Source organism: Nicotiana sylvestris, chromosome 5 (genome assembly GCF_000393655.2).
Source record: "Nicotiana sylvestris chromosome 5, ASM39365v2, whole genome shotgun sequence".
In the NCBI taxonomy this organism is placed as follows: Eukaryota; Viridiplantae; Streptophyta; class Magnoliopsida; order Solanales; family Solanaceae; genus Nicotiana; species Nicotiana sylvestris.
In genome coordinates, this window is record NC_091061.1 from 8,844,181 (window position 1) to 8,916,269 (window position 72,089).

Sequence of the window (72,089 nt, forward strand, 5' to 3'; positions counted from 1 at the left end):
TTCTATACAAATGTTGCTCACATCAAGCATGGAACGAAAGTTACAAAAGAGTGGAATCTGAAGATTTGCTTTGACTTCTGTGCAATGACTACGTATGTGGGGTTTGAAGAAGTGGAGGCAGTGTAGTATTTGGAAAATCTGGCCATGGGTGATGCAGCCCGTTCGTGGTTGGCTGAGATTCTGGCAATTCCACGGTCAACACCTCTGTGGCTCACAGCTGGAGTTCCAATTCGTCGGGCAACCCTAAACTTTGAAGCAAAAGGGTGGCAAATGTTTGTGTGTAGCCGCATTGACCCATGTCTCAATGAAAACATGCTCCCAATTCCATGTGCAGTCATCGTGACCTCTATTATGGCGGGGTATCCGATTAATGTTAGTGCCATCATGTCCACCAAAATCAATCTAGCAGTCCAGAAGGGTAAGAGATCTTATACGTACCCAAACTTCCTCACCAAGTACTATGAGCACGTGATTTTTGCCCTATATGAGAATCACTCCCAAAAAATCCAAAATAAAATAATTTTTCTTTGCGTGCAATTTTGAGAATTTTTGTGACATTTTGGATAATTATTTGTATTTGTCTGCGCATGTTTATTTGTTAATTTAATAAAAAATAAAAAAATATATGTCGCATTTGCATTTAGGATTTAATCCTACAATTGTTAGTAATTAAGTTTGTTTTACAAAAAAAATCATAAAATAAATGTACGTTGCATGTTTAGCATTTAAACGTCTAAATTGTGCGATTTTGTCGTTAATTGCTATTTAAATGTGCGATAATTATTTTTAGAGTTAATTATTTTTTTTAAGGTAATTTAATTTAGAATTTTAGTTTTATTAATTAGGAAAAGAAAAGAGAACAAAAAATACAAAAAAATCGGAATTGGACCTCTTCTTCAAATTCAAGCCACAAGCCCAAAGAATGCCCAATCTTCCCAAATGACCCAGTCCATTTCGAACTGGGTCGACCCAGTCCATAACCCAAAGAGACCCAAACCCCCTTTTCTTTCATTTTTCATAAAACAAAAAAAACAAAAAAAAACCCAAGAAAACCCTAACACTAACCATCTGCCACCCCCCTCATTTTCTTTCTTCTTCTTCAAGTTCCAAATGATCTCCATCCATGGCTGCCCCGTCTTCAGCTTTCTTCGTCCCAAGCTTCATCTTCATCGTCAAACAACATCCGCCATCGACGAGCTCGCCAAGCTCCCATGGCTGCGCATCTTATTCTCCTTCTTCTTTGTTGCGTCGTTGTTTCTTCTACTGCTACTGCGTCTGCCATGGCTAGCTCCCTCACATCCATAAACGACCAGCCCTGTCGTTGTTGCTTCATCTTCTTCGTCGCACCATGAACACCCAGCTCCAAACGACCATCGTCGTCATGACCGTTGCTCCCCCACTGCTGCTGCTGCCGCTGCTCCGTGTCGTTGCTGCTGCTGTGTCGCTGCTGCTGCTGCGCTGCATCGCCGCTGCTGCTGCCGTTGCTGTGTCGCCGCTGCTGCTATCGCTGCTGCGTCACGGCTGCTACTCCGACGTGTTGTTCACTGCTGCTCCGTGTCGCTATTGCTCGTGCTGCTGCTGCGTCGTTTGCTTCTTCAGCTCGTCGTGTTGCTGTTGCTGCTGCTACTCCGACATGTAAATGTTGCTGCTCCGTTCACTGCTGCTATCCGCGGCTTTCTTTATTCAAAATCTTCGATGGTCCGTTCGGGGTCGTCTTCGGCGTCGAATCGTTTTGGTGCGGTACTCGCTTTCGGATGGATTTGTTTTCATTCAAGTTCTTCGTCGTTCCGATCCGGTTAGTTGGTTTAAATTTTATTTCATCCGTAATTTGTTTGATATTTTCAGATTTGAAATTAGTATAAGTTTGTTTCATTTATTTATTTATTTTTAGATAAAAATGGTTAGTTTAATTATATTGTTGTTAGATTTAAGTTGAAGATCCAATTAAATTATTTTTCAGTTTGTTTTTATTAATTTTAAGAGGATTTAATGTTAATATAAAAGAATGTTAGTTTAAATCGCTTGAATCCGTTGTTTGTTGTAGATTAAATTCGTGTTCATTTTGTTTAAAGTTCGTCGTTAATTTAGTGATTTAATGAGAAATTATGTTTTGGTTTTGGTTTTTAATTTTTTTGATCATGTATCTTTGTTATAATTTTATTGGAGTTAATTAAAAAGATCAATTGATTATTTGAAGTTTAGTGATTTGAATATGTTTATTTTTTTTGTTCAAGTTTAATTCGAAGTTTGAATAAAGCTTGTTTGTTATTGTTGTTGAATCTTTTCATTTATGTTCATACTTTGTTTGATTGGTCTTAAATCCGAAATTAGTATAGTTTGATCTTCTTGCTTGTTGATTATCATTTTTGATTATTTCTTCAGTTTGCTTCATGATTTTGTTTAGTTTTAATATAGGAATTGTTGGTTGTAAAGTTGTTAGATTTTAAGTTCAGATGATTATTGAATTTAGAAATCTGAATATATTTGTTTGTTGTTGTTGTTGTTGAATCTGAAGGTAGGTTTGTTTGTTGTTAAAGATGTTGTTCAATTTTAGTTGTTTCTTTGTTGTTCATCATTTAGTTTGAATTTGTTGTTGAACATTGTTAGAAATTGATTATATTGGCTATATTTTGGTTAAGATTGATTAGGTGAATTGGTTATAGCTGATGGGGGTAGTTTGGTAATTTGCAGTACATTCAGGGGTAAATTGGTAATTGCAATAAGGTCGGAGGGGTAGTTTGGGAATTGAACATTTTGAATAATTTTATGTTAAGCATGGGGGACAAAATGTAATGGGGTGTGATTGATATAATTGTTTATGATAGGCATGGAGTACAAGAGGTAATGGGTTGGGGTTTGATATATTTATTTAATGTAGTGGGGGACAAAACATTAGGTAGTGGGATTAAAAGGGGTATTTTGGGAATGGAAAATGGGCAGAATTGACTAAATTAATGGTCCGTTAGGCAAGCACTAATGAGACAAAAGCTTTTATATTAGTTTAATGTTAGTGGAGGACAGACCCTTATATCATGCCTTAATTTACGGAATAAAATAAGGAAAAGTATTCCTTAGTGGGATTTTGTTGAAAATGGGCGGATTTTTTGGGATTTTGGTCGGGTAAGTGAAGTTTTTTACAAAGTAGGGCGGATTTGTTGGGTTATTATATATACATAGAGTGGGGGAAAAAGAGAGGAGAGATTATCTGGGAAAACAGAAAAAGAAATGAGAGAACAGAGAATACAGAACAGAAGGGAAAAGAGATAAAAATTGAAGAAATTTTAAAACTAAAGGAGAGAACAAAAACTGAAAAAAAATCTTCTACTTTCCTTCATTGTTTGAAATCAACATTAATTATTGTTGTTTCATCAAAGCTTGAAGCTTTTTGGGATTACTACTCCACCGGTTTGCAAACTCTGTTCCTGGGTTGTTACTGTTGCTGGGCTGTTGTTGCTGTGTTGTATTGTTATTACTGCTGCTGATTCTCATCTTCATCTTCTTTTGTTTCCAATACCAGGTACACGACTGTAATACTAGTTATTGCAAGCTAATAATGTGAAAGCATGAATACATATGAAGAATGAAATTTTGAAGTTTTAATTTCGTTTTTTTTTTCTTTCTTTTATTGATTGTATTTAAGCTATTTCATGTATTACTGAATAATAATTGGAACAAGAAAAAATAACATAAGTTAGTCTTTAATGAATCGGTTTGGCAAAACGGGTTAATTCACTAGTTATGAAGGTTTCAAGATTATCAACAGTAGGTTAATCATGAACAAGTAGCTAAATTTAGCTAAGGCATGAATTTAAATTAAATTTCGTAAATTAGGCATTAAGGCATGATTTGAGTTCAGGCAAGATTAGAAGAACGTTTAAGTCTAATAAACTTTCTAATAAGCTTTAGTAATTATGGTTAAATCTAGTTTCAAATGGTTGTGAATAATTAATCTTAATAGTTTTTTTTAACAACGCTGAGTTTTAATCTAGCTGTATTTGATTCATTTGAATATTAGTTGTCGAATTTTTATTTTATTTATAATTTCGAATTTGTTTTTAGTAAAATTCCTTTTCATCAATATTTGTATTAATCTAGCAATTAGTATGTCATGCTTTCTTTAATAAATAAAATAAAAACTCGTAATTAATTAGGATTTTCTTTCTTTATTTTAGAGACTAAATTTAATAGAAAAAATGTAGTCGTTTTAGGATTTGTCCATTTAAAATAAATGAGACGAGCCTCGCCAAATAAAACGCATAGATTGTGGGGCCCTCACAAATGCATGAGTTAATTACTTAGAATTCGGGATCGGCCGCTCAGCAAACTCCACGGCCTTATCCAAAATAATAAATACGCTAATTGCTTTAGGCGCGCATTTTAATAATCTTACCTTCTTAAATTCGGGTGCGCATTTCATGCGACCCAAATCCAAATCCCAAAACATTGAATAAAACCGTGTTCCGGATTGCGGGTGCATTTCATGTGACGCAATCCCAAGACATGTTTTTTAAACGATGTTCACATTCTTTTAAAAATATAATAATAAAAGCGGTAAAGTGTTAAAATTTGCACATAAGTTCATATTTGTATAAAATCAGATAATCAAGCCGAATATGACAGTTAAGCGACCGTGCTAGAACCACGGAACTCGGGAATGCCTAACACCTTCTCCCGGATTAACAGAATTCCTTATCCGAATTTCTGGTACGCAGACTGTAATATGGAGTCATTCTTTTCCTCGATTCGGGATTAAATTGGTGACTTGAGACACCCTAAAATCTCCCAAGTGGTGACTCTGAAATAAACAAACAAATCCCGTTTCGATTGTCCTTTAATTGGAAAAAACTCCTTGTACCCTCGCGGGGGCGGAAAAAGGAGGTGTGACAGCTCTGGCAACTCTGCTGGGGAGTATATCCAGAACCACTGGTTCAGGGTTAGAAGTTCGAGCTTAGAATAATTGTTATTATTTGGCTTTATTTATTATCTGATTTTATTACATGTTTTGGATTAAATGTGCTAATTAATTATCTTTACCGCTTTGATATTATGTGAACTGTATATAAACTGTGCCGAAACCCTTCTCTTCTTACCTCCGGTGAGAAGCTCTCTGGTCGAGACTCCCTATTCTCTTAGTGTCAATACCCGAAATAAGAAAGAGGCTCGGATAAGTTACAAAGCCGGATGACCCCGCGGGTCCCCGGTACGTAGCCCCCCTCGACTCGAGTTGTCCGCTCGGGTAAGCCTGGTCTAGAACAAAGCCCAGTTTGAAACTAGTAAAACATGACTTCATGCCGTATCCCTAGTAGGAAAATGCTTATTTGCATCACGTTGCATCTGACTTAGGGGACTCAACACAGGGGTTGGGTCCGTCTAGGACTAGCAACCTGAAATGTAAAGACCATCCTGCTGCATCCTGTTTGCTTTATGCATTTATTTGCTTTAGACTTGCATGCTGACCGGCTTTGGAAAATCAGAGATATTGAAAATTGAAAAAAAAAAGGACGAAGTAACAATGTAGAGAATTAATTGCCTATTTTAGAAAAAAAATAGTTTGTATTACCAGGACGAAGTAACAGTGTAGAGAATTAATTGCCTATTTTAGAAAAAAATAGTTTGTATTACCTGGACGAAGTAACAGTGTAGAGAATTAATTGCCTATTTTAGAAAGAAAAAAATAGTTGATATTACCTGGACGAAGTAACGGTGTAGAGAATTAATTGCCTATTTTAGAAAAAAAAACAATAGTTTGTATTACCATGAAAAAAAAAGTTTTGTTTTTAAAATGATTTTTTATTTGTTTATTTATCTATAAAAATGCCAAAAATAAATAAAAAGGTCGTATTTAAAGAATCAATTTTTCTTTTCCTCAAAATTAGGAAAAATAGGAAAATTAGTTATGAGTCAAATAAAGATTTTGCTTTGTCTAAATCCCTTAATAAATGTGCAGAATGAGCACGAGTAGGAATTCATCTGAGGCCATGGTAAATGGGATCCCTTTAGGCTTACGCATGTGGTGGAACGACTTAGAAGAATCAGGGCGAGATACAGTCAAGATGTACTTAGGAAACTTAGTTGGGCTACTGGACATTGTTCCGAGAGGGGACATTATAAGGGCACTAATCTCATTCTGGGACCCAGCACACAATGTATTTCATTTCTCAGACTTTGAGCTCACACCAACACTGGAAGAACTGGCAGGGTACATCGGGAGTCCCAAAGTCCCTATGAGAGAGCAGTATCTTATTGCACCAAGGACCGTGACCATACACAAATTTCTAGACACCGTGAAGATCCGCAAAGTTATACACAACCCAGAATTATCTGAAGGTTTTTGTAGTTTTGCATTCTAGTACGACATATACGGTCATTTTGGAGGGTTCAACAATCCTGAGGGAAAGATCTGCAACGGGGAAAATCAGTTAAAATGGGAAGAACATAGGTGTATTGCTTTCATGGTAGCCTTTCTGGGCCTTCTGGTATTCCCTAGAAAAGATGCGAAAATCAACATACAAGTCACTGGGGTCGTCAGCACTTTGCTCAAGCAGAACAACAGCACTCTGCACCAATGATTATAGCAGACATCTTCCGTGCTCTCACTGTTTGCAAAACCGGAGGAGGTTTCTTTGAGGGTTGCAATATATTACTGCAAATGTGGATGATAGAACACCTATGTCATCGCCCTCAGTTCCTGAAATATGAGTCATCACAAAAGACTTGTATAGAGGAGTTTTCCACAAGGGTCAATGGGTTTAGCCTGCCAGAAGGGGTCGCCGAATTTCACTTTGTTGCGTTTAGTCTCAGCAAACCAGATAGAATGGGCATTTGGGTGGCTACCCATAGATGAAGTCGTACACATGTCAGCCACCGAATCTCATTTGTTGTTGATGGGCCTCCAAAGTATCCAGCCTTACGCACCATACAGAGTGTTGAGACAGTTGGGGCGATACCAAATAGTCCCAAAGGAAGAGGATCTCAGTGGCCAGGTAATCGAAATCGGGCCTGGTGGGCAGTTCCCTGAAGCAGTCATTCGGAGAATCTGGAATGAATGTCAAACCCTGAAAGTAGATACTCGTGTACAAGACTGGGCCAAAGGCGAAGTATCGCCAAAATACCTCAGATAGTACAGAAGAGAGCTTGAGCACCAGAGACCAACTAAGAGATCTCACGTCCAAGACTTTGCAGAATCATCGCAAGCACAATGGGGTTGGCTAGCAAAAGAGAAGGAATATCGGGGCGAGATTGGCAAGTTAAAACAGCAAATTGAGGGGCTAAAATACCAAAGCAGCTTGCAAATTGATGCTGATACATGAGACAAAAGCAAGTTGATTCAAGAGAACAAGGCCTTGAGAGCCCGAATCCGCCAAAACAGAAGGAATGCCGGCGACCAACAGAAAATTCGGTCCAGTGAAAGGTTGATAGCAGAGTTGAGGAGTCAGGTCAACAAAAGCCACGAAGACTTGGAGAGATCCAAGGCTTGTATAACAAGAATGCGGGTCAGGTGGGCCAAAGCTACAGCAGCACGGAGAGAGAACCTATGGCAAGTAAAAAGGGACTACGAAATGAGTGTTGCGACATTGAGAGAGATAAACTCCATTCTCAATAATCGAGTCCTTAAACAAACCCGGGATGCTAGAATAGATAGAGAACGCTGCTATGAGTCAATAGCCCAGATGGAAGAACAAATGGAGATGTTCCCAGATCAGCTCATTGACAATGCTCGAATATTGGGACTAAAGAATCAACGGATAGAACAGCTGTGCATAGAGAGGGATAGTATCAGGGGTAGGATCAATGAGATAGAGCGCTATATCACCACGAAGTGCCTAACATGTGAAGAGATGCCCCGTGATATCCTTTTTTCCTCAGTCATGGATTATGTCCACCGGATCATGGAGGAACTAAAAAGCTTGCAAAGAAGCCTGGCCCCCAAGCCCGCGGAAAGGCCGAACGATGCCTCGCGGGCACCAAAATTCAAAGCTTTAATGTATCCCTAGTTCAATCTTGCACTTGTTTGTTTTTCGAGTCTGTTGTCTACCCATATGTTCTTTTCAAACATTCTCAAAAAAAAAATATGAAGTCTGTATTTTTGTTTGTTTTTTGGTGATGGTTTGTAATAGCATTATTTTGAGTAATAAAAAAAATTTTAAAAAAATTGGGTCTTTATTTTACTTATGGCACGAACTACGCTTGGTCTGATTCGTGCGGGGTCACGATACGTAGGCAATCTCCATAGGATTCGACCGTAATTATGAAAAAAGAAAAAAAGAAAAAAAATGGAATAAATATATATATATATATGTCAGAACAAAAATAAGCCGGGATGATGCATGCGGTCAGAGCAAAAGCATGTTAGAAATGATTAACTGCCTAAAAGCATTGCATCCCCCCAACGTGCAATTACAATATCTGTTAAGACTCTAACACTGACAAGTTTGTTGTTTTTCCAATCAATACCAGTTAGTTGTTAGAGCGTACTGGCACCGTACCATTATCAAACAAGATCGAAAGGTCCTATACCAGAAAGCATGACTGGATCAGACAACAGTGTTGAGTCGGAAAAGACGGCACATCAGATGCTGAAGGAGGCGATGGAAAAAAAGGAAAAAATGAGGCTGGAAATGAATGAAATGCAGATAGCCTTGGCTAGAGCCCAAAAGGGGCAGGAACTACCTGTTACTCCTACTCTCCAACCAGGACACACGTCAGAATACCCCTCTCCCGGTCCTTCAACAAGTTTCCTAAGCCATTACTATTATCAGGGAAGAGAGGCTTATGATCCCCAAGCTCCACCACCCACTCAAAACCCTCCTCCACCAAATGGTCCCGTCTTTGTGGCACCTCCCCCAGCCCCATTGCACAGATCATCCAGTGAGCCACTGTTTCAGGCTCACGACACACAATATTACCCCTCTGAACTCACATTCAAAGCACCCGAGCCACATACCTATAATCCCCACTTTGAGGTCCCGGCGGAGATTGAAAAGCCGGCTAAGAGCCCAGAGCAGGACGAGGTTATGCGGAAATTTAAAAGCCTAGAGCAGTCCTTCAGGAACATACACGAGTTAGGCAACCAGGTCAGTGTGGCCTACAAGGATCTATGCCCTTTCCCTGACGTTCAATTACCAGCAGGGTTCAAAATGCCCAAGTTCGATTTATACGAAGGGCATAGCGATCCTATGGCACATCTACAGGGTTTTTGTAGCAAAATGAGGGGAGCAGGGGGAAAAGATGAGCTGCTGATAGCTTGCTTTGGTCAGAGTTTGAGCGGGTCGGCACTGGAGTGGTATACAAGACAAGATCCGAGCAGGTGGTACACCTGGGATGACTTGGCACAGGCTTTCGCAGGACACTTCCAATATAACCTTGAGATAGTCCCAGACCGTCTCACATTGCTAAAGTTTGAGAAGAAACCCGGAGAGAGCTTCAGGGAATTTGGGTTCCGATGGAGAGAGCAGGCAGCCAGAGTTGATCCTCCAATGAGAGAAGGAGAAATGGTAGATTACTTTCTACAAACTCTAGAGCCGACTTACTTCGGTCACTTGGTGACGTCAGTTGGAAAATCCTTCAATGAAGTGGTGAAAATGGGAAGCATGATAAAAGAGGGACTTAAGTCCAATAAGATCCTGAGTTACTCGGCAATTAAGGCAACAACTCAGGCCATTCAGAGCGGCACGGGAGGTGCGCTCGGAAAGAAAAAGAGAGAGGAGGTCACAACAGTAGAGGCGGGCAATTGGTCCAGATCTAAAGGCCCTTCCCCTCATTACCAACCCAAACCCCATCATCTAAACTACCCACACAATCCATACAACCCTCCACAACCCTACTACCCACCACAAGAACAACATTTTTCCATACATCACGCCCAAACTTATACCCAGCCTCCGGTTCGTCCGCAATGGCGTGTACCGGCTCCCCAACATACATATCCACCTCCACAAAGCACATATCCACCACCGAGGGCCTACAGGAATCCTTCAGGGCCAGGCTTCCGCGGGAATCAGGCTTTCCGAAACGAAAGGATACAGAAGCCAAGAACATTCACTCCGTTGGGAGAAAACTATACTACTCTGTTTCACAAGTTGAAGCAGTAGGCCTACTAAGTCCTGTTGAAACCAAATTGCCAAATCCCCTTCCCAGAAACTGGACCATTCAGTGAGCTGCGAATATTGTTCGGGTGCTCCCGGGCACGATACTGAGAAATGTTGGAAGCTAATAACTGCTATACAAGATCTTATTGACACAAATAGGATCAAGGTTCAGGCACCAGGGGCCCCCAACATCAATGAAAATCCGTTACCGGTGCACCATGAAGCCCACATGATCGAGTTAGTGCACGAGGGAGGGAAACCAAAAACACCCTCACAAACGGTAATGATGATTCGCGCTAGTACTAACGAAGAGTCAACCAGTGGAAAGGCAGTGGTACAGTCGGGAAAGGTATATGACAAGCCCTTTGTGGTAGCAGGGAAAGGGCCATCTATTACAGCGAAGAGGCCAGAGTCAGTCAAAGCAGTGTTGCAGGGAGTAGCACACAAACCAAGGTTGGTAGTAAAAGGGGTCCATGTGGGACCAATTGTTATCAAGCCGGTCATACAGTTGCCAATAACAAGTGAGAAGGCTGTGTCGTGGAGCTACAGTCAAGTGACGGTAACGCATAAGGGGAAGGAGGTTGTAGAAGACGTATGTGAGGCACAAGGATTAACTCGATCGGGAAGGTATTTTGCTCCCGCAGAGTTGAGGAGGGTTAATCCTGAAACAATAAAGAAACCTGTAACAGAGGAAGAGGCAGAGGAATTTTTGAAGAAGATGAAGGCGCAGGATTACTCAATTATAGAGCAATTGAGAAAGACCCCAGCCCAGATTTCATTGCTATCCTTGTTAATCCATTCAAGCGATCACTGTCAGGCCTTAATGAAGATTCTGAACGAGGCCTATGTCCCGGACAAACTCTCAGTGAACAACTTGGAGAAGGTAGCGCACAAGATCTTTGAAGTAATCCAAGTGACATTCTCTGATGATGAGTTACCAGTAGAGGGTACTGAGCACAACAAAGCACTCTATCTGACGGTAAAATGCGAAGAATCGGTGGTCACTCGAGCATTAATTGATAACGGGTCAAGTGCCAATATCTGTCCTTGGGCTACTCTCGACAAGCTAAAGGTTGTTGATGACAGGATCCACCAGAATAGTGTCTGTGTCCGAGGTTTTGATGGGGGCGGCATTAACACAGTAGGTGATATCATACTAGAACTAACCATTGGTCTAGTCGAGTTCACCATGGAATTTCAAGTAATAGATGTGGCAGTGAAGTACAATCTTTTGTTGGGGAGACCATGGATCCATGCAGCTAAGTCAGTGCCTTCTACACTGCATCAAGTGGTCAAATTTGAATGGGATAGGCAAGAAATTGTGATACACGGGGATGATGGCACACATGCCATCAGTGATGCTATTGTGCCCTTCATAGAAACCGACGATGATAAGGGCTCGTGGGTTTATCAAGTTTTTGATGCAGTCTCGGTAGACAAAATTCCTGAGGGCGAGGGCCTTCCACTTCCCAGAATCACAGCTGCAGCCTTCATGATAGCAGCAGAAATGTTGAATAATGGGTTTGTACCAGGGAAAGGTCTGGGGGTTGATTTGCAGGGAATGATCCAGCCAGTTTCTTTGCCCAAGAACCTGGAAACTTTTGTGTTAGGATTCAAGCCTACCGCAGCGGATGTGAAGCGAGCCCGCAAATTGAAGAAAAGAGTTTGGGTCCTTCCTAAACCAGTCTCACGCCTGTCCAGATCATTTGTCAGAGCAGGATGCAGAAAGTTGCCAGTCCCGGAAGTTCTTGGACCTCTAATGGGGCCAAACGGAGATTTGAATGAATGCTTTGGAAGAGTGTTTGCCGACGTCAACATGATAGAAGCTGGAGAGGGCTCCAGTAAGGCAGACATATAGTTTGTGGGTCCCAAAGTCAAGGTCAACAATTAGACGGCTACTCCTCTTCCTATTTGGAGGGAGTCTTTGTAGTTGATTCTGATTTTCCTTTTCTGTTTTCTGGATTATTCCAGGGTTGTAATCCAGATTTCCTTTTATTATATCAAATACAGTGTGAAACCTTGATTCAATAAAACAAAAAGTTTCTTCTTTATTATTTTCTATTATCTTAATTTTGTTTCTTTCGTTTCTTTTTCTGAACAATTCTTTTCATACTGGTTCTAATGACATGGAATGCACAACGGATCTTCAACCTAGTCTAAAAGATTAATCTGATTCCGAATTAACCATGCAAGAGGTCGATTATGATAATGAATCGGAATACGATGAGGATGAAGCATTCGAGGAGATAAATAGGGAGTTGAGCCAGTTTGAAGAAAAATACAAACCCAACTTAAATGACACAGAAGCCATCAATTTAAGGGATGCCGGCGATATCAGAGAAACTAAAATAAGCATCCACATTGCACCAAATATCATGGAGGAATTGATCAAAACACTTATTGAATTCAAAGATGTTTTTGCATGGTCATATGATGACATGCCGGGGTTAAGCACAGATTTAGTGGTTCATAAATTGCCCACTGACCCGGCATGCCCTCCCGCCAAGCAAAAATTGAGGAAGTTCAAAACGGATATGAGTGTGAAGATTAAAGAAGAAGTAACCAAGCAGCTATAAGCAAAGGTTATTCGTGTCACTCGATATCCTGATTGGTTGGCTAATGTGGTGCCGGTACCAAAGAAAGATGGAAAGATCAGGGTGTGTGTCGATTACCGCAATCTAAATAGGGCAAGCCCTAAAGACAACTTTCTTTTACCCAATATCCATATATTGATCGACAATTGTGCCGGATGTGAGATCGGATCTTTTGAGGATTGCTATGCTGGGTATCATCAGATTCTGATGGATGAAGAAGATGCGGAAAAGACAGCCATCATTACACCGTGGGGAACTTATTGCTATCGGGTAATGCCATTTGGTTTGAAGAATGCTGGGGCAACGTACATGAGAGCAATGACCACTGTGTTTCATGACATGATCCACAAAGAAATTGAAGTGTACGTAGACGATGTAATCATAAAGTCCAAGCATCAGGAAGACCACGTAGCAGACCTAAGGAAGTTCTTTCAAAGACTTTGAAGGTATGATATTAAGCTCAACCCGGCCAAATGTGCATTTGGTGTTCCATCTGGGAAGCTTTTGGGATTCATTGTCAGTCGGCGAGGTATTGAACTGGATCCATCAAAAATCAAATCTATCCAAGAGTTGTCACCGCCAAAGAACAAGACAGAAGTAATGAGTCTGTTGGGAAGATTGAATTACATCAGCAGATTTATTGCTCAACTCATAGCAACCTGTGAACCCATTTTTCGGCTGTTAAAGAAGGATGTTGCAATAGGATGGACGGCGGAATGTCAGGAGGCATTCGACCAGATCAAAGAATATTTATCAAATCCACCTGTGTTGGTTCCCCCTGAGCCGGGAAGACCGTTAATTCTTTATCTAACGGTCTTGGAGAATTCTTGTAGTTGCGTGTTGGGGCAACACGACATTACAGGAAGAAAAGAGCAAGCCATCTATTATCTCAGCAAGAAGTTTACAGTATATGAGGTTAAGTACACTCAACTCGAGAAGACATGTTGCGCCCTAACCTGGGTGGCCCAGAAGTTGAAACATTATTTATCCTCATATACTACTTATCTCATTTCCCGTCTGGATCCGTTAAAGTATATTTTCCAGAAGCCTATGCCCACTGGAAGGTTAGCAAAATGGCAAACATTACTCACGGAGTTTGACATCGTCTACGTGACGAGGACAGCCATGAAGGCCCAAGCATTGGCAGATCACTTGGCTGAGAATCCGGTTGATGAAGAATATGAGCCGTTGAGGACGTATTTTCCTGACGAGGAGATAATGAATATAGATGAGTTGAACTTACCTGAGGAACTAGGTTGGAAGTTTTTCTTTGATGGAGCCGCAAATGCGAAGGGAGTTGGAATAGAAGCAGTGATTATTTCTGAAACAGGACATCATTATCCTGTTACAGCTCAATTGCGTTTCTATTGTACCAACAACATGGCTGAGTATGAGGCATGCATTTTGGGTTTGCGATTAGCAGCAAACATGGATGTCCAGGACGTCTTGGTCTTGGGGGACTCGGACCTCCTGGTGCATCAAATTCAGGGTGAATGGGAAACACGGGATTTGAAGCTCATACCATATCGACAATGTTTGCATGATTTGAGCAAGCGATTTCGATCAGTGGAGTTCAGACACATCCCAAGAGTTCACAATGAGGTTGCCGATGCATTGGCCACTTTAGCATCAATGTTGCACCACCCAGACAAAATTCATGTTGACCCGTTATACATCCAGGTTCGTGATCAGCATGCCTATTGCAACATGATAGAGGAAGAACTGGATGGCGAGCCATGGTTTTATGACGTCAAAGAGTACCTCAGGATGGGGATATACCCGGAGCAGGCCACCGGATATCAAAAAAGAGACATTCGGCGATTATCAAATGGTTTCTTCCTTAGTGGGGGAGTGTTATACAAAACAACCCCAGATTTGGGATTGCTGAGATGTATAGATGCTAGTCAAGCCATGACAGTTATGACAGAGGTACATGCTGGAGTTTGGGGGCTACATATGAGCGGATATATATTGGCAAAGAAGATTCTTCGAGCAGGGTATTATTGGCTCACTATGGAGCATGATTGTATCAGTTTCGTACGAAAATGCCATCAGTGTCAGATACATGGAGATCTGATTCATTCTCCACGAACGGAATTGCACACAATGTCAGCACCATGGCTATTTGTGGCATGGGGCATGGATGTCATTGGGCCTATTGAGCCGGCAGCTTCGAACGGTCACAGGTTCATTCTGGTGGCCATCGACTATTTTACTAAGTGGGTTGAAGCCAAAACTTTCAAGTCAGTAACCAAGAAGGCAGTAGTGGATTTTGTCCATTCCCATATCATCTGTAGATTTGGGATCCCGAAAGTGATAATCACGTACAATGGTGCTCATCTTAATAGCAATTTAATGAGAGAAGTATGTGAACAGTTTAAGATTACACACCGTAACTCCACACCTTATCGTCCCAAGGCAAATGGAGTTGTTGAAGCAGCCAACAAAAACATCAAGAAGGTACTGAGGAAGATGGTAGAAGGATCCAGGCAATGGCATGAAAAATTACCATTTACGTTGCTGGGTTATCGCACTACCGTCCGGACTTCAATAGGTGCCACCCCTTATTTGTTGGTGTATGGAACTGAAGCAGTAATACCGGCAGAAGTGGAAATTCCATCCCTTCGGATTGTCGCCGAGGCTGAGATTGATGATGATGAGTGGGTCAAAACCCGTTTGGAACAATTGAGCTTGATTGATGAAAAGAGATTGGCAGCTGTGTGTCATGGCCAGTTATATCAAAGGAGAATGGCAAGAGCCTACAACAAGAGGGTGCGCCAGAAAATTTGAAGTGGGGCAACAAGTGTTGAAACGAATCCTTCCACACCAAGCAGAAGCAAAGGGCAAGTTCGCCTCGAATTGGCAAGGACCATTCATTATAACCAGAGTGTTGTCCAATGGCGCTTTATGTTTAACAGATATCGAAGGGAAATGCGTCGACATGGCTATCAATTCTGACGCAGTTAAAAGATATTATGTATGATCTCTTTTGATTGTAATTGTCATTTGTTTGTGGTTGGCATTTATCGGAGAATGAAATGACGGAGGCAATTTTTTCTTCTATCAAAACACTTTAACCTTTGCTTACCCTTTTGAGCCTTAGTTATTCTTTCATATCCCTCTTTTGGAGTCAGTAATTAAAATAAAGGATAAAAAGAGAGAAAAACAATAATAAAGACAAAAGAAAATCACAAGAAAAACAAAGAAAGTGGGAACTACGTTTGACCTGATTCCTCAAAGAAGGATACGTAGGCGCCCCGCGGCTCGGTCATAGTGTAACAAAAATAATAAGAATCCCCAAGCAAGAAAAACTGGGGCAGAAGTTGTGTTTATAATTTTGGGAAAGAAAGTTTGATTCCAAGAGTTGTAATGTTTTACCCGTCAAAATTATTTTGAGCTTTTGATAGCCTTTTCTTTTAACCCCACACAAAAATCCCTATTGATGTCCAAAAAAGACCTCCCGATCAGTATCCGAGAAGTGCCAAGTTCATGCACATGGAAGTTGGGAACAACACTCTGATCCCCAGCAGAGAAGAGGATCATAAATTAGAAATGAATTGATAGCCGAAAGAATCCCCCAACAAAGAGCGTCGTATCGACACGCTCCAATCCCCAGCTGAAAATAAAACCAAATGAGAGAGTCTTATTGGTAAAAACCTTCACAGGCACCATGGGGCAACGGGAGTTGAGAGAAATGAGAGAGTCTTATTAGTGAAAACCCCTCGAAGGGAACTATGAGGCAACAAGGCGAGGTATGTGGAAAAGGTCCACCTTTGGAAAAAGTTGAGTATTTATTTATCCCCAGCGAGATGAGCCCATCCGAAAGATTGATTGATACAAATAGACTGGGTTGATCGATCCAGAATGTACGACATGATCGTTGGGATTGGTTATATCATTCAGATAAGTTCTTTTCTTTTCTTTTTCCCCAGCGTTTGTTCAGAAAGACTTCTTTTTCTATCTTTAAAATCATCACTCTTTCATTTCTTAGTTTAAAAGATTTCATTTCCCCAGTGGTTTATTTTTGAAAAGGATTTTCAGAGTTTACTACCAATTGCCAAAATGGTGCAAGGCGAAATGCGAAAAGGACAAGCCAAAGATAAGGCGACAAAACGAAAGGATGTTTGTCGCAAGACCAAATGATGAATGGATCTAGATCCTAAGAGGCCCAAATTTCCAAGGGAAGTTATGGATCAAATTCCAAGATGATCCTCAGCAGATTTGCGAGATACAGGGATAACTCCGACAGATTCTCGACCAAGCTCCACAATGGTCGGACGACACGGAGCGGGGAAGGAAGAGGAACGACAACCATCCCCAGCAGGAATATCAGCCCCAACAATCAATATTCTCCCTAGCAAGTTTTATAGCAATGAAAGGAAAAGAAAAGGGAAAAACCATCCTCAGCAGAAGTGGCACGATCACTCACCCCCATTTTAAACTAATAAATTTTTCTTTGATTTGAAACAGGGAAAAGAAATATTATTGACCGCAGGAAGACAGGGTCACAGAGAAGATCATCAAACTGGGGCAGAAAATTTTCTCTCATTACGAAAATTTTCTTAAAATCAGATAGTCATTTGGGAAAGAGAAAAAATAACACAAGTGTTGAAGGAAGGAAAAAATCCCCAGCAGTATACGAGAAGGGAGATACAAGTTTTAAGAGAAAAGCAATCTTGGAAGAAGCAAGATAATCAGTATCATCCCCACCATTGTTAAAAGGAGAAAGATAATTCCCCAGCAGTGTTATTCTCGGCAGGTTTCAGGGAAGTGAAAGCACCAGCTTTAAAGGAAATAGTCTTTAAAGAAGGAAAATGACACATTGATGAAATAAAATATCAGTGGTATCCCCAGCAATTTTCAGAGGAATAAAACACCAATTTTGAAGGAAGCAATTGAAGAAGTCAGGAGCCCGCCTGGAGAATAGAGGTGATAGAATTTAAGAAGTTGTTGAAGTCAGGAGCCCGCCTGGAGATATATTTTAAGTTGAAGAAGTCAGGAGCCCGCCTGTAGAACGGAGGCTGTTAAATTTTAAGTTGAAGAAGTCAGGAGCCCGCCTGGAGAATGGAGGTGTTATTTTTAAGAAAGTTGAAGAAGTCAGGAGCCCGCCTGGAGAACAGAGGTTGTTATATTTTTTTTTAGTTGAAGAAGTCAGGAGCCCGCCTGGAGAATGGAGGTGTTATTTTTAAGAAAGTTGAAGAAGTCAGGAGCCCGCCTGGAAAACAGAGGTTGTTATATTTTTTTTGGTTGTTGAAGTCAGGATCCCGCCTGGAGAATGGAGGTGATAAAATTTAAGAAGTTATTGAAGTCAGGAGCCCGCCTGGAGAACGGAGGTTGTTATATTTTTAAAGTTGTTAAAGTCAGGAGCTCGCCTGGAGAATGGAGGTGTTATTTTTAAGGATTGAAGAAGTCAGGAGCTCGCCTGGAGAATGGAGGTGTTATTTTTAAGGATTGAAGAAGTCAGGAGCCCGCCTGGAGAATGGAGGTGTTATTTTTAAGGATTTGTTGAAGTCAGGAGCCCGCCTGTAGAACGTAGGTTGTTAAATTTTAAGTTGAAGAAGTCAGGAGCCCGCCTGGAGAATGGAGGTGATAAAATTTTGAAGAGGTTGAAGAAGTCAGGAGCCCGCCTGGAGAATGGAGGTGATAAAATTTAAGAAGTTATTGAAGTCAGGTGCCCGCCTGGAGAACGGAGGTTGTTATATTTTTAAAGTTGTTGAAGTCAGGAGCCCGCCTGGAGAACGGAGGTTGTTATATTTTTAAAGTTGTTGAAGTCAGGAGTCCGCCTGGAGAATGGAGGTGTTATTTTTAAGGATTGAAGAAGTCAGGAGCCCGCCTGGAGAATGGAGGTGTTATTTTTTAAGGATTGAAGAAGTCAGGAGCCCGCTTGGAGAATGGAGGTGTTATTTTTAAGGATTTGTTGAAGTCAGGAGCCCGCCTGCAGAATAGAGGAATACATGTCAAGATCAAGCAGAAGGCAGTAATGAGGAGGGTTACAACAAAAATCCTCAGCATAACAAGCTGTAATGCAGAAAGCAGCGTCCCCAGCAGACAGAACAGAATAATAAAACTTATACTCGAAAAGGCAAAAGGCCAGTGTCATCTCCAGCAGTTCTCAAAAGAAAGGCACCAGAGGAAGAACAAGCCGATAAGAAAGCAAGGCAATCAGAGCAAGGGGAAGACAGATAAGATCTTGTAATTCGTAGACTAGCCTAACTTCTTGATTTTTCTTTTAAGCGTGGGATAATAAGGAGGTCAGCAAACAGTAAATGTAGCATGCAACAACAGTAACATTGCAGTCCCATAGTAGTCCCAGCTACCAAAACTTCCCGAACTACATTGACCTGATTCCTGTTCAGCCCAGGATATGTAGGAAACCTCTGAAGCAAAGGTTCGGTCAAAATCTTTCAAAAAATGCTTCACACGGAATACTCGTACGGGCAAAAATCGCTCGTATCCGCTTACTTTATCTTTGCGCGAAAACCCTTCGTGTTTTCGGACAAAGAGGGGCAGCTGTGAGCACGTGATTTTTTCTCTATATGAGAATCACTCCCAAAAAATCCAAAATAAAATAATTTTTCTTTGCGTGCAATTTTGAAAATTTTTGTGACATTTTGTATAATTATTTGTATTTGTCTACGCATGTTTATTTGTTAATTTAATAAAAAATACAAAAAAATATGTCGTTTTTGCATTTAGGATTTAATCCTACAATTGTTAGTAATTAAGTTTGTTTTACAAAAAAAAATCATAAAATAAATGTACGTTGCATGTTTAGCATTTAAACGTCTAAATTGTGTGATTTTTGTCGTTAATTGCTATTTAAATGTGCGATAATTATTTTTAGAGTTAATTAGTTTTTTAAGGTAATTTAATTTAGAATTTAATTTAGAATTTTAGTTTTATTAATTAGGAAGTAAAAGAAAAGAGAACAAAAAATACAAAGAAAATCGGAATTGGGCCTCTTCTTCAAATTCAAGCCACAAACCCAAAGAATGCCCAATCTTCCCAAACGACCCAGTCCATTTCGAACTGGGTCGACCCAGTCCATAACCCAAAGAGACCCAAATCCCCTTTTCTTTCATTTTTCATAAAACAAAATAAAACAAAAAAAAATCCAAGAAAACCCTAACACTAACCATCCGCTACCCCCCCTCATTTTCTTTCTTCTTCTTCAAGCTCCAAATGATCTCCATCCATGGCTACCCCGTCTTCAGCTTTCTTCGTCCCAAGCTTCATCTTCATCGTCAAACAACATCCGCCATCGACGACCTCGCCAAGCTCCCATGGCTGCGCATCTTCTTCTCCTTCTTCTTTGTTGCGTCGTTGTTTCTTCTACTGCTACTGCGTCTGCCATGGCTAGCTCCCTCACATCCATAAACGACCAACCATGTCATTGTTGCCTCATCTTCTTCTTCGCACCATGAACACCCAGCTCCAAACGACCATCGTCGTCATGACCATTGCTCCCCCACTGCTGCTGCTGTCGCTGCTCCGTGTCGTTGTTGCTGCTGCCGCTGCTGCGTTGCTGCTGCGTCGCTGCCACTGCGTCGCCGCTGCTGCTGCCGTTGCTGTGTCACCACTGCTGCTGCCGCTGCTGCGTCACGGCTGCTACTCCGACGTGTTGTTCACTGCTGCTCCGTGTCGCTATTGCTCGTGCTGCTGCTGTGTCGTTTGCTTCTTCAGCTCGCCGTGCTGTTGTTGCTGCTGCTACTCCGACATGTAAATGTTGCTGCTCCGTTCACTGCTGCTCCGTTCACTGTTGCTATCCGCGGCTTTCTTTATTCAAAATCTTCGATGGTCCGTTCGGGGTCGTCTTCGGCGTCGAATCGTTTTGGTGCGGTAATAGCTTTCAGATGGATTTGTTTTCATTCAAGTTCTTCGTCGTTCCGATCCGGATAGTTGGTTTAAATTTTTTTTCATCCGTAATTTGTTTGATATTTTCAGATTTGAAATTAGTATAAGTTTGTTTCATTTTTTATTTATTTTTAGATAAAAATGGTCAGTTTAATTATATTGTTGTTAGATTTAAGTTGAAGATTCAATTAAATTATTTTTCAGTTTGTTTTTATTAATTTTAAGAGGATTTAATGTTAATATAAAAGAATGTTAGTTTAAATCGCTTGAATCCGTTGTTTGTTGTAGATTAAATTCGTGTTCATTTTGTTTAAAGTTCGTCGTTAATTTAGTGATTTAATGAGAAATTATGTTTTGGTTTTTAATTTTTTGATCATGTATCTTTGTTATAATTTTATTGGAGTTAATTAAAAAGATCAATTGATTATTTGAAGTTTAGTGATTTGAATATGTTTATTTGTTTTGTTCAAGTTTAATTCGAAGTTTGAATAAAGCTTGTTTGTTATTGTTGTTGAATCTTTTCATTTATGTTCATACTTTGTTTGATTGATCTTGAATCCGAAATTAGTATAGTTTGATCTTCTTGCTTGTTGATTATCATTTTTGATTATTTCTTCAGTTTGCTTCATGATTTTGTTTAGTTTTAATATAGGAATTGTTGGTTGTAAAGTTGTTAGATTTTAAGTTCAAATGATTATTGAATTTAGAAATCTGAATATATTTGTTTGTTGTTGTTGTTGTTGAATCTGAAGGTAGGTTTGTTTGTTGTTAAAGATGTTGTTCAATCAAGATAATTTTAGTTGTTTCTTTGTTGTTCATCATTTAGTTTGAATTTGTTGTTGAACATTGTTATAAATTGATCATATTGGCTATATTTTGGTTAAGATTGATTAGGTGAATTGATTATAGCTGATGGGGGTAGTTTGGTAATTTGCAGTACATTCAGGGGTAAATTGGTAATTACAATAAGGTCGGAGGGGTAGTTTGGGAATTGAACATTTTGAATAATTTTATGTTAAGCATGGGGGACAAAATGTAATAGGGTGTGAGTGATATAATTATTTATGATAGGCATGGGGTACAAGAGGTAATGGGTTGGGGTTTGATATATTTATTTAATGTAGTGGGGGACAAAATATTAGGTAGTGGGATTAAAAGAGGTATTTTGGGAATGGAAAATGGGCAGAATTGACTAAATTAATGGTTCGTTAGTCAAGCACTAATGAGACAAAAGCTTTTATATTAGTTTAATGTTAGTGGAGGATAGACCCTTATATCATGTCTTAATTTACGGAATAAAATAAGGAAAAGTATTCCTTAGTGGGATTTTGTTGAAAATGGGCAGATTTTTTGGGATTTTGGTCGGGTAAGTGAAGTTTTTTTCAAAGGATGGCGGATCTGTTGGGTTATTATATATACATAGAGTGGGGGGGAAAGAGAGGAGAGATTATGTGGGATAACAGAAAAAGAAAAGAGAGAACAGAGAATACAAAACAGAAGGGAAAAGAGATAAAAATTGGAGAAATTTTAAAACTAAAGGAGAGAACAAAAACTGAAAAAAAATCTTCTACTTTCCTTCATTGTTTGAAATCAACATTAATTATTGTTGTTTCATCGAAGCTTGAAGCTTTATTTTGGGATTACTACTCCACCAGTTTGCAAACTCTGTTCCTGGGTTGTTACTGTTGTTGGGTTGTTGTTGTTGTGTTGTATTGTTATTACTGCTGTTGATTCTCATCTTCATCTTCTTTTGTTTCCAATACCAGGTACACGACTGTAATACTAGCTATTGCAAGCTAATAATGTGGAAGCATGAATACATATGAAGAATAATTTTGAAGTTTTAATTTAGTTTTTTTTTTCTTTCTTTTATTGATTGTATTTAAGCTATTTCATGTATTACTGAATAATAATTGGAACAAGAAAAAATAACATAAGTTAGTCTTTAATGAATCGGTTTGGCAAAACGGGTTAATTCACTAGTTATGAAGGTTTCAAGATTATCAACAGTAGGTTAATCATGAACAAGTAGCTAAATTTAGCTAAGGCATGAATTTAAATTAAATTTCGTAAATTAGGCATTAAGGCATGATTTGAGTTCAGGCAAGATTAGAAGAACGTTTAAGTCTAATAAACTTTCTAATAAGCTTTAGTAATTATGGTTAAATCTAGTTTCAAATGGTTGTGAATAATTAATCTCAATAGTTTTTTTTATAACAATGCTGAGTTTTAATCTAGCTGTATTTGATTCTTTTGAATATTAGTTGTCGAATTTTTATTTTATTTATAATTTCGAAATGTTTTTTTAGTAAAATTCCTTTTCATCAATATTTGTATTAATCTAGCAATTAGTATGTCATGCTTTCTTAAATAAATAAAATAAAAACTCGTAATTAATTAGGATTTTCTTTCTTTATTTTAGAGACTAAATTTAATAGAAAAAATGTAGTCGCTTTAGGATTTGTCCATTTAAAATAAATGAGACGAGCCTCGCCAAATAAAACACACAGATTGCGGGGCCCTCACAAATGCATGAGTTAATTACTTAGAATTCGGGATCGGCCGCTCCGCAAACTCCACGACCTTATCCAAAATAATAAATACGCTAATTGTTTTAGGTGCGCATTTTAATAATCTTACCTTCTTAAACTCGGGTGCGCATTTCATGCGACCCAAATCCAAATCCCAAAACATTGAATAAAACTGTGTTCCGGATTGCGGGTGCATTTCATGTGACGCAATCCAAAGACATGTTTTTAAACGATGTTCACATTCTTTTAAAAATATAATAATAAAAGCGGTAAAGAGTTAAAATTTGCACATAAGTTCATATTTGTATAAAATCAGATAATTAAGCCGAATATGACAGTTGAGCGACCGTGCTAGAACCACGGAACTCGGGAATGCCTAACACCTTCTCCCGAGTTAACAGAATTCCTTATCCGGATTTCTGGTACGCAGACTGTAATATGTAGTCATTCTTTTCATCGATTCGGGATTAAATTGGTGACTTGAGACACCCTAAAATCTCCCAAGTGGCGACTCTAAAATAAACAAACAAATCCCGTTTCGATTGTCCTTTAATTGGAAAAAACTCCTTGTACCCTCGTGGGGGCGGAAAAAGGAGGTGTGACAAGTACTTCAAGGATCAAAGGGTGGAGTCCAAGCATTATGATACAGATGCGAAGGCCAAAAATCCTTTCTCCTGGTACCACATTCAGGGAGCTGACAACCCGACGTTTAAGGGTAAAGCTACTACCTCCACTAGCCAGTTTGAGGAGCCAGCGGTAGTGGTTACTAATTCAGCAGCCCAGCCTTCCACGTCAGCAGGGACTTCCACCGGGGCAACAGCCATGCCACCATCTTCATCCTCTATTCCACCAGCTTCTGCTAGATTAGCAGCTCCATTGCCAGTGCCAAATTTATTTACATATCCTCAGACTGCGCTGTGAGTCTCCTAGACATTGACGAGTCTCAACAACTGGATGCAGGCAGCTACTACAAAGCTGACTAATATTTCCAGTGATGTTGCAGCACAGTCCTCAGCCCCACAACAGCCACAGGTACCTTCGTCATTGGAGGAATCATTTAAGAAGATTCTAGAAAGCCAGAAGTCGATTAGAGATACTCTATTGTCACATGGGAAGGCCATTGCAGACTTGACCAAGTAGGTACGGAAGATGAAGAAGTCTCAAGTATCAAAGAGGTATATGGAGAAGTTGACAAAGGAGGTAGAGAAGATTGCATCTGCAAGGGATATACCATTGGATCTGCTCATGGAGTCAGCCCCACCAGCAGCACAGATAGCACCAGAGGCAGCAGCCGGCTAGTTTGAGGAGTCGGTTGCCACTTCTCATACTACTGAGGAAATGATCCGGATGCTCAGCAACCTAGTTGGCCCTCAGCCTAGCGATGATGAGATACAGCTTGAGGCTGAGTTTGTTGATGATCCTATGTAGACAGAGACTACATAGGGAGTTCTCTTAACTCTCTACCCTTTTCCTGTTCTTATTTTTGTTAAGCATTGAGGACAATGCTTGATTTTCGTTTGGGGGGTGGTCTATTCTGATTATTTGACATTTGGGATGTAATAATTCTGATACTATTTTCTTTTCATCTTTATTTTCATTTGGTATTTATATATTTTCTCCATTTGATGTAAATATTCATTCCCCTTATGTATATATTCATTTGACTTTGGTTTGTATATTCTTTTATCTCGCTTTTCATAGTTTATTTCATAGCTTCTTTAGTTTACTTTTCCTTAATAGCATAGCTTCTTATTTACTTTAGTAACTTCTTTTTACGTTTTGAGCGTACAATAAACCTTTGGTTTTCTTAATGCCACGGTTCTTTCTAAAGGTGGATTTTTTGTGTGAACCGGGTGGCTCTTCCCAACGATGGATGGCGTGACAACCTTCTTAAGAGATTGAGTCTGTTTTCTTTTATGTTTTGATAAATATAGTAGTAATGAAAAAAGGGGTTTCAAGCATGCTTCACTTGGTACCAACACATTTACCTATGATTGTATGGTTAAAAACAAGTTGTTGGCAGAAAATAGCTCTAGTTGTGATTCTTTTGACTCTTGTGTTGACTTAAGCAGTCATCTTGGTTCAAATCAAGCCATTTGGTGATTCTCAATCTTAGCTAGGGTTGTTGTGGGCCCTCAACTCTATTCTCTTTAGCAATCCAGAAGCGTGAGAGGTGAGACGTTTAGTTGCAAGTCCAAGTACCTGTGCTACTGGTCTAGAACTTGCCCCGAATATTTCTCTAGGTGAAATTCTAAGTGTAGCTTCGCTTGAGAAATTATTGTAGGCTCTCCTTAATCTGATTTGAAATTTGAAATCTTCCATGGCCTACCAATATGATATTCCTAGTCAACCCCTTTGAGCCGAAGCCTTTTTTCTTTCAATAACCACGTTACAAGCCTTTATCCGTTTTACAATGACTCTCTCTTGGCACCCAATCCTTCCTTAATACTCTTGAGAAACAATTGGCAAAAACATAAGTTTGGGGGAGAGAAGAGGAGTTTGAAAGTAATGAAAGGTACAAAGAAATGAAGAAAAGGGAAGGCAAAGAAAAGAAAGAAAGTACAAAAAATGTTAAAAAGAAAGTAAATAAAGTGAAGAGTTGAAGGGAATCCAAAAGAAAATAAGGAGGAAAAGCTTAAGTAAATAGCAAAAGGAGAAAAATGAATATCATGCTCAAGAAAGAGTGATGTTACGTCTCTCTAGTTCCCCTGAGGTAGAAGAAAATGACTCAAAGAGTTGAGAAACTATGAGCCGAAAAGAGAAAATGGAGTGCTTAAGGAAAGATGAAACCATTCTATTCCAGCAAGTCCTACCTTGATCCAAAAGTCTTCATTACATCCGCAAAAGCACTACATGATTTTAAGTTAAGTGAGCTTACATTAATGGTGATTTACATGAGGGGCAAACTTATGGTACATAAAGCCGGATTTGTGACATTATTTTGAGAGAGATGAGCGAACTTTTCACAATCCTTGCTTCGAGTTTTGCATTCTAAAGTGAGATTTACTAATGGAGAGTAGAGGAGGAGGAGTCTGGGATCCACAATGACCTATGTGAAAAAGCGAGCTTCCTTGATGAATAGAGTCAACTTTTGACGCTCTAGGGTCATACTAGAACTATGGTAGTCAAAAAGTCATATCATGGGTTATTGATAATTCATATGTGTTATGGGTAATTGTTGGTCCCAATTGATGTGTAAATGATTCACCTTAGGCTAGCTGAAATATTTCTTTTTCTAGTGGAGGTGCGAATTTCCTTATTTGCTTGAGGACAAGCAAAAGCTTAAGTTTGGGGGAGTTGATAAGTAGGAATTTTGACTGCTTATTTCCTCTCTTTTACTCGCGTTTTAGCTCAAAAATGCTTAAAGGTATTCTCGGAAACTAACAAAATGTGCTTACTTGCAGGAATATTGGGAAACAAGCCAAATAAGTCAAAATCAACTCATAAAAGAATCAAAAGTGAACAACGGCCAAAATTGGGCAAAGAGGCTAGCAGTGCGGCCACAGAATGAGATTTAGAGAGAAGGCTATTAGCCAGCTCAGACAGTGTGGACTGCGCCAAAAATGTGCGGCCGCAGAAGGACAAGTGCAGCCGCAATCATTATTATACGGTCTGCAAGATTGAAAAATCAGAGGATTGATCAAAGTCCAAAAGCTGAAGAGTGAGGACCGCATCACTTTTGTGCGGTCACAGAATCCTAAGTGTGGCCACAATCATTTTTATGCAGACCGCAGAAGACCTCAAGTTCCAGCCCCAAGTTCCCAAGCGTGCGGACCGCACCAGAATTGTGCAACCGCATAAGGTCATTTTGCGGTCCGCATCAGAAGTATGCGGCCGCATAACCTCCGTAGGGGCATTTTTGTCAGATATTTTCAGCTTAGTATAAATACAACTTTTTATCATTTTTAGGTCAAGTTCAGTTTGTAGAGGTGCACCTGAGCATTTTTCTTTACTTCTTTGAGTAAATTTATATTAGACTGACTTCTTAACATTAGTTTTTCTTTGTTTAATCTATGATTATACATTCTACCTTAATTTCTTCTTTTATTTCTTCATTTTCTAGTAGCTAAATCTTTAGCTAGGTTTGTGACCCAACCCTAGTGTGGGTACTTAATTGGTATTTAATTTTAGGGCTTGTCTGTGATTGGGTTAGTGATATTTAGCCTTGTTTATGAATCTCTAGAATTAATGGTTGCAAACATTGATTCATGCCTAATTAATCTAGTCTTTGCTTGAGAAAGAGAGACTAGGTTTAGAAAAACTTAACTAACAAGGAATTGGGGTGAACTTAAGAAATTGATAGCCCCAATTAAAGGGTCGAATCTAGAGATAGTAAGACCCGACTTGAGCATATATCACTTGATTTGTGCAAATACCCATTTGGACTTGATAAAGGCAAATTGGGCAAAATCACTCAAACTACCGAGAGGTATAGAGTGAACAATTGCGTGTGATTGCTATACCACGAACCCGATAAATCAAACTTGCCCTATAGTTTACTATCATGACCCAAAATCTACTACGGGTCGTGATGGCACCGGACGCCGCTGTCAGGCAAGCCAACCAAATTACTTAATTAAATTCTCATTTTAAGAAGTTTGAAAACTATGATTTTCCTTCGCATTTACTAGTAAAAGGTAATCATTTCAAATTAAATATGATGTTAAGAGGTTAATACAAAGTACCCACATAATCATCCCAGAACCCGGTATCACGAGTGCATGAGCATTTACTAGGGAGTGCAATAAAATACAGTAACTGTCCGGAATACAAAGTGGACAGAAATAAAAATACAGTACAATACTCTGAAGGAGACTCTGCTGGTTGCGGGTCATCTCGATAAATGCAGCTCACGTAAGTCTCCATATCAACCATGTCGCTATGTCACTAAGCCACTAGCCATACATGAACCTGTGCAACAAAAATGCACAGCAAGTATAGTATGAGTACGAAAACAACGTGCACTCAGTGAGTATCCCGTCTAATCTCGAAGAAATAGAGACGATAGGTCAATTTCGACACTTACTAGTGGTCCAGTGATAATATAGTAAAAATGTGAGGAAATCATGGATTTCATAGAGCAAAAATAAACTCATACATCCAGAAAGCAGGTAAACAACTTCTCAAATAATAAAGGATTTCTAAAAATTTACTTTTCATTATCTTTATCAATTTATCTCTGGCCAGGAAAGGCAAGTATCAACATTTATAATTCTCAGGCGAGCAATATAAGCATGCGCATATCATGCCGAGGTTGTACGGCTCGATCCAACATAAATGTAAAATGTTCATTGCTGAGGGTCTAACGGCGTGAACCATAGATGCATCTATTACCCCGCTCGCGAATCATACATGTGACGCGGTCAAATATAAATAAACAATCACCCCTCTCGCAAATCATACATGCAACGCAGGTACACATAGAAACACACATTCAAACAGTCAATCAAAACTTCATCAGGGAGACAATTATTCAAGGACATGTCAATTTCTCTTTTACAAGCCGAGAAAATGAAGTTTAACTCTTTTAGAAAATTATTTACCACTTTGATGCAATTAAATCAATTTAAACTGTCAATAAGGTTACCATTATTGCAAGTAAAGCATGCTTTTTGGGTCCTAAACTACCCGGACATAAGCATAATAGTAGTTACGTATGAACTCTCGTCACCTCGTGCGTGCATAGCCCCCACAATTAGGAGCACATATTCAATTAATTCACCTATGGGGACAATTCCCTCTTACAAGGTTAGAAAGGAGACTCACCTCGCTCTGAAGTTCCAAAACCGACTTCCAAGCCCTTCCGACGACCCAAATCGATGCACAACGCTCCAAAACTAGCCAATAAATGAGAAAATCCATAAAATATGCTCTAATACTCACAACAATTCAATTTAGATAAATTCCTAACTCCATTCGAAAAGTTGACAAAATTTCCCTCGGGCCCACATGCCCGGATTCCAAAAAAACACACGAAATCCGACAACTCATTCCGATACGAGTTCAACCATACCAATTTTATCAAATTCCGATAATAACTTGACCTCCAATCTTGAATTTTCGTTCTTGAAAAGTTTTGCAAAAATCTTGATTTCTTCCATTTAGGATTCGAAGAATCGCGGGAAAGGGAGCATATGAGTTAGAAACTATGGATAGTAAGGTTCTACCATCAAGCTTGAATGCAGTCCATCTAAAGAAGTATTACTTCTAGATAAGGGAAATACCCACGGTCAGGTATCATGCAAGTTCAATTTTATTTTGTTCTTTTGAATTTTACTAACCATTTTAGATCATAGGCAAAAAGCTAGCCCGTATCAAATGATTATACTAAACTCGAAAGGCACGCAAAATACTGAATTATTTCCGGTCAAGGTTGCAACCTTTCTGATGGAAAAAGGGTTAAGCAGACATCATCTAAGTGATTATCTCCGAGTCCCATTTGCATTTTCCTTTTCAGGGAATGGACTAAAAGGAAGGAGTAATCCAGTGTTCGGTATTTCATACTTCAAAGCTCCAACACTGGGGGGACTATGCGCATAGAAGGAAGCAAAAGAACCAAAAAAAGGCATAATTCAGCCAGAATCAAAAAATCTTGAGGAAACCTTGAATTTTTCGAAGGAGTACGAACTCGCAAAAATTATGCAAGATATTCCATATTCCTACAAGTTTTAGGTTAAGGCAAAAATTTTATCACGGGAAAATAGACCCGATTTTGAATTCTAAAATCTGCTACAATTAACGCAATTATGAAAGTGTCGTACGAACAATTATGAAAATAATGTACGAAATTTATTTGAAAGTTAAAAACATAAAACTTCTTTAAATTATTTCATTTTCATATCTACATCATATTTCATATATTTGCACCAATATAAAGATGAGATGTCATCTTCATCAGTGTCGCTAATATAAAAGGGCCCTCTTTCATATTTAAAAAAGTCGTATTTATCAAAGTCACAGATTGTAAAGGCATTTTTTTTAAAAAAAAATGCAAGAAAAAGCTTGAATAAAGCAAAGAGCATAATATGAGGCAAAGACAATCAAAACACTTATACATATAACCTTAAAAACAAGGATGTTCATTTGTCATTAAACCCCAAAAAAGTAAACAGGGGCATCCAAAAACAAACTTTCCAAAAGAGATGTTAAAACTAGGAGGAAAACAACATAAAAGCTAACCAAAAAGTAAGAAAAAGAAAAGCTAAGGAGAATCATTAGCGGGAACATCATCAATGTGAGAAGAAGGATTAACTTGAGAAGAAAAGTCTTGAACATCAACCCCACCAGGAACAAGTCCATCTCCATCACCCTTGGAACCTTCATCTTCGGGCGAGGAAAAGCTTTGACGTTACTGAGTTTTATCATTAGCTTCCCTAGCTTTAGCGATTTCAGCATTTAGGTCAAAACCCTCCTGGTTGGCTTCAATTAGAGTCTCGAGGTGAGTGTTCAACTAATATCCAGTCATAACTTATCCTCGATTGCCTCATAATCCTTCTTCCACTGATCAATTTCAGCTCTTAACTCTTCTTTTTCTACTTCCGAGGCTTCATAAGTTGTCTTCAAAGAAACGAGAGAACTTTTCAAGAACTGAATTTTATCAGTAGAGGTGCGGAGGTCTTCCTAAGCTTGGGTAAGTGTTTGAACCAAATTAGCAGCATAAACCTCTTTTTGATTAAAAAGTTCTTTCAAACCCCTTATTTCTTCAGTAGTCTTAGAAAGTTGTTCAACAAAAGAGGATTCCAGCCTATCCTTATCCTTCTCAACCTGGCTAGAAGAAGATTTTTCGACCGCTAACTCAACGGAAGTCATTCTCATTTTTCGCTCCAATGCACTTTTCTCTTCTGCAAGAACATCCTTCTCCAATTGAAGACCTTCGAATTGCTCTCTCTAGTTGTCAGCCTCGGTGTGCAGGTCAATAATTTGTTGATCAGCCTGAGAAATTCTTTTCATGAGTTTTGTGCCAATCAAATTAATATGCAAAAGAGGAAGAAAGAGTTATGAATGAAAAATAAAACAAAGAGAGGAGGAAGTACAATTAAACTAGTACATTCAAAGAGGAATAAACAATGTCATTCATTAAGGTCAGGGAGTTGTGGCTTTCTAACTTACTCGTCTCCACAGGGCCTAACAGCGGATTCAATCATACATCAGCTTGACCAGATTTTCTCAATAAGTTCCCACCTTTAGGGACCTCAATTACAACTCTCCTCATCTTCCTTCTGCTGCTAGAAGGTTCGGTTTCTGCACGAGGAGCATCCACGGAAATAACAATTGGAGTAATGTCAGGTAAAGGCATGAGGGGATTAATGGTAGATGAAGTTGGAAGTGAAGCAAGTGGTAATTCATCAACAACAGGCCCAAAACTTTCTTTACCTTCGAAGTCGTGGGCAAACAAATTATCTATACGACTAGAGGGAGGAATGGTTGTATCTTCATCAAAAATCACTAAAGGGGTACTTTCTGGCTCATCTGTAAGTCTGAAAAGAATAGAACTAAATGGAAGGACATGAGAAGCAGGAGTTTCATCATTAGAAACCACGCGTCTTCTGAAGCGTGGTTTTCTCACCAAAGAACCTTCTTCTGGTTCCCCCTCATCATCAGAGCCATGGGCATCATCAGGTTTTCTCTTGGAGGAAGAAGCACTCAAAATCCGTTCCTGGGCAAGGCTCACAGAAAGCCTGGTCGATGGAACAGACGCAGGACTAACACCATGAATAGCGACCCTAACAAAATAGGGGGTAAGAAATTTTCAAATGAACAAATAAAAGAAGAAGGAGAATTACGGAAGTAAAAGTACTGTGAGTTTTCACTTTCCAATTGAATTTTTAGGAAAAGGAACTTCCAAGATCTTTTGCCCATAGGAGCAGCAGTCAACATCTTTTCTACCCAAGCACGGAAGTCATGAATTTCATCAAAGACCTCCATGGTTGCTGAAAAATGGGAATGTGATTACGTGAAATCATTCAAGTTCTGTAGAAAGAAGAAAAAAAAAGAAAACTAACGTGCAAAATTCCATTTTTCTGGAAAATGCATGTTTTCTTCACCCACTAATCCACTAATGTGGGCAATAACAAAACGAGCCTACCATCTGCGGTCCCGATCATCTTTGGGGCTAACCAACACTCTTTTACTCCTAGCCACAAGAGAGAAAACTCCTTCACGAAACAACTTGGGAGAGTAAAGATGAAGCAGGTGTCGAAAGGTGAAATGAACGGAGACCAAATTTGACAAATAACGGAGGCATGTAACAGCCCTCCAAACGATAGGGCCGATCTGGCCAAGGCACACATTAAAGTAGCGGCAAAACTCAATGATCACTGGATCAATGGGAGGCTTAAACCTTAAAGTAAAAGGGTAGGTATAAATAGAAACTGGCATGGTAAGAAATGATTCTTTGGCTAGCGCCAGGGACTAAAACTTGGAAGGAAAGAAGACCAGCAATAATTAAGCTTGGGTTAAGGGAAGCTATATAAGAAACTTGGTTTCTCATGGTCTCACAGTCTGTTATAAAAGAAAACTCTTGAGGAACAATCTCTGCAACTATGGGTTCACGCACAGGTTCATTTAGGTTCCTATTTCTAGAAGAAGATTTGAGGGTTAAAGGAGCTCTAGATTTTGAAGAAGATGGCTTAACGGAACCACTTTGGGAAGAAGAACCTCGATTAGATAGTGAACCAAGACTACGAATTCTACCACCTCTCCTACTTCTAGTAGGGGAAGTAGAAGTAGTAAGTTCATCAACTATCACAACTTTGTGAGGCTCTGAAGACATGATTAATCGAGGAAATACAGAAAAGGAATAAGGTAATGGGTATTGAAGAAGGAAGACTCCAAAAAAATCAAAAGGAATGAGGTATTTATAAGGAGATACAACTGTCATTAAAGTTGGTCATTATGAAGTGTTAATGGAGTCGTCACTTCGTGAGTGATACAGTTGTAGAAAAACCCTAAAAGGCACTGAGAAACTGCAGATCCAATCGTGAGAAGCCACGTGGCACGAGCATTAAATAAATGTGACATACAGCGAATCGATTCGATAAGAGACATGATGATACTCGAAACGGCGACAAGGAATTCCCGTCATAAAACTCACCATTTTCAAATATTCAATTGAGAATATTCAGAAAGTGGGCAGACTATCTATATTGGTAAAAAAAAGACATGACACATGAAACATCAGTAAGCTGACGATGCATGATGTGTGGAATGCCTATATAGCGACAAGTGGCATTCTCAATTAACTGAATTAAGAGAGCACGAAAGGTACTGGAGAAACACCCACGGGATGACGCAGAGAAAAGAATTGGACCTGATAGTTGTCAAAAGGGAAACAAGAACGAAATGAATGAAAACTAAAAAGAAGGGAAGATGCACGAACCAGAAGTAAATAAGGAAGGGAAATCGGAGCAGTTACAAAAAAAAATTAGTCATATATGTATCAGTTATGGATATATATGGTAACGGGCAATCAATATATTTAATATCATTAACAAACCCAAATTAAGTGTGGGAACCGTTATGATTGTAAGTTCCTATATAAGGACGAGAATCTCATTTGTAAGGACATGTTACGATTATTACTAAAATACATACTATTTTCTTTGCTTACTCCACAAGTTCTAAGTCTTGATTTCGAATATTAATTGACAATTTAATCTTTTTGTTACTCATTTCCATTTTACAATCCGTTCTCCTTAAAGTTGTCAGGAAAATGAAGTAAACCTTAATTATCGATAACCCGTTTTTTTCTGAATATTAACTTTGACCGAGAAACTATTTTTGGTTAAACAATATAATTTTGAATAATCTTCACCTATTAATGCTTCGGATCGAGTTATATCCTTTTGCATATCTACGCTAAGTCCAACGATGAGGAGACCAAGAGAAGAACTTAAAGAGTTGCCCTATCAAGCGAGGCAAAAGCAATATGTGTCTTAAGCAGGCACATGCAAGTGTTAAGCTTGTTGTGTACGTGGGAACAATTGCATAATATATTTAATGAATATAGTAAATTCAAAAAAAAAAAAAAAAAGAGAGAGAGAGAAATATACTATAGAAGATACAAAGATATACGTAATTCTGTTGATTAAACTATGTATCGAGTGACATAAGCATTATACTACTTAAAGATAATGTGAAAGAGGTACAACCTTAGAATTAATGCTCTAAATATTGTTAAATGTCGAAGTTTACTCTTGACAAGATTCGTAGCGACAACTAACACTTGTCTCTTACAAATTATATTTCTCTAGACAAAATTCTCAACGTGTCTCTTATGAATTATTTCTCTAGACTAAGCTCCCGTTTGGTCATAGATTTAGCTTTATTTTAAAAAAAAAAAAACATTGTTTGTTTATGAAATATGATCATGTTTTGGGGGAAAATTCAAAAAAATTCAAGTTCCGAAAAACTGGTTTAGGGTATTTTGGGTGAAAATTTTTCTGCCAGTCACAAAACTTTAACTTTTCTTCAAATAAAATGCATATCTAAACACAACTTCAACTTTCAAAACTAATTTTTCAACACAATTTCAAAAACTCTTTTTTCAAATTTCAATCAAATCTATTTTCAAACGACGGCTAAATTCGCAACATCTCTAACTCTTAAAACACAAAATTTTAGATGATACCAAATCAAAAGATAAAAGCCTTAATTTAAAAACATGTAATTTTTTTCACTAGGAAAAGCAAACGTCAAACACTACTTTAGATTTGCTTTCATAAAACCAAAGTTAATAACCTTAATTGTGTTTTCTAACCTAACAAAATGAGAAACATTGAGAGGAGGTCATTTAAATTCAAATTTAAGATATGTGGTACTTTCTCTTTTCCAAGATACGGGACCTATTTGATTTGTTACTGAATTTAAGAAAAAATTAAATATTTCTAAAACTTATGGGGTTAACATGCTATAATATTTGTATGGATATAATACTTTTGAAAGATATAATTTTAAATATGTCATGGTAATATTTATGTTGCATTAATACTTTGCAATAAAAATAAAATAAGAAGTTTGTATTAAATTATTTTTAAATATAAAAATATGTCTTTTCTTATAATGGATCATTAATGTCGCATAAGTTATAACGAAAAGAATTTTCAAATAAATTTTTATTATTTTATTTTATGTGATACTTTTTATTTATTTTAAGTAAGGCCACACAAATCGAAATAGAAGGAATACAAGGTGGGTGAATCACCGGCTCATTCTTCAATAGGCATGCGGCCTGGTTTGCAAATAAAGCGGCTATAAAACTCTGTCTCGCTGCCCGCGCGATGGATAGACTAGGTGAGTGGGAGATATAACCTCCACCAACAAATATTAATACTGAAATAGATAAGATTTCTTTATCCTTAATTACAGGTTTCATATTCGAATCTTGAGTATGAAAAAAAATAATATTTTTCCCGGTTCAAAATAAGTAATTTTTTGATTTTTTTTGTGGTCCAAAATAAATATTTTTTCAGATTTCAAGAACGAATTAATTATTTGTTTTCCTATATTGCCCATGAAATAAACAATATTTGAATATGTATTAGGAGTATTTATGTTAAGAGATAGTAAAGATTAATATAATTAATTGTATTGCTAATTAATATTAAAAGATAAATTTCTTAATCTGTGTGAAAATAACTAAAAATTTAGTTATTTTGGATCGAATGGAGTATTAGGAAGTGTCTTCGTCTTAAATGAGTCTTCCGCGGCATAAATTTTAATCATTTGGTGCCTTTATACCAATACTGAACATTGGGCGAAAAAACCAATAAATCAAATACATCAATAGGCGGGCGCACATAATAAGTTAAGGGATCACCGTCATTCAAAAACTACTTCAGTATTAATTTTATATATACTTGGAAATATTTTTAAAAATTTATCAGATATTAATATAGGCTTTCGAAATAATTTTTATGAATAATATAAAATTTAATCGGCGATGGCATAATCATGTGACCGCCCCTGAATACATCCTCCCAATTCACTTTTTACCATTTCCAAAATGGTGTGGGGTTGGCACAATTAAATAAGAAAGCACCAAACGTGTCGAGTAGAGAGTAAAATAGCAAGACGAGAAAGTTTTTAGCAGCTTCATGTCCACGTCACATAGGACACGTGTTGAGTTTTCTGGGATGATCAAACCTTCAGATATTCTGTCTTAAGCGTCAATTTGATGTTTGACATATGTGGTCCCCACTCTCTTTTCTAATATCTCCGTTTGTTACGTAGACGCTTTTAGTGTTTAACAACTGGAGTGATACCAAAGAATTAATTCCAACAATCAGCTTCTGTTCCCACTTGCAGTCCTTTGGGCGTGATTCTCACGCTCCCTTTAGTTGAGCTTTGATCTTAGCGGGCGTTTGGAGTGATTTTAGCACTCTCATGCGTAATCTGAGTAAAAAATTTAAAAAATAATTTTTTAAAAATTTTAAAATAAACTTATTTTTAAGTGAAAAATTAAAAAATTTATAGACAAACACTAATTTTGGAAAAAAGTAAAAAACAAATCATAAAAAGTAAAAATATTCTTATGTCCAAAAGGGCTCTTAATTTATTTTGAATAAGGTGTACAATTTTATTACTCCTAGTTCACAGCAAAATATCAACACAAGACGTTACATAAATAGCACTTTCTCCGTCCTAATTTATATAGCATCATTTGATTAATTCTGAGCAGAAAAAGGACATAATAATTTTTTTAAAAAAATTATCATCTAAATTAGCATTATATTTGTGTGGTTGTAAATCACCTAATTAAGGATAAAAAGAGAATTTTAAAGTTAAATTATTTTTGAATATAGAATGATGACATTCTTTTTTGGACAGACTAGCAATAACAAAAATAAACTCAGTATAATTCTAAAAATAGCGTCTATAGTGAATAATGTGTATGCACACCTTATCCTTACCTTGTGAAGGTAGAGAAATAATTTTCAATAGATCCTCGAATCAAGAAAAGCAAAATTACAACAATGTTAAAAAAAACGATAGTGAAAAAAACATATAAAAATAAAAAATCATCATTCTATAATTCAGTACGCATAAGATTAAAATCCTTGGTCTAGACTCTAGAAACGGGGAAGAACTCACATAACATAGTGATATTAAATGTATTTAAGTTATAATTCCTCATTAAAATGAGGAAACCAACATAAATAAGTAGACAAATTATAGAAGTTTTTTACTCCCATAGTTGACCTTTTGCCCAAGAAGGTGGTGTTAGTCAAACGCTAGAAAGGCGTGTAGAGCAAACACAAATCTCGTACTCTACGATCGTGCCACGTTTCATATTCCTAAAAAAGAAAGGTAAAATATATTTTTGGTCGAAAGGCGAATAATCGGTGTGGTTGTCCTAAGTACCACATGCGTGTCAGGACAGCAAGCTAATTATGTTGTCGCTCTCTCATTGGCCCACGTAAGCTTTTAATATAAAATCTGATCCACACGTGGTCTTAATCTGTTAACAAATGGACGGTCAAGATCTGTGTCTTCGATTCAGAATCTTACGTCACAACAACTAGACGTGTCAAAATCTGCCCTGGACGGTGACGGGCAGCTGCCCGAAATTAGCCCCACTATAATTTGGTCTTTCCTCTGTACCTAAAAGCTTCATTTTTATGGGTCCTCTCCAGTCTACTCCTCAAAGATTTCTCGTATCTCTTTTCATTGATTAATTTTCAGCTTTTTATTCATTCAATCTTCTGTCATAAAATTGTAATAAAAAAGATTAATTTGAAAAATATAATGGCTGGGATGTGTTGTGGTGTTAATTTAACTGAAACAGAAGCTACAACTCCAGTTGAGCCAAGTTCAGAAGCTGCAAGACGACGTCGTATGGAGATTCATCAGTTCCGTTTAGCTCCACCGTTGGAAAACGGAACGAAACGACACAAAGTGGAGAAAGTTGTAGATCAAAGCAAGAGACGGAAGTTGGAAACTAGTGTGACGATTTCATTGATGTCTCCGTTGGGTGTAACGGAGAAGGTAGCAGAGAAAGAATTTGACGCTAAACCTTTGGATCTGTCGGAATCTGATGTTTCGTCTGTTAAAGTTGATGGTGTTGAGGTTGTTGCTGGTGATAATAATCTGTCTAAGTTTGGTATAACTTCTGTATGTGGAAGACGACGCGACATGGAAGATGCAGTAGCAGTTCACCCTTCGTTTTGCAAGGGAGAAAATGAAAATTCAAACAGTTTACATTTCTATGGTGTATACGACGGGCACGGCTGTTCACATGTAAGATTATTTTTGCAAATTCGACTCTGAACTATTCCCTCTCACTCTTTTGTTTGTAGTTTTGCTGAATTTGTTTGATTTTTTTATAGGTGGCTATGAAATGCAAAGATAGAATGCACGAGATAGTGAAAAACGAGGTGGAGAAAGGGGAAATCCAGTGGAAAGAGGTGATGACAAAAAGCTTCTCTCAAATGGACAACGAAGTTGTCCACTATTCGAGTGGAGCTGTAGGTGGATCGAGCTCTAATTGTAGGTGCGAGCTTCAGACTCCGCAGTGTGATGCAGTCGGGTCAACTGCTGTTGTCGCAGTGGTTACTTCCGAGAAGATTATCGTCTCTAATTGCGGTGATTCTCGTGCTGTGCTTTGCAGAAATGGCGTTGCGATTCCTCTTTCCATCGATCATAAGGTGAGGCATAGATTCAAATCCCTCTCCTAAGCTTATAAAATTTGATTTTATGCCACTAATTTTATTGAGTCGCCCTCTTATAATAGTGTGTATGTTTGTTTTGTAGCCTGATCGACCAGATGAATTGAATAGGATACAAGAAGCTGGTGGCCGTGTTATTTATTGGGATGGGCCAAGAGTGCTTGGAGTTTTAGCTATGTCACGAGCAATTGGTGACAATTATTTGAAACCATATGTTATATCGGAACCAGAAGTGACCATCACAGAACGAACCGATGAAGACGAGTGTTTGATATTAGCCAGCGATGGACTATGGGATGTTGTCTCGAACGAGACCGCTTGCGGCGTGGCTCGTATGTGCTTGCAATCAAGGAGGCCACCATCCCCACAGGGTCCGCCGGAAAATGACGTCACTGTGACCGGTGCCGGAGAAAGCTCCGACCAGTTGTGTTCAGATGCATCGATTCTTTTGACCAAATTGGCCTTGGCTAGGCACAGTACTGATAATGTTAGCGTTGTTGTGGTTGATTTAAGAAAAGATTTGTAACATTATAGTATTAAGTGTATATTTTTGTTATTTATTTTTAATTTTCTAAGGTTGTATGTATCTAGTAATTTATCTTTGAGGGTTTTCTTAAAGAAGGAAACTCAATTTATTAGGTTTTAATTAACATGGGTTGTTATGATTTATGAAGCTCAGAGCAAAGCTGATCTTTTGATCTAGCCTCCTATATTATTACTGCTAATATTTTGCAGAAATGGAGATAAAAATTGTATAGATCTGATTTCTCCAACTGTCTTAAATTTTATGTGAAATATAGAAATTTAATATTCTATTTTAGTTTTCTCTCCCCATAGTGAATTATTGGGGAACAACTGTCTCATAGTTGATGTGAAATGTGGAATGCACACTCACACCGCCAGCCATTTTATACTCTTGACTAGTTTGGATTTGTGCTCGGATAAATGAAATAACTTGGCTTCAAATTGGAAAGATATTTAATCATTTCGTACCACCCTAAATAGTTGATTGGAAACAACACTTCTACCTTAACATGGAATTTCAGAAAAAAGAATTAAATTTGTAAAATTTGTATTCAATGCAATTTATCCTAATGGGACAATATCTGGGGGGGGAAAATTGATTAAAAGAAAAGAAAAAAAATACCTCGCTCGCTGGTCACATAAATTAATCAGCTAATTGGAATAACAATCGGGTGACTATGTGAACCTATTTTCTTTTTTGGTCTTTTCCAAAAAGAATGATCCCTTTCTAAATTTAGTAACAATTTAGTTTAAATTTATAATTCTACCTTTAATGAGAAGCTTTTATAACCACACAAATATTCTGGGCCTCTTGACTTGTTTAGGACCACAAATTTCAAAAGACTTCATTTTTTCTTAAACTTCGTGTCCAGTCAAACAGGTTCACATAAATTGAAACGGAGGGAGTATTTCTATTTTCGTGAGGCCACCTAATGCTCCTCTTCTCGAATAAGAGGAGAAAATACATTCTATTCGTTCGGTAATAATGTTGAAATCAAAATATAGGAGAAAATACCTAGGAGTAATTGGGTAGATGGTTAAAGGTCAAATACATACACCCTTTTCTTTACATGGTACACTTCATGTTAGTTTAAAGTGTGCCTATAATGAGAATTAATTGACACATATTTACCCAAAATTTCTTGTAAAGGTGAAAATATAATTTCTTATCTATGAGAAAAAAAGAAAGAAAGAATATATGGGTGGTCATAATGTAATGAGAGAAAATGAAGTTGATACGGGGAACAATGGGCCTTTTTTATGGGGACCATAATATAATGTATAGATAGGATAGATAGTTGTCAACTTGGCATGGATGTGGATTGTGGAAGTTAGCTAGAGCTAGTCTAATTATTAATGGGAAAAATTAACATTAATAGTCGTTTACTTAATCATTTAAATTAAATAAAAAAATCGACAAATAATAATCTTTGTATAAAATATCATGTATTCATGCACAATGACGAATCTAGAGTATAGTATATGGGTTCTTGGGACCCTATTAATTGTTGTGTAGATCCTGTATTTTTATTAAAAATCCACTAAATACCTATATATATTTAACTGTGAATTCAGTTATTATTACATACTAATTTGAGATTATGAAAGGAACCCACAAACTTCAAATTCTGGATTCGCCTATGTTCATGCAGGGTTCGGAAAATGATCGTATCTTAAGGAGTGACATGGAAAGATTACTCCAATGCAAACATTAATAACTGCTTGATTCGAACCTGTGTGTCCGTGACATGTAAGTCAAAAAAGATAATTTTACCGTTGCTTCAATGCTCTTCTTTTATATAATTTATATATATCGATTAGAAAAATAAATAATGAATTTTATCAATTATTTGTGTAAAAATCCGTATTTAATAGCTGGATGCCGCAAAGTCTATGATAGATGGGAATTAGGATACATGGGGTCCACTTACCGATTCGAATCTGCTTTTGTTGGAATGAAATATTGAAATGTAAACTTCACCCCATCTTTGCCTTCCACGTAATGCTTCTGTCTATTCATCACCTTCTTCAATTTTTTAATTAATTCTTTTTTTAGAAATATATGGTTGTGGTCCTTTATTTAGTTGGGGAAGAGCTCTATTACTTTTTCATTTTAATGGGATCTTTTGTTGGAAAAGGAATTCATGTCTATTAATTGATTTAGATTTGAATTTAAAAATTAATTATATATTTAGACTCGTGAAATTATGAATTAAAGGGATCAAATTTTTGTTTCGGTGTTTAATAGTTACATTGGGATTTTGATTAATTTAAATTCATATAGTAAAAAATTCATTAAAAAGAAAAATATTCTCTAACAGAATTAATTTGCTAGACTGATTAATTTAATTTGCGTCAGATAAATTTACTAAATGAGATAGTATTTTCGAAAAATTGACTTTTAGTTAAGGATGAATTAATGTTAATCATTGCACCATATTCTATAGTGGTCGAATCAATTTATATGTTTTGTCCCATAAATTAAATTTCTTATTTAGAATTTTATTTTAGAAGTGTTAACGTGGAATACTTGTGTACCGGATTGTCCTAAATATTACTTAAAATAATTAACGTGAAATATTCAAGTGTCGATACTAGCTGATGTATATGAAATAAGCATTAAGTTAATTTCACAATTTTTATAAGAAAAAATCGTATAAAATGTCATTTTACTTTAAAGATATTTAAAAAGTTACGACCGAAAACTTGACTTAAGAAAAATAAGCAGAATATTTAATTTGGAGGGCTAATGCACATAGTAAAGCATACAATAAACTAATCACATACCAAATAATTTAGATATCATATGAACTTCTGCATCTTTATTATCCAGACACTTGTCAAATTAGGAGTTTAATTTAAGAACGTAAAACAATTAACCGACAATTGCAACAAACAAATACTTAATAACTATATATTATGACTTAATTAAATCCACGTTCGTCCAAACTATCTTGCTAACAACAGTTTTTTTTTTTCTTCTAACAACAGATGAATAAATTAGGTCAAACCTAATATATTTAATTTGGAGTTTTCATAGTTTACGTTACCATAAAGCACTACAGATCTTTATTCTTCAGATTTTTCGTATTTTTTTTAAAATTAACTTAAATATCAATCTATTTGAATAGCTTAAACTGAAAATAGCCTACAAATATATAATATATATGTAAATCAGAAATAACATTTGTATAATTAAAAGGATATAATATATGTCTACTAAAAAAAATAAACATCAAATCTGTCCGATTATTTGCGTAAAGATCTCTTTTCTTTTTGTGGTCCCAACTCACAAGATGTTTTCATTTTATGCTTTCTTGAAAAATTAATTGGTGGATGTCTGGGTGGTGTCAATTAACCAACAAAGATTGTACAACTGTTTTCGTACATTAAAATTGGGTTGCCTACTAAGATTAACAACAACAATAATATATTCAGTAAAATTTCACTAGTGAGATCTGGAGACGGTAGGATGTACGCAAATTTTATTCCTACTCCGAAATGATAGAAAGGCTATTTTCGGGAGACCCTCGGCTCAACAGAAGAGACAATAATATCATAAAAGAAACGAAAGAAGAGATATCTAACAACAAAAGAAGCAAGAGAAGTAATAATAATATCTTAAGAGACACCAAATAAGTGAAAGGGAGTGCAGTGATTTTAAAAAATGATTTAACAGTTACCTATATTGACAATAAGAAAATATTATGATTATAGCAATATACATTAAAATTGGACTTCGATCGCTTCTATTATCTTATTTTTGTTGTTGTTGTTGTTGTTGTTATGATTTGTTGCTACTATTTTTTTTTTCACTTTTTCTTGAATCGATGCTTTATCGGAAACAACCTCTCTATCTTTATCAGTTAGAGCTAAGATCTGCATACAAACTACCTTTCTCAGACTTCACTTGTGAGATTACACTGAATTTGTTGTTGTTATTATAGGAAGTATACCTCATTTTTGAGTTTATTATTTTTATCTTTGATGGACGATTAAATATATATGACAATACAAATAAATTTTTAGACATGTATTAAAGGTAAGCTTGACCAATACATAATTGTGGCTAATTATTTTTGGTATCTTAGCGATCTCCAATCTGTTTTAAGTCCCAACTAATACATGATGTTGGTGTCATACTAATATTATTTATTCTATTATAAACCGTAAAAGAGCTTCATACTCGTCACAAAAGATTTATATAATGGCATGACATGTCATTATTATAGGAATTTCGACAAATCAAACTCCGAACTCTTCTGCTTTTGGTTAGGCAATAAATCATTAAGGTCAATTCCTACCATTATTTAACATCATTAATGTCAATAAGAAAATATTCCAAGTTTCGAATCCTATTGTATTATATTTAGGAAAAATAATACTATACGACCATTCTCAAAATAAGAGCTGATATATATATATATATATAAACCTCTGTGACTACTGAATATAAATAATTACGGTCGCGGGCTCAAATGATCTTTGCCATATTGTTATATCCATTTATTTTTATACGTGCATGATTGTATGACTTTTTCATCTTTTATTTATCTCTCAATAAAAGAAGATGTTACTCGTTGGATTTTTTTATTTTTTTTTTTGAAAAAGTTCAAGATTTTTGGTGAATTAGGTTATGCTCCATAATTCAATATATTTGTACCTCAAACGAGATTGATCTAAAAACTTTAGAAAATTTTGATCAAGACTCATTTTTATACTTTAACTTGGTCTAACCCAATTAATTCGTCCTTTTAAGTTTTAACTGAGCTAGTTATTCAATAACAGAAAAAAGTTACTCACACTCGATATTTACATCAAATTAATAAACATATGACATGTTATTTAAATGTGAGGTTGCCATATATTTCAGGATTTCTTTTCACGCTAAACATGAAAGTCTTTTCAACAATATATCAGAGGAGGTTTTATTTCACTTTCCGTGTTGCAGTAAAATAATGACTATTTTTTAATAACTTTACAAATACTGGCTATTTTTCAATTACCAGTCCGAAAACTGGCTAGCATGTGCTATTTTCACTTCTATTTTACTTTTCGATCCAAAAAAAAAAAGAAAAAAGAATCAAATTTAGTTATGAGAGTCAAAATGTCATTTATAGTCTAAAACTAGATATCGATTCCTCAATTTTGAAAAAATAAAATCTCAAATTTATAAGCTATAATAGTTTTAAGTCAAAATTTTATAATAAAAAAATATCAAAAAATTAAGGTGATTATTATTTATTCCTTTGATATATTCCTATCCAATGTTAGATTTTGATATTGGAGATTTAAAGAATACGAAAAGCATCGGATTCCTAAAAACTACCTTTATTTCTTGACTTTGACTACATTTTTCATTCTTTTAACCTTATTCCTATTTATATATACTCAACCAATTTCCCATCACTCTTTATTGTGCAAGATTTTCCCACTATCTTTTTGAGATTTTTGACTGTTTTAATTTATTTTAAATGAAGTAAATGCGAAATGGACGGAGGTCACTTCTTTTGAATAATTCTGTTTGTTTTTTTTTTCGGTTTTCCACCCGGTGTCCGGTACCCGCATTGGAGCTTGACTACATCCGAATTCGCGCCGCGCAGGGCCTCATTCGGGGAGAAGCGCTCCTTACCAAGGATTTTTTTCATACCCAGAGCTCGAACACGAGACCTCCAGTTAAAGGGGTAGTTGATAGATTTCTGAAGCAAGTGTGGTCGCTGAAACAATACCTACTGTTAAATAGTGAAATTATGTAATATTAACATGTACGTCGTTAATTTTAAGGCAAAATGCCCATAAATGGACAAACCAAAACCTCCGAATATATAATATATGTATAATTTATAGATAATAATGCACCAACTACAAGAAAAGACCTCATGATCGTTAATATGGGGCCTTAACACCCATCAATATACGGGGTTCTTCAACTCATTGTTGTTGCTCTAGATGGTAAAGATGTTATCAATTGTGAGCCAATATTATATTATTTACACAAAAGGGATGGAGAAAATTATGGAAATCAAACAATTATACAATATTTAACTTAGGTAAGACGTTGGATACTACTTTCATAAAAACTTGATGAGTCGATTCACCTACACGTTTTGTTTTTTCTGTTATATTTGGAGTTATTCCACATATGGCTTGGCGTTATTGTCCTTCTTCGACCTTGACTCCCAACTTAAGAGCGGACAACTAATGCTTTCCACTTATTGAACAGGGTTTTATGGTTGGTCCCTGACTCTTTACGTTATTTGTTGGATCCATAGGAATTCTTTTCAACTAAGAGGGAGGAAATTTGGATATATTATCGAAATAGTTAATCGTGAGTGGGGGAATCATTACACATAATATGCTCGATGATCGTATTTCTTTGATTTACGGTTCATAACTCTTCCTCAGCCAAATATGTGCATAAATATATATAATCTATGTATACTGGCTAGAAAAAGTAGACATTAAATTCGACGTGCTATTTGTAAATCCCAAAAAATAAAGTAGAATTCAGTAATAGAGTTTAGTTCATGTTGCAGCCCATTTAGGTCAGTCATGGACTCCCTTACTGCGATTTATTATTTGGGCCACAAGCAAGGCCTTATAAAATCAGCTACTGCAATCTATTGGGAATCTTACATAAATGTCCCAAATAAGTTTCAACTTACCAATCTTTAGTCATTAGTCATAAACGTATTAAAACTAGTCAAGCACATATAAAAATTAAAAACTCAAATAAATAAGGTTCTTTTTCTCCAAGAATCACATGCAAATATCTCCTTCCATATTTTTAAGCGTGATCAACAACATTAGATGCAAGACGGAAAGAAAATTTCATGGATGAGGTAGCAAACAAGGTGATGAAATACAATATATATATATATATATATATATATATATATATATAAGATTCCAAAAATCTAAGCAAAAACAGACATTTTTTTTATGGGTATGATTGAAATTCATTGAATATATATATATATATGAGTCAATATACAAATTTTGAGGAAGATTGGAAGTGATTTGGATTACTTTGGTATTAAAATTCGTGGTTAAAATCGAGTTCAAAAAATTCTTCTGCGACCATGTATCTAACATGTATCACGATGTATCACACACATGTATACATGGATATCCATGTGATACACATTAATACACATATGTGATATACAAACGATACACAGTGTGATACACATTAATACACATATGTGATATACAAACGATACACAGTGTGATACGCATATCATCTTTTTCCATGTTCATATTCTATTTCGAATTTTCAATTCAAACCATCTCAAAACTCTACCAAATCATCCCAAAACTGAGATTTAAACTCTTTAAGATGTATTTAATCTATTCCATCAACACCCACTCAAAAAAAGCAAAAAATTGATATTTTTTTGGCTACAAATAGCTAATTAATATTTTATGAATTGACTAATTTTTGTACTAACTTACTTATAGGCTGACATAACCTGTAATATAGGGAATTTCCCTATATTGTAACGAGCGATTTGAGTAATGGAAGAATGACAATTGGGCTCTGCAGTGGTATAACTTCGTCAACCATAAGTATATGTAGTAGATACATACGAGTATTTAGTCGTTTAATATTGAACAACAAAACAAATTTACCTAGCAAGTCTAAGGAAAATGCAATAAATTATTTCAAGATCGACTCATATTGCTTTTTTTTTTTTTTTGGGTTGTATTGGTCCCATCGGAACAAAATTTATATGATTGGTACATGTACATACACCTATGAATTTAACATAAAATTCAAGATTCGAATCATAGAATGAGGAGATTCTTTTTATGTTTCAATAGATAATAAGTTCATTTATTTGTTTGATTATTGTTAAACATATATTATCATATGTAAAATTTTATTCTAAACTCTAATGAATTGAATTTATAAGATCTTTTATTTCTTTCGGGATCCACCTTATAAAGGGAGTAAAAAGCCAAAATAAAATATTTTAGCCCTTTCATATGAATGAAAATCGAAAAAACTTGAAAATCGGCAAAACTAAAAAACTTATTTATTCTTATGTTTATGTAGTAATAAATAAAAAATAATAATTTACTGTTATGCAGTTAAAGTACGCTGTGTGAAGTACCTTGAATATTATCTTATTTATCTTCTAAAGATCATAAAAGTCAAAATGGCATCTTCCAAGTGTCAAGAGGTTTTTTTTGTTTCTCCACCGGTGTCCGGTACCCACATTGGAGCCCGATTAAATCTGGATTCACGCCGAAAAGTCCCACATTGGAAGTAAAGCGCTCCCTAACAAAGGCAACTTCATACCCAGGAACTTGGATCTGATACCTCTCGTTAAGAATGAAGGAGTACTTACCCCTCCGTTAGTCAATAGACAGGTACTATTTTCTGCAGGAAATAATCAAGTGATTACCTACTCAGCTCAAGTAAAAATCAGTACATCTGTTGTAAATAAATGGATGACTTAAAACACAGATTCTCCACTGGAATCAGTAAACAGCAAAACTTATGACTAAAAAACCCTCATAGTCAGATAATAAATTAAAACAAATACAACAATGGAGCTATTCACGCCTATCCTTTTACAAAGTAAATTTCTCCTGTTGGTAACGTAAAATATATTTCCACCGTGTGAAACTATATCACCTTATGCTGTACATGTCATATGCTACATGGTTCAAACAACAGCCATTGACAAAAGCCGGACCGTCATATTGGCAAGCATCTTTCAGCTCATTTAGCCGCGGAGATATGAGTTTTGACATGTCCCTGCAGTTTCTTGGTCTTCAAATAAAAGCACATGAGCAGACACAAACGTTGATTTCTCCTTTCTTAACTCAGGCTCGTAAAAGGTGTTTGTCACATGTCAATATCTTGTAACTTGCATGAGGACCTTCAGATGTGTCTCTGAGAGTTACATGCCAACCCATGGCTTTCCCAATATCTTGAAGTTCATCCATTACAGCAACAGAATCACGGATGTACACTCGTCCACCTGGCCTCAATATTCGGTCCATTTCAAGCATGATCGTGGACATGTTGCATCTGGTACATATAAATCAAACACAAGATCAGGCATCGTTTTCTTTGGCAGACAGTCCTACTTCACAGAAATCATTATTTTACGAGCCCTACTCCGCACAAGCCATGAGATCCATGAATGCAGAGTTGGACTACAATATCATCTGTGAATAAAGAATCGGTAAGAAGCTGTACCTTTTCTGTTCAATGGAGAAGAGACTATTAGCGTGCAATAAGTCATACGTTCTTGGGTAAGTATCAAATGGTTCACACCTGAAAAACGGATCAAATGATAATCACATGTCGAGATAAGAGATAAGAATGTCATGTATGTGTTTCGTGCAACCTACTTTCTACAGAATCCATTGTATGTTCCCTAAGGATTTGTATTTCTTCATGTTGGCAAGGACAGCCTGTAATAGATGTCAGACTAGTATATCTTCTAGGTTATGCATACAGACAAAAGAGTCACAAGAATTATTTCCTTTTCTTCTTCATTTCTTTTTCTCCCTTTTTTTTCCAATGTCATATTGGTATTGCTAATGTAAGATACAAGAATGATCAAATGGTAAATGCTAACAACTAATAAAATGCTGCGAAGGATGAGCACTCTTACCAGTCATGCATGACTCCAAGTAGTCCACGATCAAAGATGACAGGTAAGGTATTTTGACCACTAACAGGGACAACATTTAGAACCCAGCAATCCAGTTGATTTTCAATTAATGCTGCTGCAAATCTGTTGAAAAAAAACAATTGATAGGATATAATTCTTTCGACAAACTTTAGAAGCAAAATGCTGATCAGACAATTGAAGTGCATAATGACAAAGAGGAAACCAACAGAGATGGAATACAGTACCCTCCATAACCAGCTCTCATATCCATCACATTTCTAAGTTTGAACTTTTTCCAATGCCAAGCACGGACATAGCTTTCAATTATTTCTTTCCAGAATTTTGACTCTGCCACGAAAAGCTCTTTCCTGGACACAAAAGAATCTACTTGTATGCTCTTGAGTCTATCTGGAGGATACTGCAGGCGTGAAGGCCATGTCGTAATATTCTTGCCATATCCTTCTTCAGGCAGCCGTGCAATACATGCTTTCAGATCAACATACCTAAATGTGATAGTGAAAAAGAAATCATCCAGGGGCAGAATGAAAGGAATGTCTACATGGAATGAGAATCATTAACGCATGATAAGCTATTGATTGAGTTTGAAATGCCTTCAGTGATGTTTACGCTGTTAACATGCCCCGCTGATTTTTTTTTTCAACAACCATCTCCTAGAGAACAAGTTATTAGTTTCACAAAGGCAAGTACTGTTTAGTGTTATCAGGCTACAAGTAGGCGAAGTGCAAGTTGGAGTTGTTATAACTAGGAAAGATGAAGCCAAAATGACTAAGCTTGATAATCATTTTTCAGGCTCCAGACATGCCATTAATCAAAATCATGCAATGAGAGTGAGAGTCCGTTTGGATTGGCTTAAAAAAGTGAGTTTTCAGCAGAAATAGCTTTTAAGCCAAAAAGCAATAAGTTGTGGTTGCCCAGCTTATTGCTTTTGGCTTGTTTTAAGTAGTTTTTAACTTATTTTAAGCACTTTTTAACTTTGTCAAATACTGAAAAAAGCTAAAAAGAGCTTCAAAGCTGATTTGGCCAGCTTAAAAGCCAATTTAAACACCCTCTAAGTTGGAACTAACCGGTAGGCCATTACTAAAAGCACCATTGAAACTTTTGCTAATATCAAAATTATTTTGATAGTCTAACTCCAATCAATTTACCAACGACTATGCCTCAATACCGAGCAAGTTGGGGCCGGCTATATGAATCCTCACATATTCTCTCTCCAATTAAGCTTACTTCAATGAACAGGGTCCTAAGAAAATGCCTAAATAATTTCTACAGAGGAAGTCCTATTAAATACAGACCCCAATCTCCGCTCTCTTCTGAATATTATACTCTATGAGAGAATAAACACAAACAGATAAATATATATATTCTTATTCTGCTCTCAAACATGAAAAGGAAAAAGTGAAGCCCATCTGTAAAAATGCCTTAATGTACCTTGATACGAAATGCCAATATAACTTAAATGATTTCTACTGTGAAGGAAAGGTACTTCTCACGGGGAACCACATCCAATTGCTAAAACATCGGCCTATGCATTACGAGTGGAGGGAAACAGTAGAGGACGAACGGGGATGGGGTTGAAATTCGGAACCTTTGTCCACTTTGATAGAAAGAAAATAGAACTTTAAACCAGCAAGATCAGTAGAATATTACCAAACATTGTCTGGGTCATCATGTTGGTCACAGAGAGGTGGTTGGGTTCCTTCCTCGCGGCTTAAGTAACAACTGTTATTTAAGGGCTTCTGCCATATAGCGATGTAGCCTTCCTTCTTCACAAGATTCCAGCAAAGACGAGTGGTAAGATTGACCATCTCTGGTTGAGGAAAGGACAAGAAAAATATTATGATTTGTTGTAGCAATGGTTTACTAAACCTGCAGTGCAGAAAGTTTTCAAGAACTAGAAGAGCATGATATAGTTTATAGGAAAAAGTTGCCTTAGTTTCAAAAGATTGCTAGTAACTTTAGTTTCAACAATTGGAGGGTGGAGTGACAGTTCAGTTTGAAAGAGAACATGGATACAAAATGCAGTGTTCCCTATCGTTTTATTCATTTGTCAAAATTTTGTTTTATTCATCAATAAAGTAGAAGTTAGACTTAAAATGGAAAAATAATTAATTAGAAGAATTCAATTGGAGTCAGTTTTCTTTAGAAGCCGCTTCACTTCTGTCCGAAGAAAGGATGCGCTGAAAACTGATTTTGACATTAATTTTCTATACCAATACTGTCAAATGTTTTTCGTGGGTATGGCCTTTAATAGGAACTTCTGGAAAACCACTAATGAGTATGTCTACCAAAAAGTGGAGAATTGCCTAGAGTCTGGTGATTCCTCCTCTCTTATTCATTTTAAAATTGATGACACGGGCTAAATAACTTTGCAATTACCTTCCCATTGTCCTTCCAGGACTGCTTCATGCTTATAAACAGGTTGTGCAGCCCAAACAAAATATCCACCAGCACGGAGCAACCTGTTCACCTCCAGTAGTAAAATCCCATCTTTGCAAAAGTGCATCAGAGGATGAAGGCACGAGTTAGAGACTCTCTTATACATGAACAGCTAAATAAAAATCAGCAGACTTGGCTAAAATTGAGATATTAATCTCTTAGTAAGTTCACAATACACGTTCTAACAAAGAGAGGGAATCCAGACAAACAAAAATCGTATCTTGAGTTAAAAAACTAACATTTTGCTTTTTAATTCCGGACTATAAAGGGTACGGTGCTCCTAATCTAGAAAAGATAGCTGTCTATAGAGCACTAGAAGATACACATTAAAGCCATAAGCTGTCACCTTAATGAATGAAAATGAGAAATGAAGGAGCTCCGATAGTAATTACAAGTGCAGCACTTAACTTAAAAACTATCAACAAGGTCCAAGGGGAATATGCATCCAAACAACTGTTTTTACATACTTTGTTACGTTTCATCGATACAAATAAGAGAAAAAGTTCCCTGTGCATTTCAAGATAACTCTCTCAGCCAACTATTTTCCGCTTAGCATGTTTCCTTCTTTTTATTTTCAATAAGAACCCATTCACTGAAGTCCAATACATTCTCGCTTTCCCATATGCATATGAGCCAGCATGTCCTCAACAAGAACATGCTTATCAGAAACCACTCAAAGTGTCTCCATTAACAAACATTAATTAGTTATTTTATCAATCTATCAAAACTATAAACCATTAACCTACAGCTTGAAATTATCACAATTAGCAGATTCTTAATCAACATTCATGTGCTTATCCCAAGGATACCAGACTTCGGTTGACTAGTTGCTCAAATGCAACCATCTTGACAAAAAATCATAATACCACACGGAAAACTTGCTAACAATGTATAAATGGATAATAACATGATCTAGAAAAGCATACCATCACGAGTCCAATTGATTCTACACCTTGAACAATGGATTAGTTCAAATGCCTGACTTGGATACAGTAAACGATGTGTTGCAATTGCAGCTACCATTGCAGGCACGCCACGCTCAAGAGCAAACTGAATTTGATTTTCATGAACGTCTTTTGGAGCAATAGACAGGGTGAGCACATTCCTTGATAGTAAATAAGCACCAAAGCTTGCCACACCACAGCCGATATCTAAAGCAACTCGGACATGACGGCCAAATGCAATTTCAGGAAGCATCTAGCGAATAATACGCAAAAGAAAATTGAAATTTAGAAAACCACCAGTTTGTTCAATCTTTTTTTGTTTTATTATGATAACCGTGGAGTCTAGGCCAGCTTTCGCGCGCCTCGCCTAATTCACGGGAATTTTGTTCAATCTTTTACCAGTTTAAATTGAGAAGAAAAATTAAACACCTTTTCAATCTGATCCAAGTACTGATTAGCTCCATGTATAAACTGGGTGCCACCTCCAGGAAACTTGAACTTGTCCTTGTCTATCGTTATCCAATTTTGACCTCCTTTATCCTCAGCTAGACGTGCATGAGGAACGTTGCTGAACCAAACCTGCAGTATGGTAAAAAGTTGAAAATTTCCACAAAATGAAGCTTTTGCAATTTTCTTTTTCTCTTTGTCTATCCTCCCATGATTGACTATCCAAAATCACACAACCATATCTGGAAAGTGCTTCGAAAATTTAACTTTGAGCAAAAAACTTAAATATTTCAGGAGAACATCACACAACTCATCACAATATCCGATTAAAATGCTTCAAAGATTAAACTTTAATGTTGTATGTTACCATAAACCAACTTTTATATCCAACTAGAAAAAGTAAAAAATGATTTTCGAGATAACTATCAGTGCAATTTACTTACCATTTATTATTGGTTACCAATCAATGCTTATTAAATGGAGTTACCTACAATGACCTATTTAAGCGATCTGATGCTGTAAAAGTTCATAAAACTTATACTCAGATAATTTGCATAACTAAAGCAAATCCTCAAAATATGTCGAATTTTCAGCAGAATATAACACACACCTCATCACGGCTTCTTGGCCAAGGAATTGGAGCTCGATAACCTCTTGGTGGAGGAACCAAACAATTCAATCCTTTACCTTTTTCAGGACAATGCCGCTCAAATTTCTCCCCTCTTTCAGTTGATTTCAACTTACGAATCGCCTCCACATTATCCAAACACGGAATATACTCTCTCATACTCGCCGGACATAGCCCAAACTTCTTAACCTTAAATCTCTGGACCCCACCCCCTTCATCATCAACCGTCTCATTCCCCACACCCCAATTCTCCACAACTTCAGGATCAAAATCCCCCACTTTAAATTCATCATTCATCACTCCATTCTCATTCACTATCCCCGTCCTCTCCACCACCGGCGGCGGAGGTGGAGGTGGCGGCGGAGATGAAGCAACCTCCACCGCAGGCGGTGGAATTAAGTTGGTGTCGTTAATTATGGATGATAAGTCGAAAGTTTTGTTAAAATTAGGGGAAATTGAGACAAATTGAGAAGTTGTGGGGTTTTGACGAGAATTGAAGAAAATGAGCTGTTGTTGTTGAGATCCATCGGACCAATGTTTGCCGAAGTAGAAGAAAGCTATGGCTAGTAATGTAAAGGCTAAGAATTTGATTAGAGTGGTGGATTTGAATACATCTCCACCGCCACTGCTCAATCCCTTCATTTTCTTTTCTTCTTCAGATTCAGGCAAAAGTTAACAGAGCCAAATCTAAGGTACTTTGGGAAAATTAAAGCTGTTGCAGTGTCCTACACAACTAGTGACAGAGCAGAGAATAACTTTTTTTTGTGTGTGTGGGTGGGTGCAGATCTGAAAATCTTGAGTGAAAGTGTCATGGACGTTATTCTAGTTTAAACTAATTTATTTTAGGATTTACTAACTTATACTAGTAGTAGTTATATACTCTTGTAATTTTAAGGAAATTTTACCTCCTATAATAAAGGTATACCGCCTATTTATTATTAATCAAAATTATTTTAAAATATTATTTTCTATAGCTATCTTTTATATTCGATAACAAAATAAGTATTTATGGTATATACTATCATTAAGGCATGAAATACGCTATTTATGTTTTTCATCTCTCTTAGATAGCTGGACATACCTATTTTTAAGGTGATTGTTGTTGTGAGCACCTAAGTTTTGATAATATTTAATTTTTTATCACTTCTTCTATGTAAATATTTTAGGGATTTTAACCTATAATTTTTAGCTTTGTTACACTTTTTATTATAGGGTAAAAATATAAAATTTAAAAGGTGAATTATTACTATTAATATTATTTAATTTTTATTTTAAAATAATTAAAAAAATCCGAAAAAATATTAATTTTTTTTTTAATTTTTAGGAGTGATTTAAAAAATAAGAAAAAGGGAAGTATTGAATAAAAAAAATAAAAGTAAAAGTAGGTGGAATTTTCTTTTAAAAAGTAAAAGAAAGTAGAAAATTAAAAAAAATAAAAGTAAAGTTTTGTGAAAATTTTAAAAAAATAAAAAAGTAAAAGAAAGTTAGAATTAAAAAACAAATATAAAGGTATCTGAAAATTAAAAAAAATTAAAGTAAAAGAAAGTAGCATTTTTAAAAGAAAAGCAAAAGAAAGTGGATTGTTTTTTTAAGAAAAGTTAAATAAGTGGAATTCTCTTTTAAAAAGTAAAAAAAAAGTGGGATTTTAAATAAGATAAAAGTAATTAAAGTTAGAATTTAAAAAATAAAAGTAAAGAAAGGTGAGATTTCTTTTTATAAAAAAATAAAAGCAATTTGTAAGTGGGATTTCTTTTAATTAAAAAATAATAAAATAATAAAATCTTTTTAAAAAAAATCTCGAAAATTTTGCTATAAATAGAAGAGAAAATTTGAGAAGAAAAGGAAAAAAGAAGAGAGGGGTAGGAGAGAAATTTAGGTTGAAAATTTTCATTAAATTTTTCTTTCAATATTTCGAGCCTTGAATCTTGGGTTTGAAGAAGAGTTGATAGAGATTTTGTTGTTGCTGTTGTATTGACTCTACAACTTTCAGATTTTATTCATTTGAATTCACTCTCTTGTAGGTATGTAATTCAAGCTCTTGAGTTAAAAAATGTCGGAGCATCTTTATTGAAGCAGAAGCAAATTGATTTGGTTCTTTTGATAAAGTTTCTTTCGTATTTAATCTGTTCGCATGAATGATGTTTCTTTGATTGAGTGAATTGAGATTTGCAAATGTTAACGTTATTTTACTATGTTCATGACTCTGTCTCGTTTTTTTCTTCTTTTTTTGTTACTTTTTTATTTTTCTTGGCTCATGACTTGTAACCAGCAGGTATTGTTTTGTTTACATTTAGATTTCAAGCTCATGTAGCACCATGTTCATATTTTGAAATTTAAAGAAGTATGTGAAGTTGAACAATTTGTCAACATTAAGATGTAAAATAAATATATTGCGTTAGTGGAAGGATCTTATCTTCAGTTTATGTTATTGGCTGCATATTTTCTTAAATTAACCATGTGAAGATTCAACTTCCTCTGCTTCAAAATGGTACTGTAGAAGTTATAGTGGTGATACTACAACTTTCTCTTTAGCATAGTGTTAAATAAATTAATTACTTTAAGTGTTCTTTGTTATAATCAAGTTTAAAATGCATTTTTGTATGTCCATGTTTGTTTTGTTCCTTCTGGTTCATCCGAATAGTTCTCAGCATGGTTTCTTTTTTTTGTGCTCATATGGTCATTTAAGATTCATTATTTTGTTATAAATTTTGTTAGTTTCTTTCTAGAATTTGAAAACGAAAGTCGGCTTTTGAAGATGATATGGAGATGAACTCAAAGCTGGCACCTGTCTTTTGTTATTTTCACATAAATGTCAACTCCACCTTTCTGAATTGTAGTATGCTATAACAAAAGGCTCCAGTGATATACATGTAGCTAATCCATTTCTTTAGGCCTTTTGTACTTATCAATTTATACCACTCCATCCACAATAAAACATCAAAACTCATGGCCCTCATTTAATTAATTTTAAATCCTTAGAATTCGAGGCATGCCATTTAGCGAATTTTCTATGGCCCTCGCAAAGTTGAAAAATGCGTAGTTGCTTTAGGCGCGTAATTTGAAATTACCTTCCTAAACTCAGGTGTGCATTTCATGTGAACCAAATCCAAATCCCAACAACGTTAAATAAAATGTGTCGTAGACCGCGGGTGCATTTATGTGACGTGGTTCAAGACATATTTTAAATGACGTTGCAATCTTCCTAAAAATGAATAAGAGCGGTTAATAAGTTAAAATTGAACCATAGGCTAAAACATGTATTAAAATCAGATAATAGGCCAATTATAACAATTGAGCGATCGTGCTAGAACCACGGAACCCGGGAATGCCTAACACCTTCTCCCGGGTTAACAGAATTCTTACCCGAATTTCTGTGTTCGCAGACTTTAAAACAGAGTCAATCTTTTCCTCGATTCGGGATTTGAACCGGTGACTTGGGACACCATAAATTATCTCAAGTGGCGACTCTGAATTTTTAATAATAAATGAATCTCGTTTCGATTGTCACTTTAAGTTGGAAAAAACTCCCTTATACCCTTTCCGGGGTGTAGGAAAAAGGAGGTGTGACAGCCTGGCGACTCTGCTGGGGACTGGAACCCAGAACTTCTGGTTCAGGGTTCGAGAATTCGAGCTTGGAATAATTGTTATAATTGACTTTGTTTATTATCTGATTTTTACATGTTTGGGCCTAATGTGCTAAATGCTGCTTTTATCGCTTTGATATTATCTAAACTGTAGATAAACTGCTACGAAACCCTTCTCTTCTCACCTTCGGGGATGTGCTCGCTGGTCGAGACTCCCTATTCTGTTAGTGTCATACCTTGAAATAAGAAAGAGGCTCGAACAAGTTACTAAGCCGGATGGCCTTTTGGTTCCCGGTATGTAGCCCCCTCCTCGGCTCGAGTTGTCCGCTCGGGTACACAGTCTAGAACAAATACACAGGCTTTGAACCTAGAATAACTCAGCTTCATGCCGGATCCCTAATAGGAACATTTGTGTGCATCATGTGCATTTGACTTTGGAGGCTCAACACAGGGGTTAGTTCTGTATAGGACAGGTGTACCAAAAATGAAAAAGACCATCCTGATGTGTCTTACTTGCTACTTGTGCATTTATTTGCTTCGGACTTGCATGTTGACCGGCTTTTGAATATTTTGAGGAAAGAGAAATAGCAGTATGAGGGTTAAAGAGAGTTAACCGCCTGTTTTGAAAAAAAAAAACCAATGTCCAAATAGTGCTGAAACTCTGCCGAATTTTCAAGAAATTTTTTTTAAAAAAAAAAAGAAAAAAGGAGAAGGAAAAGAAAAAAGATTTGTTTTCAAAAATAGTTTGTTTATTTTGCCAATAAAATGAAAAAAGAATCTTGTTTTCAAAAATAGTTTGTTTTATTTGCCGAACTACGTTAGTTTGATTCTCACAGGGTGTGGGATACGTAGGCAACCCTCATCGGGTCCATCTTCTTTTTGCCAAAAATAACTCGAAAAAAAAATTATTTTACTGTAAATAGGTAAGGTGATGCCGTTTTTATCAAAAATAGCCGAATGTTCCCGAAAGGGACGCCGGAAGGCTGATTTCGCATAAACAACCACCTTTAGTCTTTTTCTAATTTTTGGCCAGTTAGCAGGCACAGCCTTAAAATCTCCCTCCGGAAGTGCTGAAAGGTCGTATTTGCAAAGTTGGGCTTTTGGTTTTAGAAGAAAAACAATCTGAAAAAAGGGTCAGTTTTGATTCAAAATAGAGTAAATCATGATTAATCACCTTAATAAATGTGCAGAATGAGCACAAGCCCGAATTTACTAGTAACAATTATGAACAAGATCCCTTTGGAGTTGCACATGTGGTGGGATGACTTGGGCAAATCAGGGCGAGACACGGTCAATCTATACTTGGGAGGCCTTGTAGGGTTGCTGAAAATTAATCCTAGAGGGGATATCATAAAGGCATTGGTCACATTCTGGGACCCGACTCACAACGTATTTCATTTCTTAGATTTTGAACTTACCCCAACATTGGAAGAAATAGCCGGATATATTGGGGGTCCCAAAGTTCCTCTGAGACACCAGTACTTAATTGCTCCGAGGGCCATAGCCGTGCACAGGTTCCTAGACTCTTTGAAAATAAGTAGGGAGGTCCACAACCCAGACTTGGCAGCTGGTTTTTGTACTTTGCAGTTTATATACAACAGATATGGTCATATAGGGGGTTCAACAAGCCGGAAAACAAAATCTGCAGCAAGGGAAACCACCTTAAGTGGGAAGAACACAGATGTTTTGCAATTATGGTGGTCTTTTTGGGACTTTTGGTGTTTCCTAGAAAAGATGGGAATATTGACATACGAGCAGCCGGGGTTGTCAGCACTTTGTTTACTTAGGCCAACAGCACCTTCGCACCCATGATAGTAGCTGAAATCTTTCGCGCTCTCACAGCCTGCAAAGTCGGGGGAGACTTTTTTGAGGGGTGCAACGTGTTGCTGCAGATGTGGATGATCGAACACCTATGCCGTCATCCTCAATTTATGAGTTATGGGTCGACAGAGAAAACATGCATAGAGGAATTTTCTACGAGGGTTGATGGAATCAGCTTGCCAGAAGGGGTCACAGAGTGGATAGCGCGCCTCCATTCCGTCACTGCAAGCCAAATAGAGTGGACATTTGGATGGCTGCCTATGGATGAAATTATATATATGCTAGCCATTGGACCCCATTTCCTTTTGATGGGACTCAGAAGTATCCAGCCCTATTCCCCGTATTGAGTTTTGTGGCAGTTGGGGAGATGCCAAATAGTTCTGAAAGATGAAGATCTTAGTGGCCAAGTGGTCGAGATCGGGCCTAACGGACAATTTCACGAAGCAGTAGTCCGCCAAATTTGGAGCGAGTGTCAATACTTAACGGCAAATACATGTGTACGTGATCGGTCCAAAGGTGAAGTTTCGCCGGGAAACCTTGCTTGGTATAGGAGAGAAATCGAGTTTGGGAGGCCGGCCAAGAGACCCCATATCCAGGAGTTCGTCGGGGCGTCGCAAAAATAGTGGGATTGGTTGGCTAAAGAACATGAGTACAGGGCCACAATAGGCAAATTAGAGAAGCAAGTCATGGAGTTGCAGTTTGAGAAAGATCTGCATGCCGCCGCAGATGAGGGGGAGAAAAAGAAACTAGCTAAAGAAAATGTGGCCCTTCGAGCCCAAATTCAAAAGATGAAAATAGCTGCAAAAAACCCTGCCCGAAGTGCCAAAGATGAAAAACTTATAGATAACCTAAGGCGGAAAGTGGGTGAATATAATTTTGATCTGAACAAAGCAGAAAGTGAATTAACCAGGGCTCGAAAACAATTGGCCGAAAACTCGGCAGAACGAGTACGTCTGGTTAAGCTGCTGAAAGAAAAGTATGACAATGAGGTTGCAGGGCTAAAGAAAAGGGTCATCGCCACAGAAAACAAAATGATCAAACAGGCAAAAGACTTCAGGGTTGAAAGGGAACATTGTTATATGGCCTTGGCACAATTAGAAATAGACTTGCAACAACTTCAGGAGCAGAATCATGTGGCTGACCAAACTTTGGAAGCCAGGGCCCAGCAGATTGGGCGTTTGTTACAAAAAAAAGGCATCATAAGAGAGAGAATTAGAAACATCACTGACTACGTCGTTATGAAGTGCCAGATCTGTGAGGATATGACTCGCACTACCTTCTTCACAGCAGTGATGACATTTGTTAAGCAGATAATGAGTGACTTGGACCGACTTCAAAGGGATCTTTCATATAGGCCTGCGGCGAGACCGAATGATGTCCTGCGGGCACCAGGAGCATTGATGTATTCATGATTTCTCATGAAGTCTGTATTTCCGTTTCGGTTAAAGTCTGTCAGTCATGTTGAGTTTGTATTTTCTTTCTGTTCTGTATTTCCTTTTGTTGGAGTATGATAGCTTATTTTCGGAGTTTGTATTTCGTCTTTGCATCAGAATCTGTTAGTCTTTTGGAATTTGTTAGTTTTGAGTTTTGTAATGGAAGCATTTGTTTTTTTAGAACTGTTTACTTGTGCCCTTATCTGCTAGAACTACGCACGATCTGATTCATGCAGGGACATGATACGTAGGCAATCTCTATAGGATTCGACCACTACAAAAAAGAAAAGGGGGAAATGAAAAATAAATAAAGGAGGATAGAATAAAAGAAGCTTAAAATAAGGGGCACAATTATGAGAGACCGGAATGACACACGCAACCGAAGCAAATGCATGATAGAAAATGGTTAATTGCCTAGGTACATTGCATCCCAACGTGTAATTGCATATGTGTTAAACTCTAAAAACTAACAAGTTTGTTGTTTTGTAGAGAATTCAAGCAGTTAGTTTATCTAGAGGATACTGGCACATTATCATTACCAGACCAGATCAAAAGGACCAATAACAGAAATCATGTCTATCCCGGATGTCGACACAAGTGTTGAGGTAGAGGAGTTGGACGTCAGTAAAATGAAAGAGGAGATGCTCAAACTTAAGCAACAGATGGCCGAGATGTATCAGGCCTGGTCTAAAGGACAATCACCCCCCAGCTTACCCTGCTAACCCTGCTTCCACCCCACCACCGGCTCAAGCTCAGGATCATCCTGCCATCGATCCAAGCTTTCCCATTTACCAACATTACCATGGCACTACTTCTCATATGCCACAAGCTCCACTACCAAAATCAATTCCATACCCCCTCCGCCAGTCACCCATGTCTTTGTGGCATCTCCACCAGCTGCACTCCATAGATCCTCGAGTGAGCCTATGTTCCAAGCTCAGGACAACCAGTACTACCCCCCGGAGCCCACCTTCAAAGCTCTCGAAACCTACCCCTATAATTTACGTTTTGATCTCCCGAGAGAAGCTGAGAGACCAGCCAAAAATCCCGAACATGAGGAGATGTTCAGGAAAGTTAAGAACCTAGAACAGTCATTCCGGGACATGCGAGGATTAGGAGGTCAAGTAAGTGTGGCCTACAAGGACCTATGTCTGTTTCCAAATGTGCAATTGCCGCCAGGTTTCAAGATGCCCAAGTTTGATCTATACAATGGGCACAGTGATCCAGTAGCACACTTAAGAGGTTTTTGCAGTAAAATGAGGGGAGCCAGAGGAAAAGATGAATTGTTAATGGCTTACTTCAGTCATAGTTTGAGTGGATCAGTATTGGAATGGTACACCCGCCAAGATCACGGAAGATGGTATACATGGGATGATCTAGCACAAGCGTTCGCTTGTCACTTCCAGTATAATCTTGAGATCATTCCACACCGACTGTCCTTGACTAAACTGGAGAAGAAGCACAGTGAAAGCTTCAGAGAATATGATTTCTGATGGAGGGAGCAGGCAGCAAGGGTAGATGCCCCAATGAAAGAGAGCGAGATGGTTGATTACTTTTTGCAGGCTTTAGAGCCGACCTACTTTGTCCATTTGGTGTCCGCAATCGACAAGTCTTTTAATGAGGTTGTAAAAATGGGAGGCATGGTCGAAGAGGGACTTAAGTCCAACAAGATCATGAGTTATTCAGCAATTAAGGCAACCACTCAGGCCATCCAAAACAGCACTAGGGGTGTACTTGGGAAAAAGAAGAAAGAAGATGTTGCGACAATTGAGTCCGAAGCCTGGTTCGGATCTAGAGGCCCATCACCCTACTATAACCAACCCCGACCCTACCACCAAAATTACCCCCACACTTCATATAGCCCTCCACAACAATACTACCCACCGCCAGATCCCCATTTTTTCGTCCATCAGGCACAAACCTATACCCAAACCCCGGCACACGCACAATGGCGTGTGCCGGCTCCACAAAATCCATACCCAGCTCCACAAAACACATATCCACCCTCAAGAGCCTACAGAAACCCCCCCGGAACGGGTTTCCGACCAAGCCAAGCCTTCAAGAATGAGAGGTTACAGAAGCAAAAGACTTTCACTTCACTGGGGGAATCGTATACCAGTCTTTTCCACAGGTTGAGGCAGTTGGTCATGCTGAATCCAATTGAGCCTAAAATGCCAAATCCCCCTCCTAGAAATCTTAACCACTTAGTGAGTTGTGAGTACTGTTCAGGGGGGCCCTAGGCATGATATAGAGAAGTGTTAGAAACTGAAAATAGTTGTGCAAGAGCTTATTGATACTCATCGGATCGAGGTCCAGGCCCCAAAAGTACCAAATATCAATCATAATCCATTGTCAGCTCACCATGAGACCCATATGATTGAGTTGGTACACAAAGGAGAGGAGCCTAAGAAACCCTCGTAGACGGTAATGATGATCCATTCCGGTGAAACCAGTTCAAAGGAGAAGGTAACCAGTGGGAAATCAGTGGTCAAGTTGAAAGGGGTAGACAATAAGCCAGCTGTGGTAGCCGAGAAAGGGTCGTCAAGCACTGTTGCAGTGAAACCAGAGAAAGCTAAAGTGGTAGTACCAGGGGTTGCAAGTAAACTTATTGTGGTCGTGAAAGGTGCTCGCACAGAGCCTGTTATTATAAAACCAGTAACTCAGCTTCCAGTGATCAACAATAAGGTTGTTCCTTGGAATTATGAACGGGTGACAGTGATTTACAAAGGGAAAGAAATCAAAGAAGAAGTTTGTGAAGCACAAGGTTTGACTCGCTCAGGAAGGTGTTTCACTCCCGATGAGTTAAGAAGAGCTAAAGATAATCCAACGCCGGTAAAGAAAGCTGTAACTAAAGAAGAGGCGGAGGAATTTTTGAGGAAAATGAAAGAGCATGACTATTCTGTTGCAGAGTAGTTGAGGAAAACGCTCGCTCAGATCTCATTGTTCTCATTGCTAATCCATTCAGATGAGCACCGTCAGTCGCTGATGAAAATCTTGAATGAGGCCTATGTCCCCGACAAGATCTCAGTAAACCATTTGGAAAAGATAGCCAACAAGATTTTTGAAGTAAACAAAGTCACTTTTTCCGATGATGAATTGCCCGTAGAGGGTACTGAGCATAACAAAGCCCTTTACCTTACAGTGAAATGTGAGGATTCCGTGGTTATCCGAGTATTGATTGACAATGGTTCAAGTGCGAACATCTGTCCTCTCTCCACTCTAAGCAAGCTGAAAGTAGAATATGAGAGGATCCATAAGAACAATATCTGTGTGCGGGGATTTGACGGCGGGGGCAAAGACTCCGTCGGGGACATAATGTTGGAGCTGATTATAGGTCCAGTAGAATTCACAATGTAATTCCAAGTGCTCGATATAGTTGTTTCCTACAATTTGCTATTAGGGCGACCGTGGATTTACGCCGCTAAAGAAGTACATCAACACTCCATCAGATGGTCAAGTTTGAATGGGACAGACAGGAAATAGTTGTGCACGGCGAAAATAATTTTTGCGCTCACAGCAACACCATTGTGCCATTCATTGAAATAGAAGATGACAAGGGACCATGGGTCTACCAAGTTTCTGACACAATGTCAGTCGAGAAAGTTCCAGAAGGGAAGTGTATCCCAAATCCAAAGATAACCGCCGCATCAGTCATGGTAGCGTATGAAATGCTGAAGAATGGTTTTGTACCAGGAAAGGGTTTGGGATCAGCTCTGCAAGGCATCATACAGCCTGTGTCTCTTCCTGAAAACTTGGGAACATTTGGTCTGGGATTCAAGCCCACAGCCGCAGACATAAAAAGAGCTAGGAAATTGAAACAGAGGGTATGGGTCCTTCCAAAGACGGTCCTACGTCTTTCCAAATCATTTGTCAAGTCCGGTACAAGGAGTCGCCCAGTAACAGCAATTCCCAGTTCTGTGATTGATCCTGACAAGGAGTTAATTGAAAGAATTGAGAAGTTGTTCGATAGTGTGAACATGGTGGAAATTGGAGAAGGTTCTAGCAACGCGGAAGTGCAATTTGTCGGGCCAAAAACAAAGCTTAATAATTGGAAGGCTACTCTTCTCCCTACTCGGAAGGAGTCTTGGTAGTTTGCTTTGATTTTCCTTTAAGTTTGTACGGATTATTCCAGGGTTGTAATCCAGATTTTATTTTTTTTAGTCTGTTTGAGTATGCAAACCTTGTTATCTTTTATCATTCAATGAAATACAATTTCCCTTTCTTCATCATTCCTGATGGTTTTCCTTTTTCTTTTCTTTTCTTTTCTATACAGTTCTTTTTACGCTGGTTCTAATAACATCGCATGCATAAGGAATCCTCAACCCAGTCTTAAAAATCAATCTGATTCCGAAATATTAGTTCAAGAAGTAGATTGTGATTACGAATCAGAATACGATGATGAGGATGAAGTCTTCAAAGAGATTAGTAAGGAGTTAATTCACTTCGAAGAAAAACCCAAACCCAACCTGAATGATACAGAAGTCGTCAATTTAGAGGACACATATAATGTCCGAGAGACTAAAATAAGTGTCCACCTCGAGCCAGAGATCCGGGAAGAGTTAATCAAAGCACTCATCGAGTACAAAGATGTTTTTGCATGATCATATGATGACATGTCGGGTTTGAGCACTGATTTAGTGGTCCATAAATTGCCTACTGATCCAGCATTCCCTCCCGTCAAGCAAAAGTTGAGGAAATTCAAAACTGATATGAGTGTGAAGATTGAAGAAGAAATTACCAAGCAGTTGGATGCAAAGGTTATTCGGGTCACTCGATATCCTGTTTGGTTGGCTAATGTCGTGCCTGTACCGAAAAAGGATGGCAAGATCAGAGTATGCATCGATTACTACAATCTCAACAAAGCAAGTCCGAAGGATAACTTCCCACTACCCAATATCCATATTTGATCGATAATTGTGCCAAGCATGAGATAGGATCTTTTGTGGATTGCTATGCTGGGTATCATCAGATTCTAATGGATGAAGAAGATGCAGAAAAGACGGCTTTTATCACGCCATGGGGGAGTTATTGCTACAGGGTAATGCCATTTGGTTTGAAGAACGCTGGGGAAACTTACATGAGGTCCATAACCACCGTGTTTCATGATATAATACACAAGGAGATTGAGGTATATGTAGATGATGTGATCATAAAATCAAAGCGTCAGGCTGACCACGTTGGGGATTTGAGGAAATTCTTCCAGAGGCATCGCAGGTACAACCTCAAGCTTAACCCTGCCAAGTGTGCATTTGGTGTTTCATCCAGAAAGCTGTTGGGATTCATAGTCAGTCGGCGAGGCATCGAATTGGACCCATCAAAGATCAAAGTCATACAAGAATTTCCACCTCTGAGGAACAAGACTGAAGTGATGAGTCTGTTAGGAAGGTTGAACTACATCAGCAGGTTTATTACTCAGCTCACGACAACTTGTGAGCCTATTTTCAAGTTGCTGAAGAAGGACGCTGCGATCAAGTGGATTGATGAGTGTCAAGAAGCATTCGACGAGATAAAAGGGTACTTGTCTAACTCGCCTTTGCTGGTACCACCAGAACCAGGGAGACCTTTGATTCTTTACTTGACTGTCCTGGAAAATTCATTTGGTTGTGTACTGGGGAAGCATGACGTCACAAGCAGGAAAGAACAGGCCATATACTATCTTAGCAAGAAGGCCACGACTTATGAGGTTAAGTACACTCACCTGGAAAGGACATGTTGCGCCCTAACTTGGGTGGCACAGAAATTGAAACATTATTTGTCATCCTACACTACTTACCTCATTTCACGCTTGGATCCATTAAAGTATATCTTTCAAAAGCCCATGCCAACAGGAAGACTTGTGAAGTGGCAGATTTTGCTCACAGAATTTGACATCATCTATGTGACTCGGACTGCGATGAAAGCCCAAGCATTGGCCGATCATTTGGCCAAGAATCCGGTTGATGAAGAGTATGAGCCACTGAGGACTTATTTTCCCGATGAAGAGGTGATGCATATTGACGAGCTAGAACAGGCTGAAAAACCAGGTTGAAAACTTTTCTTTGATGGGGCTGCTAACATGAAAGGAGTGGGAATAGGAGCCGTGCTTATTTCTGAAACAGGACATCACTATCCTGTTACAGCTCAACTTCGTTTTCATTGTACCAACAATATGGTTGAATACGAAGCATACATTTTGGGTTTAAGGCTACCTGCAGACATGGATGTCCAGGAAGTCTTGGTCTTAGGAGACTCGGATCTTCTGGTACATCAAATTCAAGGAGAATGGGAAACACGCGATTTGAAGCTCATACCATACCGACAATGTTTGCATGATCTTTGTCAATGATTTCGATCAGTAGAGTTTAGGCATATTCCAAGGGTCCATAATGAGGTCGCCGATGCTTTGGCTACCCTAGCGTCAATGTTGCACCATCCAGACAAAGCCTATGTCGATCCTTTGCACATTCAAGTACGAGATCAGCATGCTTACTACAACATGATTGAAGAAGAACTTGATGGCGAACCATGGTTCCATGATATCAAGGAGTACATCAAAATGGAGATATATCTAGTGCAAGCCACGGGGGATCAAAAGAGAACAATTCGACGGTTGGCAAGTGGATTCTTCTTAAGTGGAGGAGTTTTGTATAAAAGAACACCAGATCTTGGATTGTTAAGATGCATAGATGCTAGACAAGCTACGGCTGTCATGTCCGAAGTACATTCAGGAGTCTGCGGATCACATATGAGCGGATATGTGCTGGCAAAGAAAATTCTCCAAGCATGTTATTATTGGCTCACCATGGAGCGAGATTGTATCAATTTTGTGCGCAAATGTCATCAGTGCCAGATACACGGAGATTTGATTCATTCTCTACCATCGGAATTGCACACGATGTCGGCACCATGACCCTTCGTTGCTTGGGGCATGGATATCATTGGACCAATTGAGCCAGCAGCGTCCAATGGGCATAGATTCATTCTGGTAGCCATTGATTATTTCACCAAGTGGGTTGAGGCTAAAACTTTCAAGTCTGTAACCAAGAAAGCAGTGGTCGATTTTGTTCATTTAAATATCATCTGTCGATTTGGAATCCCAAAGGTGATCATCACGGATAATGGTGCTAATCTTAACAACAATTTGATGAAAGAAGTATGTTAACAGTTTAAGATTGCACACCGAAACTCCACCCTATATCGTCCCAAGTTGAATGGAGCAGTTGAGACAGCCAACAAAAACATAAAGAAGATACTTTGGAAAATGGTAGAAGATTCCAAGCAATGGCATGAAAAATTACCATTTGCATTGCTAGGTTATCGCACTACTGTCCGTACTTCAGTAGGTGCAACCCCTTATTTGTTGGTATATGGAACTGAAGCAGTGATACCTGCGGAAGTTGAAATCCCGTCCCTTCGGATTGTCGTTGAGGTTGAGATTGATAATGATGGGTTGATCAAAACCCGTTTGGAGTAGTTGAGCTTGATTAATGAAAAACGATTGGCAGATGTGTGTCATGGTCAGTTGTATCAAAAGAGAATGGCAAGAGCATACAATAAAAAGGTGCATCCCCGGAAGTTTAAAGTAGGCCAGCAAGTGCTGAAACGCATCCTTCCACATCAGGCTGGGGCAAAAGGCAAGTTCGCCCCGAATTGGCAAGGGCCATTCATTGTAATTAGAGTATTATCCAATGGTGCTTTATGATTAACAGATATCGAAGGAAAATGCATAGACATGACTATCAATTCTGATGCAGTAAAAAGATATTATGTATGCTTTCTTTATTATAATTGTTGATTGTTTGTATTTGGCATTATTTTGAAGATTGAAATGACGAAGGCAATTTGTTCTGCTATCTAAACACTTTACCTTTTGTTTCCCCTTTCTGAGCCTTATTTATTTCTTTCATACCCCTCTTTTGGAATCAATCACGAAAAAGAAAGAAAAAGAAAGAAAAGAAAAAGGGAAAAGAAAAGAAGTGAAAAGTATAACAACAAGGAAATTCAGGTGTGAACTACGTTTGACCTGATTCCTGTTAAGGATACATAGGCAGCCTCACAGCTCGATCATAGTAAAATAAAAGTTAAAAGATCCCCAGGCAAGAAACTGGGGCAAAAGTTATGTTTGTAATAAGAAATATGATTCCAAAAGTTGTAATTCTGAACCATTTGAAGTTGTTTTGAGCCCGCTTTATACCCCTTTTCGTTCCAAAACATATCCAAGAACCCACATTGTTGTCCAAAGAAAGACCTCCAGATCAGTCTTCGAGAGATGCCAAGCCAAGCAATGTAAAGAGAATTCATATCAGGTACAACACTCCGGTTTAAGCAAGTGAAAATCAAAAAATGAGAGAGTCTTATTGGTGAAAACCTTCACAGACACCATAAGGCGATGAAAGCTGAGAGAAAGTAAAAATGAGAGAGTCTCATTGGTGAAAACCCTCATGGGCACCATGAGGCGACAAGGAATTGAGGAATAAGCAAATGAGAGAGGTTTGTCGGTGAAAATCCTTCAGGGCACTGCAAGTCGAACAAGATCCGTAAGTTGGCAGAAAGTAAAAATTGGGTTATGGAAATCTTGGAGCACAAAGTAAAACAATTGGAAAGGAGATTAGTTAAATAGACTGGCCTGATTAATCCAAAATGCATACCATGATCATTGGTGCCAGTGACTCCACTCAGATAAGTTCCTTTTTCCTATCTCAACAGTCATCCAAATTTGGATTCTCTTCTTTATTATTATTTCTCAAAATCATTGCATTTCATTGCTGTTAATTTTTCCAAGTTTAGTCTTGTTTCAACAAATAAGAAGGAATTTCAAAGCTTACTACCTATTTTGAAATTGCACAAAGCAAAATGCGGCTAGAACATGCCAGAGATAATATGATGAAAAGTGGGACATATGGTGTAAATAAAAGTTAAATCGGTGGAATAGTTCAGTAATATCGTGGGAGATATACGAGTTCAGACAGAAAGGTCAGAAATGGAGAACAACAGTTGGGGATCCTGTAGTTAAGGATCAGTCAGAAGGTCAAAACAATCCTTTGACCATGTTCAAGGCAGTCGAAATGAAGCAGAGCCTAGCAAAGAGAAAACCACCCCAGCAAGAATGCCACAACTAACCGCCATGTTTAAACTGACAAGATTTTCTTTGATTTGAAACAGGGGCAAAGATGGCATTTGTTTCAGGAAACACCCTGTAAGGAAGACAAGTACCATGCAGGTTTGATCGCATAATTCTCAGGACCCTCCTGAAAAATGGGACTTAGTTTAAAATTCAAAATACACGACTGAGTAGCAAGATCTGTCATAAATGTACCCCAAAAGAATATAAGTTGGTTTCAAAATTTTCATTCTGGAGATAGAATTTAGTTAGGAGTTACCAGGACCCTCCTAGAAAATAGGATAGTTTAAAATTTAAAACAGTCATGAGTAGTAAAATCTAGCATAAATGTATCCCAAGGAATAAGATGGTTTTAAAGTTCGCATGTTTAAGATATGATTCAATTAGGAGTTTTCAGGACCCTCCTGGATAATGGGACCTAGCTTTGAGATCTCCATTAGATAACAAGGTTTAGCATAAGTTCTTGTTGTAGGGTATATAATTTAGCCGTAGAATTATCACTCTTAAGATAAGACTTAATTTAAGAGTTGTCAGGGCCCGCCTAGATAATAGGACGTAGTTTAAACTGGTTTGGATAACAAGATTTAGTATAAGACATACCCTTCAGTAGATATAATTTAGCTCTAAAATTGTCGTTTAATTAAGAATTGTCAGGACCCTCTTGGATAATAGGGAGTAGTTTAAGACCTCTTTAGATAACAAGATATAGCTTAGATTTAAAATCGTCATTTAGTTAAGAGTTGTCAGGACCCCCTGGATAATGGGACCTAGCTTTCAAATTCTTAGTAATATTTGGTGATGTGATTCAGTTTAAACTCACAGATGCGCCCAGCTACCAAACTGGGGCAGAAAATTTTCTTTTGTTTTGTCTATTTTTGTTGAAGTCAGGTGCCCATCTGAAGAATAGGGAGAACAACACGGATATCAAAGATAAGAGCGTGACCAAGTACTAGCAATCAGGCGTCCACCTAGAAAACAAGGAACAACAGTTGAAGTATCAGCAATCAGGCATCCACCTGGAGAACAAGGAACAACAGTTCGAGTTTCGGCAATCAGGAGCCCACCTGGAGAACAAGGGAAAACAAATCAGGTTTCAAGGAAGATTGGCACAAGTATTGGTAATCAGGCGCCCACCTGGAGGAACGAGGGAGAACAAGTCAAAGAAAAGCAGTTTCAAGAAGAAGATGGACCAAGTTTCAGAAATCAGGCGTCCACCTGGAGAACAAGGAAAGACGATTGAAATTTCAGCAGTCAGGAGCCCATCTGGAGAACAAGGGAATACATTCGAGTTTTAGCAATCAAGAGCCCACCTGGAGAGCAAGGGAATACAATTCCATTTTTGGCAATCAGGCGCCCACCTAGAGAGCAAGGGAATACAATTCAAGTTTTGGCAATCAAGAGCCCACCTGGAGAACAAGGGAATACAGTTCAAGTACTGATAATCAGGAGCCCACCTGAAGAACGAAGGGAAGCAGCCAGTCAAGTGTTGGTAATCAGGAGCCCACCTGAAGAACGAAGGGAAGCAGTTCAAGTTTCGAGGAAAAGCAGTGCAAGTATTGGCAATCAGGAGCCCACCTGGAGAACGAAGGGAAGCATCAAGGTTCAAAGGAGTTCAGCAATCAGGAAACTACCTGAAAAACAAAGGGAAGCAGTTCAAGTTTCGAGGAAAAGCAGCGCAAGTGTTGGTAATCAGGAGCCCACCTGGAGAACGAAGGGAAGCAGCAAGGTTCAAAGGAGTTCAGAAATCAGGAAACCACCTGAAAAATGAAGGGAAAGCATCTCAGAATGCAATTCAAGTCAGCAACAAAGGAATCTCACTCAGAGAGTACAAGTCAGCAGGGCAGCAAAAACTGCAAGTTCAAGATATAGATAGGATTCTTGTAATTCGTATATCATAGTTTAGTCTGGCTTCTTTTATTTTGTCACGGTGTAATAAGGAGTTCAGTAAGCAGAAACAGCAGCAATAGCAGCAAAATCACAGCTCTTCGGTAGTACCAGCTACCAAAACTTCTTGAACTACACGCAACCTGATTCCCCTATAACCCGGGATATGTAGGCTGTCCAAAACCAAGACTCGGTTCCACCCTTTCTATTTTCTCTTATCCTTATTTCTTCCCTTTTGAATAAAAATATGTTCAAAAATTAGTCACATGGATCACCTTATCTTTGCTTGAAAACTCTTCATGTTTCCAAACAAAGAAGGGCAGCTGTGAGCACCTAATTTTTGATATTTAATTTTTTATCACTTCTTCTATGTAAATATTTTAGGGTATAACCTACAATTTTTAGCTTTGTTACACTTTTTATTATAGGGTAAAATACAAAATTTAAAAGGTGAATTATTACTATTAATATTATTTTATTTTTATTTTTATTTTAAAATAATAATAAAAAATTCCGAAAAATATTAATTTTTTTAATTTTTAGGAGTGATTTAAAAATAAGAAAAAGGGAAATATTGAATAAAAAAAATAAAAGTAAAAGTAGGTGGAATTCTCTTTTAAAAAGTAAAAGAAAGTAGAAAATTAAAAAAATAAAAGTAAAGTTTTGTGGAAATTTTAAAAAAATAAAAAGTAAAAGAAAGTTGGAATTAAAAAACAAATATAAAGGTATCTGAAAATTAAAAAAATTTAAAGTAAAAGAAAGTAGCATTTTTAAAAGAAAAGCAAAAGAAAGTGGATTGTTTTTTTAAGAAAAGTTAAATAAGTGGAATTCTCTTTTAAAAAGTAAAAAAAGTGGGATTTTAAATAAGATAAAAGTAATTAAAATTGAAATTTAAAAAA

At 37.5% G+C, this 72,089-nt stretch overlaps 2 protein-coding genes across 2 annotated transcripts; one reads left to right on the forward strand and one right to left on the reverse strand.

The window, feature by feature from the left end:
* The first annotated feature begins 37,678 nt into the window (after positions 1–37,678).
* Positions 37,679–39,489, forward strand: LOC104247667 (protein phosphatase 2C 37-like). Its single transcript, XM_009803736.2, has 3 exons — positions 37,679–38,304; positions 38,394–38,711; positions 38,818–39,489. Exons 1-3 carry the CDS (start codon positions 37,813–37,815, stop codon positions 39,256–39,258), a joined length of 1,251 nt encoding a protein of 416 aa, XP_009802038.1. The 5' UTR covers positions 37,679–37,812; the 3' UTR covers positions 39,259–39,489.
* An 8,150-nt stretch (positions 39,490–47,639) lies between these two features.
* Positions 47,640–54,174, reverse strand: LOC104247668 (probable methyltransferase PMT11). Its single transcript, XM_009803738.2, has 9 exons — positions 53,351–54,174; positions 52,723–52,872; positions 52,276–52,546; positions 51,290–51,400; positions 50,561–50,720; positions 49,138–49,395; positions 48,893–49,015; positions 48,472–48,549; positions 47,640–48,300 (listed from the first exon to the last, which is right to left on the reverse strand). Exons 1-9 carry the CDS (start codon positions 54,008–54,010, stop codon positions 48,093–48,095), a joined length of 2,019 nt encoding a protein of 672 aa, XP_009802040.1. The 5' UTR covers positions 54,011–54,174; the 3' UTR covers positions 47,640–48,092.
* Between the last annotated feature and the right edge of the window lie 17,915 nt (positions 54,175–72,089).

Bases quoted from the DNA above. Each gene is read 5' to 3' on its own strand.
- LOC104247667 (XM_009803736.2), top strand. From the start codon at position 37,813: ATGGCTGGGATGTGTTGTGGTGTTAATTTAACTGAAACAGAAGCTACA. The intron at 38,305-38,393 runs GTAAGATTATTT...ATTTTTTTATAG, and splicing joins ACGGGCACGGCTGTTCACAT to GTGGCTATGAAATGCAAAGA. The intron at 38,712-38,817 runs GTGAGGCATAGA...TTTGTTTTGTAG, and splicing joins CTCTTTCCATCGATCATAAG to CCTGATCGACCAGATGAATT.
- LOC104247668 (XM_009803738.2), bottom strand. From the start codon at position 54,010: ATGAAGGGATTGAGCAGTGGCGGTGGAGATGTATTCAAATCCACCACT. The intron at 50,721-51,289 runs GTAATTGCAAAG...TTCCTCAACCAG, and splicing joins CCTGGAAGGACAATGGGAAG to AGATGGTCAATCTTACCACT. The intron at 48,550-48,892 runs GTAAGAGTGCTC...TCCGTTTTTCAG, and splicing joins CTTGGAGTCATGCATGACTG to GTGTGAACCATTTGATACTT.